This window comes from Podarcis melisellensis, assembly GCF_964234715.1.
Source record: "Podarcis melisellensis genome assembly, chromosome: 13".
Lineage (NCBI taxonomy): Eukaryota > Metazoa > Chordata > Lepidosauria > Squamata > Lacertidae > Podarcis > Podarcis melisellensis.
In genome coordinates this window covers 12,120,025-12,182,542 of record NC_138545.1, presented here as the reverse complement: position 1 = coordinate 12,182,542, position 62,518 = coordinate 12,120,025, and the positions used below count along the sequence as shown (strand labels likewise).

Sequence of the window (62,518 nt, the reverse complement as noted above, 5' to 3'; positions counted from 1 at the left end):
CTCTGTTCTTCACTAGATCACCTATTCTTCATTCACTCCATCGGTGAGTGAAAAAGACCTTATTTCTTCGTTGTACCAAATGGCCCCCAGTGAAGCACATCAATACACTGGCATTGTTCAGCTTCTTCTCTATTTCCAGTGGAAGTGGGTTGGGATATTTGTCACAACTGACGATAAAGGAGAAACGTTTGTGAAAAAGTTGACACACCAGCTTTCCCGGAATGGCATTTGTATAGCTGTCACTGAGAGATTTATAATCCAAAAGGATCTTAGTGATTTGGGGATGATGGCGGAATATCGGAGAATGGCCGAGTTCCTAGGCAAAACAAAAGTCAATGTATTTGTTGTCAATGCAGACAAAAACACCAAGACAAGTTTGCAATGGCTGCTACTAATAGGCATAATGGTGAGTGCCAGTCCCATAAACAAAGTGTGGGTTATGACTGCTGACTGGGATTTGTCATTGGATGTATACCACAAAGATCTGGATATACAAAACTTCCATGGTGCCTTTTCCTTTGCCATTCATTCCAGTGAGGTGAAGGGGTTCCACCGTTTCCTCCTGAACCTAAATCCCCACTCTGAGGCCGATGGCTTTATCAGGTTCTTCTGGCAACAGGCATTTGGTTGCCAGTTTCTAGATGTGGAGACGGAGGGGGAATCCTGCACTGGTGAGGAGAAGCTGGAGAGCCTTCCTGAGGCTTTTTTTGAAATGCAAATGACAAGCCAAAGCTACAGCATCTACAATGCCGTATATGCTGTGGCACATGCTTTGCATGCCATGTTGGCACCCAGAACCAAACAGGGGAAAATGGTGCTTGGTAACTATCTGAGACCTCAAAAGCTGCAATTCCAGGTGATGTCTAGCATGGAAAGCAGTGTTTTTTTTAATGAATAGCCCAAGCATAAAACTAAATCTTGGAGAGCACATTCCACATCCACAGAGAATGTTGCTTTTTCATTTGGCTCTTTGGAAAGTTGTATGTATTTATTATTATAAGGCATGGGTCAGCAAACTTTTCCTGTGCTGGGGGCCAGTTCACTTTCCCTCATAACTTGTGGTGGGCCAGACCGTGCACGTGCACACACAAACAACTCCCCTTCCATCCTCCCTTCTTCCCTAGGGGACAGAGCGACTGAGAAACCTCCACTCACCACATTCATACGGAGCGGGATGGGCTGGGGAGGAGGCACCCTGCCGGCGCTGGGTCTCAACTAGTGCAGAGGGGCCACAGCCACCCAGCCAGTAGGGGCCCCTACCCCGTGGTGTCCATGACCATGCACTCATATGCCACCAGCAAGCAGCACAAAGGAGTCTGCTACTGATAGGTAGAGAGATGAGTCCCATAAACAAAGTGTGGGTTATGACCGCCGACTGGGATTTCTCATGGGAACCATACCACAAAGATCTGGAGACAGAGGAGGAACCCTGCACTGGTGAGGAGAAGCTGGAGAGCCTTCCTGGGGCTTTTTTTGAAATGCAAATGACCAGCCAAAGCTACAGCATCTACAATGCCGTCTATGCTGTGGCACATGCTTTGCATGCCATGTTGGCACCCAGAACCAAACAGGGAGGGATGGTGCTTGGTAATTATCTGAGACCTCAAAATCAATATTTCCAGGTAATGGCTAACATAGTTTGTCAAGGAATACACACTTGCATTGGTTTGGTGAAATTCAATAAGCAGATCAAAAGCTTTTGTTGTATTAAATTCTATGTAAGCATGCTGGCAAATTTAAGTCAAATGGCTTGACAATACTGCAATGCTTGTATGTTTTTAGCAGTTGAAAAGAGCTAAAAAGAGTTGAATGGAAATGTTGAACTTAGGTGGATGGCTATGGATTGAGGATTAAATCTGTAAATTAAAATTTAAACCTCGTATCCAACATGTGTGGGAGAAAAAAAGATGGCATGGAGGCTGTGAAGCTAGGAATTATCAAGTTACATATTTTATCTCTGTTTATTTGTGTTCTGCTGATCTTTCCTCAGTTTCTACCTGTTGCTAAGAATAAAGCAGGCAAATTTGTAAAAGTAAAGTTTTTTACTTACATTGAATGAAGGCAGCTACTACCTCTAGGTAAAAAATGCTTCTTAATTACGAAATACAAAATTAGTTTCTAAAATAGAACCTGGGCAGGTATGTCTCCCCTTAAAACTCAATGGGAGCTTCAACAAATACTGTGAATTGATCCCAGCATGAGAAAACAGAAGCTTTGTAGTGTCTTCTCTACTTTTACCCAATTTACCGTTCTCTTTCTTCCTCTGTAGCTTCAACCTTTCCTGAGGAATATCTTCTTTAACAACAGTGCGGGGGACACTGTCTTTTTTAATGAGAAACATGAGCTCGAAGGTGGATTTGATATTATCAACTGGGTGACTTTACCAAATAAGTCCTTCTTAAGAGTGAAAGTTGGGAAAGTGGATCGCCAATCACCACTGGACAGTGATTTCTTCATTGATGAGAAGATCATTACATGGCACCAGAGTTTTAACCAGGTAGGACCCAATTGCAGCTTCTGAGGTCTATAGGTAGACATTAACCAGATTTGTTTCATAATCATGTACACCCTGCTGAATGAGTTTCTTTTAGCTGCATTGATTCTTTGTATGTTAGGGATGGGTTGTTTACATGTCACTGTAGTGATCTTGGCTTTCAGGGTTAAAACCGTGCAGCTCTTCACTGAAACACCATTTGAAATGCCTAGACTATTTAGTTGAACCAAGATTTGTTGACCAGTGGTAGGGGTGTTGGTGTAGTGTGGCTAGCAGCAAAGGGTTAGAACCTTTGGAGTCATTCTGTGGAAGAACTTTTTAGGTGTCAGGGAATTATAAATTAATAAAATTATAATTAATTTTTGGTGTGTTCTTTGGCTCCGATACACCTCTGTCTACGCACTGTATTTCTGCTGTTGCCATATTTGAGATTTCATTTTTCTTAAGGTGGATTGTGAAATAATAATCCAATAATGAAAATAATGAGAACATCCACATGCAACAAGCAGAGAAAGCATGCAATGCAAGATTGTGCTTCGTAGGAATCTTTTGTTTCATTTCTGTGATTCATTTCTTTAAAGGAACCAAGTTGCCACTTCTCATCTGTATAAACGTATTTTAAAAGAAAACATATATCAGTAGATATTCACATTTTCTTTGCCTGAACCATTTACTGGGTGAGTGGCTCAGCTGGTTAGAGCAAGGTGCTGATAATGCCAAGGTCACAGGTTTGATCCCTTTATAGGACAGCTGTATATTCCTGCATTGTGAGGGGTTGGAATACATGATCCTCAGCGTCCCCTACAACTCTATGATTCTATTATCTTTGTCGGGTTGGATATGCACAAATATTGGTGATGATCACAACCATTGTAAAGTTAGTGGCACTTATTAATTAATTTTTTTAAAAAACCCTCTCTCTGCCTTATTTCAATGCCGCAGCCTATTGATGAAAAGGCAAAGAACAGACACAAATAGAATAGAATACATGCAATATCTTCTGTTTTATGGGCAGGTGGTGCCCCTTGCCTTGTGTAATGACCACTGCCATCCCGGTTACAGCAGACAAAGGAAAGAGGGAGAACCATTTTGCTGCTATGATTGTACTCCATGTCCAGAAGGGAAGATTTCAAACCAGACAGGTAGGGGACTGTATGCTATAGTATATCAACTATATTGAGAACATGTTTTTTGTTAGCTATTTATGAACAAAATATTTGAAGATAAACCTTTACTTGTCTGGTTTCCAAACGTTGAACCTTACCCAAGACCTGAAGAGAAACGTTACTTGTCTGGTTGTCAACAGTTGAAAATCAAGTATTATTCATATATATATATATATATATATATATATGCAGGTTTTGGTGTCCTCGGGTGTCTTCCCGTGTAAAAGTTGGGGTGTCTAGGCGACGTTTCGACGAGGTCTCACTCGTCATCTTTCGTATATATTCATATATATATATATGAATGTTCTTCTGTCCCTTGAGCCCAAGAGAGGGTTTAGTCCTTTATTGTTTTCAAAGCTCCTTTATAGCTGAGCATAAGCTAATAATCCAAATCTTGCCCGTCCTCAAAAACCCCTCCAGACAATGTCTGCTTGAAGTCACCAAACTCCCACGCTCTCAGTCAAAGATGCAACTAAGAAAACTAAGAGAAGAATGAACCAACCGTCTTCTTTATCATAGAATCATAGAGTTGGAAGAGACCACAATGGCCATCGAGTCCAACCCCCTGCCAAGCAGGAAACACCATCAGAGCACTCCTGACATATGGTTGTCAAGCCTCCGCTTAAAGACCTCCAAAGAAGGAGACTCCAACACACACCTTGGCAGCAAATTCCACTGTCGAACAGCTCTTACTGTCAGGAGGTTCTTCCTAATGTTTAGGTGGAATCTTTTTTCTTGTAGTTTGGAATCATTGCTTCGTGTCCGCTTCTCTGGAGCAGCAGAAAACAACCTTTCTCCCTCCTCTATGTGGCATCCTTTTATATATTTGAACATGGCTATCATATCACCCCTTAACCTCCTCTTCTCCAGGCTAAACATGCCCAGCTCCCTTAGCCGTTCTTCATAAGGCATCGTTTCCAGGCCTTTGACCATTTTGGTTGCCCTCCTCTGGACAAGTTCCAGTTTGTCAGTGTCCTTCTTGAACTGTGGTGCCCAGAACTGGACACAGTACTCCAGGTGAGGTCTGACCAGAGCAGAATACAGTGGCACTATTACTTCCCTTGATCTAGATGCAATACTCCTATTGATGCAGCCCAGAATTGCATTGGCTTTTTTAGCTGCCACGTCACACTGTTGGCTCATGTCAAGTTTGTGGTCAACCAAGACTCCTAGATCCTTTTCACATGCACTGCTCTCAAGCCAGGTGTCACCCATCTTGTATTTGTGCCTCTCATTTTTTTTGCCCAAGTGCAATACTTTCTCCCTGTTAAAATTCATCTTGTTTGTTTTGGCCCAGTTCTCTAATCTGTCAAGGTCGTTTTGAAGTGTGATCCTGTCCTCTAGGGTGTTAGCCACCCCTCCCAGTTTGGTGTCATCTGCAAATTTGATCAGGATGCCCTTGAGTCCATCATCCAAGTCGTTGATAAAGATGTTGAATAAGACCGGGCCCAAGACAGAACCCTGTGGCACCCCACTAGTCACTCTTCTCCAGGATGAAGAGGAACCATTGATGAGCACCCTTTGGGTTCGGTCAGTCAGCCAGTTACAAATCCACTGAGTGGTAGCGTAGTCAAGACTGCATTTTACCAGCTTCTTTACAAGAATATCATGGGGCACCTTGTCAAATGCCTTGCTGAAATCAAGGTAGGCTACATCCACTGCGTTTCCTTCATCTACCAGGCTTGTAATTCTGTCAAAAAACGAGATCAGGTTAGTCTGACATGACTTATTTTTCAGAAATCCATGCTGACTATTGGTGATCACAGTATTCCTTTCTAGGTGCTCACAAACTGTTTGCTTAATGATCTGCTCCAGAATCTTCCCTGGTATTGATGTCAGACAGACTGACCGTCAAGTACCAACTGCCTCCATCTTTCCCCAATACCATTTATTATTTGTGAAATATATTTACTGTTTTTAAACCAAGGTACCACTGTAAAAGTGTTTTATCATAAACAATCTTATAAATTGCTAACCAGCATATCTTCTGCTTACCTCCACACCTGAAAACTTACTTGATCACCAAAATTCTAGAATTTTCAATTCAATAGTATTTTTTTTTACCATATTCCTAGGTGTGTTAACTGGATTATATCAGCACCTTTAGTCTTCCGTTGACATTAAGCTTCCTTTCTGGGATAGGAAATACTCTGAATATTGGTAAATGAAACTTCCTAATTTACAACCATTTCCACTGGTAAGCTGTGAAACATTAATGTTTAATTATTATTTCTCCATTCAGATAGCTTTGAAAGTTCTTATTGATGAACTAGGGATTTCTCCCCTCTAAACACAATTCCAATTCCCAAATTCATAGAATTATAGAATCATAGAATCATAGAGTTGGAAGAGACCACAAGGGCCATCGAGTCCAACCCCCTGCCAAGCAGGAAATTCCAATTCTATGCACGTGTAAACATAAACATACATTTATGGAGCTTATCATTTAGATTTAATTCTCATTTAATTATCCACTGGAAAGAATCTTCCAAAAATAGCTTACCATAAAGACAAAACATGTTAACACTCTAACAATCTCCTGAAAATGATAATGTTTTGTATCATGTATACTGTGAATTATGTTGAATTATAGTACAGTGAAATTCAAAGTTTCCTGATCCTAAAGCATAAATATTTGTATCTCAGTGAGACTCAAAATGCTATAACTGTAATCCTGATTTCTTTATACTGCCAGATATGGATGATTGCTTCCAGTGCCAAGAAGATCGGTATCCTAACCAAGAAAGAAACCGCTGTATCAGCAAGAAAGAAAACTTCTTATCTTATGAAGCACCTTTAGGCATCAGTTTGGCTCTTTTAGCTCTGGCTTTTTCTGCAACTACAGCCTTGGTGTTTGGAATCTTCATCAAACATCAAAACACTCCCATTGTCAAAGCCAACAACCGGAATCTCACCTACACCTTGCTCATCTCCCTCCTGCTCTGCTTCCTCTGCTCCTTGCTATTCATTGGGCGACCCCAGTTACTGACCTGCAATCTACGACAAACTGCCTTTGGTATCATCTTCTCAGTGGCTGTTTCTTCTGTTTTGGCTAAAACCCTCACTGTGGTTCTGGCTTTCATGGCCACCAAACCAGGATCCAAGATGAGGAAATGGGTGGGGACAAGATTTTCCACCTCTATTGTTCTCTTTTGCTCATTTATCCAAGCAAGTATTTGTATGCTGTGGCTGGGTACTGACCCTCCTTTTCCAGATCTGGACATGCACTCTCTGCCTGAAGAAGTCATAGTGGAATGCAATGAAGGCTCAGCCAACATGTTCTACTATGTTCTTGGTTACATGGGATTGCTGGCTCTTGTCAGCTTCGTTGTGGCTTTCTTTGCTCGCAAGCTGCCGGACACTTTTAATGAAGCCAAATTTATCACTTTCAGCATGTTGGTGTTTTGCAGTGTGTGGCTTTCTTTTGTTCCATCCTACTTAAGCACCAAAGGGAAGTCCATAGTGGCTGTGGAGATCTTCTCCATCTTGGCCTCCAGTGCAGGGATCTTGGGTTGTATCTTCTCCCCAAAATGTTATGTCATTGTCTTCAAGCCTGAACTCAACTCGAAAGAGCAGCTAAAAAAGAGAAATAAGTAACAATCTAACTATTGAAATCATTATAGTGGATAGATGTTGCTTACTGCCAGAACTTCAGTTGTCAAAATATGGAAAACCTTGCAGTACCTGCAGCCTGCTCCAGTATGGAAATATGTGTAGTTTAGCACTAGCTGAAAAATTCACCCCTCAATAATATGTTGCCAAAGGCTATGAAGATTGTGAAAAACTCTGTGCGGTTTGGTGGGATTTTATCATGTACAGAACACAAGAAATATAGACTCACAGGTTTCACTCTCCATGGTACAACATGAAATTGGGTCTTCCTAATGCTCTTAAGTACTCAACCTATCTAATTTTAATCTCTTTCTGATATATTTCTTTTATGTATCTGTACTTGTATGCCTATTATTTTTATTGTATTGCTCTGCTCATTTTATTTCAATTAAATAATATAGAATATGTGATAGTACAGTTGAAAGAGTCATCCAGTCCCAACCCCTGCATTGCAGGAATCTCAGCTAAAACACACATGACAGATGGCCATCCAACCTCTGCTTTAAAACCTTCAAGGAAGATGAGACAACTACTTCCTGAGGGAGTCCCTTTTACTGTCTAACAGCTCTGACTGGCAGAATTCCCCCCCCCCTCCCTGATGTTTAGTCGCGGAATCTCCTTTCTTGTTACTTGAATCCATTGGTTTGAGTCCTACCCTCCAGAGCAACAGAAAGCAAGCTTGTTCCATCTTCCATGTGACAGCCTTTGAGATATTTGAAGATGGCAATTATATACCTTAAAGATATTAAACATATTATGGCTTAACATACACAATCCATTCAACTGTTTCTCCTAAGGCTTGGTTTCCAAACCTTTGATCACCTTCATTGCCCTACTCTGTACACGCTCCACCTTCACAACATCCTTCTTCAATTGTGGTGTCCAGAATTGGATACAGTATTCCAGGTGTGATCAGACCAAGGCAGAATAGAGTGGTACTATTACTTCCCTTGATATGGACCCTATACATTTGTTGATGCAGCCTAGAATAGAATTAGGTCTTTCTTTGCTGCTACATCATACTGTTTGTCAGGAATGAGCCAGCTCCTAGCGAAAGTTTGCAGTTAACAGCAGAAAACAGCCAGAAACAGAGAGGCTGCTTTTATGTTAGTCAGACAGAGGAAATCCGGCAGCTGCATATTCTGGCTCCTCCCGACCTTGACGTGCAAGCTGATAAGACAGGAACGGAGAGCAGGCTAGAACGCAGTCAAAGCTCGCCGGAAGCACAAACATGCAGTAAAGAGTTAAGAGACAGCCTCTCAGAGAATGGGGAAGAGGCGGGAGCTGACCCTCTCAGTCCAAGGTCTCGTCTCGGTGAATGGGAGGGTTGCAAGATAGGAAGCAAAACAAAAGACGTAAGAAGTGAAAGTTGTTTCTGGTCAAGCCAGAAGCAGTCTTCAGAAGGGTCATCTTGAATCATTGTGCCAGAGGCTTTGTTAGAGCCGTCCCAAGCTATCTGTTTTTTGCAATAAATCCTCCTTTTTAATTAGCTACACTTACTGTGTTATCAAGCTGAGAACCTGGACTCCTGACATGTTGACTCATGTTAAGCTTGTCCACCAAGACCCCCCTAGATCCTTTTCCAATGCACTGCTAGTAAGCCAGGTTTCCTCCATCTTATATTTGTGCATCTAGTTCTTCCTGCCTAAGTGCAGAACCTCCCTATTAAAATTTATTTTGTAAGTTTGGGTCCAGTTCTTCAATCTGTTAAGGCTATTTTGAGTTATGATTCTGTCCTATGAGGGCAACTGTAAAGCTTTGCAATGAGGAGGAGGATTATTATTCTGGTGCTTGTGCTGCTGGTGCTGTTCCCTCATATGGTGTGCAAATTCCATAGTTCTAAATGTATTGCAAATGATCCTGTCCCACATACATGGCACCAGCCAGCTGAAATCTTCCTTGGTTGGATTGTGTCTTTTATTATCCTTTCTTGATGTTGACCACACCAAATGGTGTGTTTGCTATATCCCCCACTCTTTACCTGTCAGGTGCACAGAGTGGCTTAGATAATCAAACAATAAAACAATATTTAAAGCAACCGTTAAATCATGCCTATTTCCAAAAAGGGAAAACCTTGACCTTGACCCAACTAATCCGAAATTAAATGCCTGAGTAAAACAAACCAAACAAACAACAACCTATGCATGAATGAGACAGCAACAACTGCTGAAGCAAAAAAAATAAGATAAAATAATGTGAAAAGTTCAAAAGCAGCTTGCATCTAAAAGGACAATCTGACCTTTTAGGGGGAAATGTGCTTTTCCTCACAGGTAGGTTGAGGAAAGCTTATTTATCGTTGGTTGCAAATACTTGGTTCACATATTGTGTCCTCCATCATGGAGAGCCACGTGTTGCGGTCAGATCACCTAAACTGCCTCCTTGTTGCTGGGGCGGGCCCGATTGGATGGACACTGCACCCCGTTGGCTGCACCGCTGTTGCTGGGTAGAAAATGTGGCCGTTTGGGCTTTGATTGGATTATTAGGGGCTATTTTGTTGGGATACTGCCAGGGAGACATAGGCCATCATGGTTCCACGTCGCCTCCGGACGATCCATCAATCTCCCGTAGATACAGTATCAGTCAATTAGCGACACGAGCTTCAGAAATAGCTTGCCACATTCCAGGGCTCGTGTACGCTCTATCAGCAGAGTTCGCACAACAAAAGATGCACTCAGGAGAGCATATTTACAAGTTTATTCAGCGTTGGTCAGAACAAAGAAAACATATGACTGCCTGCTTCGATGTCTCAGGCACACAGAGAGAACAACAGCAATAGACAAAACAGAAACATCCTGTGAACAGGAAATACGCAGACTCTGTGACTCACAAAGCCTGCTCCCTTTTAAGGTGGAACAGAGATATCCTAACATATGTAAGGTGCTGCACAATGCGTGGAGATCTCTTTTGAATTGCACAGCGGATCCCCCGACCGACCTCCCTATAATTAGGTCAATATTTTTGACCTTGCTATGCCTGTCTAGGGACACAGGTGGCGCTGTGGGTTAAAGCCTCAGTGCCTAGGACTTGCTGATCGAAAGGTCGGCGGTTCGAATCCCTGCTGCGGGGTGCGCTCCCACTGCTCGGTCCCAGCGCCTGCCAACCTAGCAGTTCGAAAGCACCTCCGGGTGCAAGTAGATAAATAGGGACCGCTTACCAGCGGGAAGGTAAACGGCGTTTCCGTGTGCAGCTCTGGCTCGCCAGAGCAGCGATGTCACACTGGCCATGTGACCCGGAAGTGTCTCCGGACAGCGCTGGCCTCTTAAGTGAGATGGGCGCACAACCCCAGAGTCTGTCAAGACTGGCCCGTACGGGCAGGGGTACCTTTACCTTTTACTATGCCTGTCTAGGTGTCGTCTACTTTTGGAGCAGGGGTCCGGTAGGAATTTTGCCACTTGACTGATTGGATGGTGCCATTTGGTTTTTGCCTACCGTGTAGCAAATTGTCACAACTTTGTAAGGTTGGTGGTTAGGCATTGGTTCATTGTTTGGAGGAGGGGATGTGGTTGGCTGTGCCTGCCCCTCCATTGCTGCTGGTGGGGAATTCCATTAAAGGAAACCAGGGGCTCGATTTGCTCTGTCCATTCCCCTATCAGGGGTAGGGCCATGCCAGAGTCCCTGGGAGCATCTGGGGTGAACTAAGAGATGGAAATCCACCTCTGTGCTCCTCCAGTATGTTTTCCCTTACTGACCTCTGGTTGTGTCCAGCTGTCAGTCCTGTTTCTGCCTGAGTGCAGGTTCAGGTAGTCTGAACCAATGCCTAAGCAACCATTCACATGCTGTAATCAGTAAAGTTGTGGCCAAATTAATGCCCCAAACCTAAACAAATATTCTGTGTCTATTGTGATTTATTTTGGGGGTGGTTCGGGGGTCTTCACACGCAAATTCAGGGGTTACTTTATACAACCTGGAGCTCGTAGCCACCCAGTTGGAGCAGCAAGAGTAGCTGTGCAGCACTGCCACCCTGCAATGCAGGATATTAAAATATTTGACTGACAGGTCAATTTACACAAAACCAGTCTAGTTTATAATTTTGTAACATAATTTAGGTGAAGAGTACAGACCACTGAGTGGCACTGAGCCAAAATTTCTCAGAAGCCCCCTTTTTACTCCCTCAGAAAATAATTTAACTTTACAAAATTTCCTTCTAATATTTTCCTCCTTTCTCTCTCCTTTCACAAAGCAAAACCATTGCTCACAATCTCACAAATAATTCTAGTTCCAGGTCATTGTGGAGAATGTGGCATAATCTCAGCAGGGGAGAGGATGAACAAGGACATTGTGGGCATTTAATGTGCTCTAGCTAAATGGGACACGGGTGGCGCTGTGGGTTAAACCACAGAGCCTAGGACTTGCCGATCAGAAGGTTGGCGGTTCGAATCCCCACAACGGGGTGAGCTCCCATTGCTTGGTCCCTGCTCCTGCCAACCTAGTAGTTCGAAAGCATGTTAAAGTGCAAGTAGATAAATAGGTACTGCTCTGGCAGGAAGGTAAACAGTGTTTCCATGCGCTGCTCTGGTTCACCAGAAGTGGCTTAAGTCATGCTGGCCACATAACCCAGAAACTGTACGCCAACTCCCTCGGCCAATAAAGCGAAATGAGCACCGCAACCCCAGAGTCGGTCACGACTGGACCGAATAGTCAGGGGTCACTTTACCTTTTCCTAGCTAAATGTTTAGGGGATTGGGGTGCTGATGCTTATATTAGTTTATTTTGACCAACCAGCTTTCCCCATTAACTTTAAAGCAATACCCAGTCTGCAAGATCATCCTATTTTGTACATTGGTTGTGGTAACCAGTCAACTGAACAAGGACTTGGACAAACAAATGCACTTCCTGTCACGTCAGCATGCAACAATCCAAGCAGTAAAGTAGAGAGGGATTTTGGACTGGACATGGGATTTGGGGTATGAGAATGCCCATCATAATATTGCCATTTCTGTTCTAAGCAAGGGTGCTTTCTGTCTAAGTTCATAATTCAGAGCTCACCACCACTGTGGTGACCACAGTGGGTAGTCTCACTGTCGAGCAGCAGAAAGTTATGTTGACATTTCACAAACATGGTTATGTCAGCCGTTGATACAGTAAATGGGATCCTCCTTAACGTGAGTCCTGGTTGTGCTTGGGCCCCTAAGGCACTCCCACAGGGTGAGTTCTTGTTGGGCATGGCCCAAGCCTTAACAGTTGGGCCCTGGGATCACGCCTTGCTGTTTGGGCCAATCTGGATGTATGGCATGATTCCTGGGGCGTATAAAAGCAGTAGTATGACGTAATTGGGGGATACTTGCTTCGCGCTGCTGAACACCCTCCCTCCCTAATTTTAGGTTGTGCTCTTTGGCCTTGCTTTGGATTAGGTCGCCTGTTTTGGAACAGGGGCTGGGTAGGGTTAGGGTTCCACTTGGCAGATTGGCTGTAGCCACTTGGCTTTCGCCTACCCCCTTAGCATTTGTCACAACTTTGTAAGGTTTGGTGATTAGGCATTGGATCAGCAATGTGTGGGGAGGGGAGGTGCAGCCATCACCTGCCCCTCCAGCAATAGGGTATTCCAGTAAAGGAATCTAGGGGTCCTGGATCTCATCTGAAGTCTGCTCAAGAGGCTAGACCCATGCCAGGATGACAGGAACCCCGGGGTGAGTTTTGGTTGATCTTCATCGAAACTGCACCCTCGTTTGGTGTTTACCCTTTCAGACTACCAGCCAGAGAGGCAGGAGTCAGTTAAAGTCTGTTGCCAATGCCTAAGCCAATACCGCTCACTTTTGCTGTAATCAATAAAGTTGTGGCCTAAATTATTGCCCGATAACTTAAACTGATATTATGTCTCTGTGTGAAGTTATTTACAGGGGAAGGACTCTAAGCACAACCCTGTTACTACTGATGCAATGCCAAGCCCCAAAACACTGCTGTAGTTATTACCTCTTCTATAATTATTAAACTTACAGTCATTATTTCAATGGCAAATCCAAAGCTCAGAGTTTCCTCCCAGAGGCATGGGGGGGTAGGGAAATAAACAAGCAAGTGAGTGAAAGAATATAAAGCCCCACTGAGGTAGATACACCCAAGTGTAGGGACTAAGGGCAGGCAGGGCCATGTCATTTCAAACTCTGTCAGTTTCCCCCTTTCACTGTATAGATCAATCAAGCATTCAGATAATGTTCTTAAAATACAGAAATGCCTTAGAAATCCTTTAGATTGTAAATCTAAAAGTGGACACAAGTCTCTTTAACTAGTGCGTTGGCTGGCAGTCAGCTAAATTTTAAAGTGCATTCTTTAAAGTGGGATGAATTGAATTTATTGATTAGTCTAAGGAGAACCATTTGGAAATCAATTATGCAACTTTGATATCAGAAGGATGGTGACTGTGGTGTTCATGGTTCTTGTGGTGGTGTTTCCTCATGTCGTGTGCAAAGCACACAATGTTATGTGTGCTGCAAATGATCTTGTTCATGTTCCACATGAATGGCACCAGCCAGGTGAAATTCTAATTGGTGGGATTGTGTCTTATATCTATTATCTTGTACCCGGCGTTGACTTCCAGAAACCCCCATCTCAGGAGCAGATTGATGTTCCACTGTAAGATATGATTCCACCCCCTAGATTTGAACTTTCTCTATACTTTGGTAATTCCTTCTGTTTCCATGACTGCTGACCCATGAGTGAGTGAGTGAGTGAATAAATGTGTGCATATTGGCAAGAAACCATTGTTCATGCAGACAATGAAATGTTCCTAAAGCTTAATTTATAATGAATTTAAAAAGATGTTCAAAGTCTCATTTCCCCAAAAGCCCAAAGCATTCCTTTTAGGGATTATCGGGAGTGAGATTCCAAGAGACCTAAAGAAAGTGTTCATGTGCGCCTCCACAGCAGCAAGAGGTTTGATTGCTCAGAATTGTTAAGGGGAGGTCTTACTGACAAAGAAATATTGGCTGATTAAATTGATGGAGTACGCCGAGATGGATAAACTGACAGGGCAGATAAGAGATCCAACGAAACAAAAATTCAGAAATGATTGGAATATATTTAAACAGTATCTAAAAGACCATTGTGGAGAATTAAAATTTTTGACTGGTTTCTTACTCCTGTAAGAAAAAAAATATTAAAATATAGAGGAAAAGTAGGTTACCCAACATATAGATATGTTATGTTGGGCATTCAATTAAAAATAAATAAATAGAGGACCCAAGTAAGAAGGGGAGTGAAGTCAAGTGCAAATGATGTACAAATGAATTAAATGATTAAGTGCATATGTTTTAGAATGACATGTTTAGTAGCGTGGTACCTCTGGTTAAGAACTTAATTCGTTCTGGAGGTCCGTTCTTAACCTGAAACTGTTCTTAACCTGAGGTAGCACTTTAGCTAATGGGGCCTCCTGCTGCCGCCGCACGATTTCTGTTCTCATCCTGAGGCAAAGTTCTTAACCCGAGGTACTATTTCTGGGTTAGTGGAGTCTGAAACCTGAAGCATTTGTAACCCGAAGAGTTTGTAACCTGAGGTACAACTGTAACAGGAAAACTGAGATGTTACAATGTGATTTCATGAACGTTTGTTAAAAGAAACCAATAAAGATGAATTGGGGAAAAAGAAAAAAGAAATGTCCCTAAAGCATTATTCACATACTGTATCCCAAAGGCAACAGTACTGTGGGAAAATGTGCTTTACATCACAGGTATATGGGGGACGGCTCCTTATAGTTGTACTTGAAAAGGTGTGGCCAGGTGGGTCATGAGGTGGCATTGTGTTGGGTACTCTTCATTTTTGGAACTGGAAATGGCAGCTCCCAACTTCCTTAATTGCATTTCGTAATTGATTTGGAGGAGGTTGCCAGCAAAGTGACGCCCAATTGAATGTAAAGGAGTAATTATGCATTGCAAAAGGAATTACCTTTGCGCAGTTATGTCCCTATCCCAGGCAACTTAATCTATTTTAAAGCAGAACAGACCTGTAGATCTGGGGGGGGGGAGAGAGCACAATTTCATGTACTGTTCAAGCATTTCAGAATTCTACAATGAAACATCATATTTTTCTTGCAGCGTGGTGACAAAATTCTATCAGCACATCCTGGCTTTGGTATTTGCTGTCCAGGAAATCAGTAAAAACCCCAAGCTTTTGCCAAATATCACTATCGGATTCCATATTTATGACAGCTACTATGATGCAGGGATAACATATCGTACCACGTTGGGCCTGCTCTTCCAGTCACGTAGGTTTGTCCCTAACTACAAATGTGGCAGGCAGGGGAATTTAATGGGAGTCATTGGCGGTCTGGATTCCGATACCTCTTCACACATGTCAGACATCTTAGGCCTGTACAAGATTCCACAGGTAGGATTCATAGGTTGGGTCTATCAGATCTTCTCTAATCTCATGCACCTGCTCTTCTTTCCTCTTTCCTCTTCTAGATAGCAATTTCAAGACTGAAATTTTTGATTGGGGAAAGATAGGGTGAAATACATGGATATGAAATGTCTATTCTGTAGTTTGTGGATACATCCGAAACTCCCTCACTCTAAATTATATGAGGGTTGATAACATGTAGGCCTTCAAGTCTTTGGAATTCCCATCACAGCGAAGTACAGCTAGCCCATCATCAGTCAGCCTATCTCTCCTCTGTTCTTTTTTAAATAATACAGTTTTAAAACTATCCAATTCAGAAGCACTTTTGAGATGAGGAAGAAGAAAAAGGAAAAGGGTGTACTGAATTATTATATGGTCTTGTTGAACTTTCACATTTGTAAATTTCAGTTAAAATGTATTTAATCATGGTTCTTTTAAGAATGTTTTATGGATATGTTAAGTTATTTAAGGATATATTAATGCAGCTGAATAATTTTTTATTGAATTTTTGAAAATTTTATACATATAAAACAAAACCGTTTCAAACATTAAAATACAAGGTTCTTTTGAACCTTCAGACCTCTTTCCCTCCCTCCAAGCATTCCATATTTAGATTTAAGTTTATCCATCTATTATACGGCCATAATTACCATAAATAATTCCACATTAACAAGTTCCAGATTACAAGATTTTAACTGTGGACAGTGGTCTTTTAAATAAATTACAAATTTATTCCAATCTTTAGAAACTACTTGATCTTACTGGTTTCTGATCTTCCCCATCAGTTTCGCAATTTACGCAAACTCCATCATTTTCATCTGCCATTCTTCTTTTGTTGGTACTTTTCCTTCCTTCCAGTTCTGGGCTAGTAGCATTCTCGCTGCCATCGTTGCATACATAAAACGTCTTTTATCTTTTGGGAAATCTTCACCTATCATACCTAGTAAAAAGGCTTCTGGTTTTTTGACAAATAAATCTCACTGTTCAACAGAGGCTACACTAGTACATGCTTGCAGAGGATTGCAGCTTAAATAATAATAATAATCTTTATTGCGGTCCAACGACCCATAACATAGATACAGAATAAAATAAAGACTCATATAGACAACCCCCCAGGGAAGGGAGACCGAAGTGTTATTTGTTTAGTTGATCTTTGATTCATATGAGTACTGAAAGAAATTTTGCCATGGCCACTGTGATATCGTTGGACTTGTCATCCAGAATATATTTTATATTGTAGGCTTCAGATTGACCCGACCAATTTGCCAGTAGCGGCTTAATCAATAGTTCCCTCGCTTGATCATACTGTCCTCAAAGCAATAAAATATGCCTCATACAGTCAACATCCTGAGAGCACACAAAGATCCTTATTTTGATAAGGAATACCTCTCAGTCTGCCGTTTAACACTTCTGATTGAAATACATTTAATCTGGCTTTGGGGAAAAGACGCCGGTATGTTGGTACAGACGGATTTCTAAGATAGGCAGGTGTCTAAAACTCGAACCCATCGTGGATTCCTACTGCTAATGGGCCATAAGTAATAACTCACTCACTCACTCACTCACTCACTCAATAAATAAATAAATAAATAAATAAATAAATAAATAAATAAATAAATAAAGCTATCCAAGGCTGGATCTAGACATGTAAAAGAAGTGATTCAGTTAAACGTGTTGCAAGTTCATACAGGGAAATCTGGTAGGGAAAGATGAGACTCCACAGCACAATCTGGTGCCACAGTGTTACATTGCATATACAACAAATATAAAACATTTAAAAACTCACAAAAAAACCTACAACAACAATCTAGCTGAGTCCCAGGTCTACTTAGTAAGAAACCTTATTATATCAATTGGACTTAATTGAAGATAATATATATAGGATATATAGGATTATAGTCTAAGTATGACCCTTCCTTGAAATGTCTCCTTTTTAAAAATTTTAGTTTTCATATGGCTCATTCCAACGAGTCGTGAATGAGCAAACTGATCTTCCTTCTTTTTACCGCATGGTCCCTAATGAAGAGCTTCAGTACCAGGGAATTATTCATTTACTTCTGCATTTTGGATGGAAATGGGTTGGAATCATGATTTTGGATGATGACAATGGAGAGCATTTCTTGAAGACTATGGAGCCCATGTTTTCCCAGAGCGGGATCTGTTCAGCTTTCACCAACAGAGCTCCAGATGAAATGCGTTTCCACAACCTTGCTGAAATGAATGATTACATTTTGAATAGCATTAAAGGTTTCAGAAAAACCAAAGCCATTGCAGTGCTTATATATGGTAAAACAGCCATCATTAGGTGGTTGGCAGCCATTCTGTGGTGGAAAAAGTTATTGCCTTTAAGCGATCTTCAATATGAAGAATATATGATTCCTGGAAAGGTGTGGATTACAACAGCTCAAATTGATTTTGCATTCTTTTTATTGCAAAGGACGTGGGATGTTCAAATGTTTCATGGAGCAATTTCATTTACAGTTCACTCAAATGAGCATCTTGGCTTCCAAAATTTCATTCAGTTTATAAACCCTTCCAGTTCAACAGAAGATGGCTTTATCAAAGATTTCTGGGAACAAGCATTTGATTGTTTCCTGCAAGATTTTGATGAATCCTGTACTGGAGAAGAGAGATTGGAGAGCCTTCCTGGACCTTTTTTTGAAATGAGCATGACAGGCCACAGCTACAGTATCTATAATTCTGTGTATGCTGTGGCACATGCCTTACATAGAATTTCTACATCTAAATCCAAACACAAAACAATGACAAAAAAGGGTGGACTAGATCTCCTGAATGTGGAACCTTGGCAGGTAATAGCTCCTCGCTGTCAAAGGTCTAATGTATATTACAGATGTGTGATGTTCAATTGCCATTATGCCTAGCAGAAAATGGGGACTCTTTTTGTGAATCTTTTAAATTCTTTTCACTGCAAAGCAAGCTGGCCGCATTCCAGTGTATTTTGACATAGGAATTCTCCTTAAGTGACACAATCTGCTATAATTCTATTAAAAAATGACAGTGCACTCTTACTAATATTGTAAATATTTATCCAAAAGTGTCATATAATTGTTGACAATGTACAGATGGAAATTAGATATGTTTAAACAATGTTGGATATCCTTTATGCTACAAATGAAGCTATGAAATCCACTTATCGCCACTAATAAGGTCAGGGCATGTAGAAAGTACCATCTACAAATATCTGTGAAAGGGAAAGCAGCCCATTTGTGATTATTCAGAAACATTGAACTTCATTCATTGACTATTTGAATCAAAGTAGACTTGAACAATTGATATTCTGCAAATGTATTAAAATGAATTTAATTGAATTGTGCTTGTATGGCGCCTGATAGACATATCCAAGTTCTATGTTTTATCTGTCAACTTGGTTCTACCATATTCAATCTACTCAATATAAGCCATAAAGTAAAGGTAAAGGGACCCCTAACCATTAGGTCCAGTCGTGGCCGACTCTGGGGTTGCGGCGCTCATCTTGCTTTATTGGCCGAGGGAGCCGGCGTGCAGCTGGTCATGTGGCCAGCATGACTAAGCTGCTTCTGGCGAAACCAGAGCAGAGCACGGAAACACCGTGGTACCTATTTATCTACTTGCACTTTGACATGCTTTCGAACTGCTAGGTTGGCAGGAGCAGGGACCGAGCAACAGGAGCTCACCCCGTCGCGGGTATTCGAACCGCCAACCTTCTTATTGGCAAGTCCTAGGCTCTGTGGTTTAAACCACAGCGCCACCCGCGTCCCTAATATAAGCCGTACTATTTTGTAAAGATGGAATCTTAAAAAAATTTCTTCACATAACAGTTATAGTGTCTGGAAATTGCTTTCTTAATGTAAACTCTATAGAAAAAGTATATTCTCAGTGAGAATATGTCAGTATTTTAAATGCTATTCTATTCTCTTTCTTCCTGTAGCTCCACTCATGGCTTCAGAGTATCTCATTCAACAACAGTGCTGCAGATGAAATCATGTTTAACAAAGATGGAGAATTATCATCTGGGTTCGATATTACAAGCTTGGCCACTTTCCCAAATAACTCCTATGCCAGAGTCAAAGTGGGAAGACTAGATCCTCAAGATTTTAAAAGAGCTGTATTATCCATTAATGAAGAGAAAATGGAATGGCACAGAGATTTGACTCAGGTGAACGGGATTTATGATTATACACTGGGTGGTTAGTCAGTACAGTGGTACCTCGGTTTAAGAACAGCCCTGTTTATGAACTATTCGGTTTGCAAACTCCGCAAAACTGGAAGTAGTGTCCCGGTTTGCGAACCTTTCCTCAGCCCAAAACGGAAGCCGAATGGTGGAAGGGCACCGGCGGCAGGAGGCCTCATTAAGAACAGTTTCGGTTTAAGAATGGACTTCCGGAACGGATTAAGTTTGTAAACTGAGGTACCACTGTATATTTAAGGCAACCAATGGAGAGACTCTTCATGCAATGTGTCATTGATTCTTACTGTAAGCTGAAAAGGCAGAGGTGTTATGTATTCCAGGTTGAGTTCTAGAAATGGGAAGATGGACTCTTTTTTGATAGGCTTGCGCTCCCCTGGAAGGAGCTAGTTTGCAGATTGTGGGTAGTCCCAGATACAACATTGTCACTTGTGGCCCTAGTTGCCTCAGTGCATAGAAGTGCCTATTTCTAGCTTCATCTAGGTTCACCAGCTAAGGCCTCTTTGGGATAGAGATGACTTGGCCATGGTATTTCATGACCTGCTGATTTCCATATGGAATCATTGCAGTGCATTCTATGTGCAGCTGCCCTTGTAGATGACTTGGAAACTTCATCTAGTACAAAAGGCAGTAGCCAGATCATTTTTTTCAGAACACACCCTATATATGTGGCTGAAATCAGTTTTAAATTGTTGTAATCTACCCTGCTTAGGGACGCGGGTGGCGCTGTGGGTAAAACCTCAGTGCCTAGGACTTGCCAATCATATGGTCGGCGGTTCGAATCCTGGCAGCGGGGTGAGCTCCCGTCATTCGGTCCCAGCTCCTGCCCACCTAGCAGTTCGAAAGCACCCCTAAGTGCAAGTAGATAAATAGGTACCGCTTTATAGCGGGAAGGTAAACGGCATTTCCCTGTGCTGCGCTGGTGCTGGCTCACCAGAGCAGCTTCGTCACGCTGGCCACGTGACCCAGAAGTGTCTCCGGACAGCACTGGCCCCCGGCCTCTTAAGTGAGATGGGCGCACAACCCTAGAGTCGGACATGACTGGCCCGTACGGGCAGGGGTACCTTTACCTTTAATCTACCCTGCTTACTAAGAAAAGGGATAATGCCCATTATGCCGTGCTTGGGGATTTTTATCTCTACAGTTGTTTAGCGAGATCAGGCATCCCCATCATGTGGCCCTCGCGATGTTTTGGCCTACAACTCCCATGATCCCTAGCTAACAGGACCAGTGGCCAGGGAAGATGGGAATTGTAGTCCAAAACATCTGGAGGGCCGAAGGTTGGGGATGCCTGAGCTAGATGGATAATTCTCACCACACATAGAAAATGCACACACACACAATCACATATACAAAGCAAAATATTAAATTATACATTGACTTCCCTTCCCACCTTCCATGGTTCCTTCTGATTACCCCTTTTTCCTTTTTTCTCAGTGTAATTTTTACTTCTGAATTCACTCTAATCCTGCTAAATTTTTTTTAACTTGTTTACAATGATTCTTCAAAAATTCTATAAACATTTTCAAATCTTCCTGAAATACCCTTTCCTCTTGATCTCTTATTCTGCTAGTTAGGCATGCCAATTCTGCATATTCCATCATTTTTGTCTGCCACTCCTCCTTCGCTGGCACTGCTCCCTCCCTACTGTATACACCATCTGTTTTTGCATAGGTATTTGCGTGGCAAGGCACCAAATCCACCCCATTGTTGGAATAAAGACACTAGATGTCAGTATTTTAGGTTAATGGGCTAAAAATGGTCACAATTTTATTTGTTACAGAATGTGAGTGGTATTGGCTTGGGCACTGGAACCAAACCAACTATATCTAACTCCTGCCCACCTGCAGGAAGTCTCAGAAGGGTAAACCACAAGTAGGGGGAGCCCTGTTGATGCACATCAACTAGGAACTCCCCCAGGGTCACCGATAGGGGTCGTGCCATGGCCCTAGCCCCCGTCTGGGCTATGGATGGGGCCACGCCCCCCAATTCCTTTAATGGAATACCCCTGAAATAGGAGGGATATGTGAGGGCCACTATGTCCTTTCACCTCCAACCGAATACTCCAGCGCCTAACGGCCAAACCTTACAAACTTGTGACGATTTGCTACGAGGTAGGTGAAAAACCAAGTGGCTGGTGCCAATTTTCCAAGTGGAAAAAAATCCTACCAGGTCCCTTCAACAAAAGATTAAGAGCCTAACTATAGGGAGGGAAGGAGAACTGTGCGAGCGTGAACCAAAAGGGGCCGAGTTCCCACCGTGAGCAGCTTAAATGGCATAAGCCACGTCTCCCCCATCCAACCAGATTGGTCGGCCCAAGGAGTGAAGCAGCCAGGAGCTCCCTGTGATGCAGGGGCCAGCCCCGCCCCCACGCATGGGGCAGGCTCATGACCAGTCCGCAACTTCATTTCCCGGGGGAAGGGAAATGGCTTTATTGCACATTGTGGATTGGATATCATTGTTGGATATCATTGGTCTTCTAATTGTTGATAATATCTAAATCAACCTTTCTGAAACATTTTCTCAATGCTAAATTCCTCCTTTGTTTGAGACCAGGTGCCTCCCTCCTCCTTATGCAATGAGAACTGCCTGCCTGGTTACAGCAGGAAGGTGATTGAGGGGGAGAAATTTTGCTGCTACATTTGCGCTCCATGTCCAGAAGGGATGTTCTCAAACAAGAAAGGTAGGTTAGACATTGTAAAGACACATGGATATAATGAAATGACAGCTGAATCTGTGATTACTGATGACAGAATGTCTAGCCTGTATCGTTATTAATGCCTACAATTGTTCCTCCACATAACCACATCAAAGTTATTGACAAGGCTTAGATAGACTGTGGCTTTCTCCCTCTGCATGAATTGTCTGCCTCCAAAAACAAATGGAATCCAGTCAATCCCATAATTGGGGAATTCCTGATGCTGCTGTTGAGTATGTCCTCCCCTGGATGATAGAGTTCATTTACATCCCGCATTCACCAGAGTAGTTAAGGACAATGCTACAAAAACAGAGTTTACCTAAATCCAGGTGGTTCAAGTGAAGAGAAATTTAAGGCTTAACTGTGAGTGATTGCCTGCTTGAGCCAAATGTATTGGTTAAAGTTTTGTGATGAAAGGATCATTCTAGGCCAATTCAGACAGGTCAGGACTGTAGGTCTCACAAAGAGGAGAGCTTCCTTTTATAGAGATTCAGTGATACACTGCAGTGGCAATGATCATGAAGCTTTATTAAAGATACAGAAACAAAACTATAGCAAAGATATGACACACTTGTTCTCTGATTACATTTAGAAATGAGAACCATCCCCTTGGGTAAATCTGGGTAGAGGAACTCCATACTATGTGTGATATGTGTCTTTATTCTGATTCCCACCCAAAGCTGCAACCCAAGCCTTATATAGCTATTATCTTTAATAGCTCTATATAGCTATTAGCCACTGCTACATAGCATGGCTTCTGTTCATCTATATTCACAAAACAATGGTATGGAAAGCCACCAAGAGATCAAGTTAGAGAAGCAGGGTCAGCTTTCCCTGTCTCTCTCCTGATAAAGGTCATTCATCATAAACATAACATTTCTAGCAATATTACAGTGCAAAGAAGCCTGTAGGTGTGATAAGTGTGAGAAGATGTGAAAGAATTAATAATATATTTTTGAAGAACAAAACAACATAGAGCAAGAAGTACAACCAAGATTTTGGACAATGTCCCTGGATGTCCTGCCAACCACTACTGTATTTCCCATTTCATTTCAACCCATCCCTAAAATAATTAATTGTTCTTGGTAGATCATGTGATTTTTCAAATAGAAGCCAATATTTACCATACCTCAAAACCCTTACATAAGCATATTAGGTTAGGAGGATAGAATGGACGGTAGCCCCATGTTCAGAGTTTTGGTAATAATTACTAATAACTACTTATTAAGATGAATTCCAGGAAAGATGCTCATTGTTCATAAAAATAGAAGAGTGTTTAAGAAGAGTGTTTGACGGTGGCATTTGCTGCCAAGGAGTGTGGTGGAGTCTCCTTCTTTGGAGGTCTTTAAGCAGAGGCTTCACAACCATATGTCAGGAGTGCTCTGATGGTGTTTCCTGCTTGGCAGGGGGTTGGACTCGATGGCCCTTGTGGTCTCTTCCAACTCTATGATTCTAAGCATATGTTCTTCTTTTAGACATGGATTATTGTATCAATTGCCCAGGAGATCACATTCCAAACAAGGGACAAGATAAATGCATCCCCAAGACGCACAACTTCCTCACTTTTGATGAACCTTTGGGCATTACTCTAGTTTCTTTAGCTATTCTTTCTTCTCTGATGACAGCTATGGTGCTTGGAATCTTCATTAAGAAAAGGGACACTCCCATCGTCAAAGCCAACAACCGGAGCCTCACCTACTTTCTTCTCATTTCTCTCCTTCTTTGTTTCCTCTCTGCTTTGCTCTTCATTGGAAAGCCCCAGAAGGGGACCTGTCTCCTGCGACAAACAGCTTTTGGCATCATCTTCTCCATTGCTATTTCTTCTGTTTTGGCCAAAACCATTACAGTGATTGTGGCTTTTATGGCCTCCCAGCCAGGAAACATTTTCCGGAAATGGGTGGGGAAAAGATTGGCATATTCTCTTGTATTGGCTTGCTCTCTCCCTCAGTTTGTCATTTGTGTTATTTGGTTATGTACCTTCCCCCCATTCCCAGATTTGGACATGAACTCACTAGCTGGAGAAATCATTGTGGAATGTAATGAAGGGTCACTTTTCATGTTCTACTGTGTCCTGGGGTACATGGGAATTATGGCAACCATCAGCTTCACCATGGCTTTCCTAGCGAGGAGGTTGCCAGACAGTTTTAATGAAGCCAAGTTCATCACCTTCAGCATGTTGGTTTTTTGCAGTGTTTGGCTGTCCTTTGTGCCAACCTACTTGAGCACAAAAGGAAAATACATGGTGGCTGTTGAGATCTTTTCCATCTTGGCTTCTAGTGCTGGGTTACTAGGTTGCATATTTTCACCAAAATGTTATATTATTATATTGAGGCCTGAGCTGAACAAAAAGGAACAGCTAATAAGAAGGAAGCAATAAAAATCAAATAGGTTCTATCCAGAGCTAGTCCTAATCAGAGTAGACCCCTTGAAATTAGTGAACATCATTAACTTAGTGTGTTAGTGTCAAAGGATCTACTAAGAGTAAAACTTAGTTTGATACAATCTGCTATATATTTTGTTCCTGCTCAGGAGCAAACACCTCTTCTCCTTTATGTTTGTTGAACAGACTAAAAGGTTACAGGCCCTCCTTTGAAAAAGCAGATTTTCACATTATTGTCTTCACTGCTGTGTCTTTTCTTTTGTGCAATGCCTTCATGATGTTTTTTGCTTTCACAATCTATAAACCAATAAAGACTGGCTCAATTTCTTTTATTGTCATACTACCTATTCCCATCCAATAATTGTGCTGTTAAGTTAAACACATTGCCCTCATTGCTCAATTTGGATTTGCAGTCATTATCTAGGACAAACATGGGGAACTTGGCTGCTCTCTAGATATTGTTGGACTCCAAGTCCCATCAGGCTTAGCCAACATGACCAAAATTCAAAGATGATGGAAGTGGGAATTTAATAACATCTGAAGGATCACTGGTTCTCAATTTCTGTATGTTGGTCTTTTTCTGTGTTTGTGACAATCGTGCTCCAGAGAAAATGAGTACATAGTGGCCATGGAGATCTTCTTCATCTTTGCCTCCAGTGCTTGTTTTCTGGATTACAACTTTTCATTCAAATGCTTTCTTGTTGTGCTGAGGTATGATCTGAATAAAATGCACCAACTAATAAGGGGGGGGGGATAAAATATCATATGATCAGTCCTATTTGTTTTGCCACCTTTTTTGTTTCCTCTGAAGTGACAGTTGGTAGATTTAGCACTGTGGAAAGTGTGGTCTTTGGTAATCCACTTTAAAGTTCTCACCTAGCTCTTCTCAGATCCCAATCAGATAAAATTCTTTGGGCTCAGTCTCTATTCATGTTTACATGGTCCAGAGATGATTGAAAGATTTTAGTTTTGTTTTTTTAAAAGACCAATTATGTAGAGGTTGTAGTATATTTTCAAGAAATGTATGTAATGGCATCTATGTGCAATTTAGGCACAGATAAAAACAGATACTAAGGGATGCCCCTGGAAGACTCCATAAAATTTACAGAGGTATATACCAGCTGCTTAACCCAAACAGAAGAAAACCTAAACTTCTCCCATTCCTGTCTTTGGGGTCATCTTCTTGCCTTGCTAATAAAAACAACAAAACTAACCAATGAACTTTCACCACAAGATTCAGCCATGCTATAAATTCACCTTTATGCTATTAAGGAATAAAGATTGTAGCCCCTCAATTCCCTATGTGTGGACAATGACACTTACAGAACACATACAGGGCAGCTGAGTCTCTATTGACACTTTCCCCCTCAAAATATCTTGTGCGCATTTGGGAAATATTCAAATAACAATGTGTCATTGAGCAGCAGTCTAATGAGGGATAAACAAAGGTTTCAACAGACATGACAACATTCTTATCCCTTTAGAGAGTAGCAGATTATCTTGAGGGACAGCAAATAAAGATTTTAAAAAAGTAGTTCTCTTGGCTTTCATATCTATGACAGCTACTATGATGCAATGAGCTTTGAAATAAGGTGACATATTTCAAATTGGTTTTCATCAGCAGTTCTGGTTCTCATGAAACCTCAGAGAGCCCAGAATAATTGCAGAAATGGTTATCCTTCCCCTACAATTATCCATACTATTATGACTGAATCACCTGGACAAACCCCCAATGGCTTCCCTGATTGCAATAGGAAAAAACAAGTATTACATGTTCATAAATACCACAGTGTTCTGTTGGCAGCTAAGATTATCTAAAAGTAGGCAGGGCTCTGTCATTCTCCGTATGTCTCCCTTTTTCTATGTATGTCAGGCTTCAAATGAGTATCTCCTTTCATCTAGCATTCAAGGCAAAATTTTATAGCACAGCTGAGGCTAAGTGAAAGGTGTATAAGAACTGTTTTGGTGGAATCGCATTAAATCTGCACCATTTTGCTTAAAGAATTTTGCTCTTGCAGATAGTGACACCATAGAGGGACCAGGAAAAATGCATATTTAGAGGGGAAATTTGCCATCAGGAAATTGAGGTGCTGCAATGTTGTTGATACTGCTGCTCTTCTTGCTTCCTCACCTGGTGTGCACAGTGCACCCTATGAATTGTGCCCTGACAGACCCCCTCTCAATTCCCCATGAGTGGTACCAGCCAAACGAGTTTGTAATTGGTATGATCGTATCTCAGATGCATTACATTTTCCCCAATATTTTGTTTGACAAAGACCCTTCATTGGAGCTGGTTAACTTTCCAATGTAAGAATCCATTTTAATTTTAAATGCATTTTCATGAAAGCTGTTTGCTTTACTTTGTTTGTTTGCTTTAGACAGAGAGATCCTGCTTTGAGTTTTGTGGGATTGAGAATCTCATATATTAATGGATGGATGTGAATATTGTTTGAAATGAAAGGCAAAATGCACATATTGACTCAACCATGTTTTGTGGTCTGATTGCACTCTAGTTACATTGCTGGTCTATACAAATTTTCATCATTGTCATATAGAAATGGGTTAAGGAAGGTGTAGGTTGCAGTTATCCATTTTATTTCTCAGATTTAACGTCTTGGTCCATGTGGAAATCAGGTAACATAGGCTTCTACTAAGTCATGCCTTCTGTTTTAAAATCAAATGTAACTGCTTTCTTTGTTGCATTTCATACATTTTTTTCTGCATAAGCTAGCTATTACCTATAAATTTCCTCTTGAATATTTATTTGTTTATTTGATATATTTCTGGCAAAACCATCAGTACGTGAAAAAGAGTTAAACAGATTTGCAGTCATTCAGGAAGTAATGTGCTATTGAATGGGCTTCTTAGTTCAAGTTATTTGAACATATAGCATTGTATTTACTCGTAACTTAGATATTAATGTATCCCTCTCCCCCAGCCAACATTGGCTTTTGCCTCTGTCAGTCATTTTGTCTCACTTTGAGTTTTGTTCTCTTTGTGTTTTTAATGTTATTAATCAGTTTAATCGCCTGACAAGTGCATAGGTTTATCTGCCTTAGCAACAAAATCCCTTAGCATTAATCTCCCAACATTGTTGCTTATTCTGTGGGTGCGATGCCCAACATAATATTTTTCTCTGTTTTGTGACAATACCAGCAACCTCTTGAACTAGTTGCTTTATTTGCAGTGTATGTATAAAGTTCTACCAGCATATCATGGCCTCGGTGTTTGCCATTAATGAGATCATGGGAAATCCAAAACTCTTGCCCAATGTCACTCTTGGGTTTCACATCTACGACAGCTGCTCCAATTCAAGGATAACCTACCGTACTACTCTGGACATGGTCTGCAAATCACATAGTTTTTTCCCTAACTATCAATGTGGCATCCCCAAAAATCTGATAGGAGTCATTGGAGGACTCGAATCTGACACCTCCACACGAATGGCAGACATCTTAGGTCTTTACAAGATCCCACAGGTAGGATATGCTGGTGTTCGTTATGGAAAATTTCCATAACCAACATATAATTTACTGCCGCTTGCTCATTCTGCTTTCCTTCCGCAATTTAATAATTTTTAAAGAGGGTGAAGGATAACAACAACAAATATGCGAATCTGCACCAGGGTAATATTGGGGTTTCCAAAGCCATAAAGCACCACCTGGAACTCCCTCGTTGGAGAAGCCAGAATGTGTCCCTCCTTATTGTCCTTCTGCCAGCAGTTGAAGACCTTCTTGTTCCAACAGGTTTGGGGAACTGACTGCTTTTAATGAAAGAGCTTGTGTTGTGCTGTTTTTATTGTAATTATTTATATGTCTTAAACTGATTATATGTATGGTTTTTATTCTATTAATGTATTGTTTTTAATGATCCCCCCGGTGTTTCTAGTTATTCTTGTTTATATCTGTAAGCTGCCTCCCATCAGGGAAAAATTATGGGGTATACTACTACTACTACTACTAACACTGTAGTTAATTTCAGAAACTGTTTCATCTAGCTCAATATAGTTTACTACACCCAAAAGTGGCTCTATAGGAAAAGAGTTAGAGATCTTGCACATCATCTGTAACAAACAAGCCAGTGGCTGTATGTAGCACATTTTTTGTGCAGTGTATCTGATTTATCACCGAGCTGCAGTTTTTCCAACCCTTCCAAACTATGACAGCCTCCCACCCCTTTCTCTGAAATGTCTGTAAATTTATATGCATTTGTTCATTTAGTTTTCTTATGGCTCCTTTGAACCAGCTGCGAATGATCAAAGCAATTGCCCAGCTTTTTACCGCATGGTCCCCAATGAAATCCTACAGTATGAGGGATTTGTCCAGTTACTTGTGCATTTTGGATGGACCTGGGTAGGGCTCATGACAATGGACACTGAAGCTGGAGAGCATTTCTCAAAGGTCTTTGAGACCATGCTTTCTCAGAGTGGAATCTGTTTAGCATTCCAGGAAACTTTTCCAAAAAATGTGCATTTCATCGGCATGGAGGAAATAGTGACTCTCTTTCTCAACATTGTGCCAGATTTCATGAGGAGCACAGCCAACGTAATTGTTTTATATGGAGAAACTGCATCCATTGCATGGGTGACAGGTATTATATTTGTAAAAACATTATTTCCTATAACAGCTGCTGATTTTGAGTTAAGTTCTATAGCAAGAGTGTGGATTATGACAGCTCAAATGGATGTCACATTGCATATAGTTCAAAGGGATTTTAAAATGCAAACGCTCCATGGTGCCATCTCCTTCGCAATTCACTCAAATAAAGTTCAAGGCTTCCAAGAATTTCTTCAAACTATCAACCCTTTGAAGGCAAAGGGAGATGGTTTTATTAAGGATACCTGGGAGAATGCATTTAACTGTTCTGTTTCGACGGACTATGTTGATGATCTCTGTACTGGGGAGGAGAGATTAGACAGCCTTCCTGCAACTTATTTTGACATGAGCATGACTGGCCACAGCTACAGTATCTATAATGCGGTCTATGCTCTGGCACATGCTTTACATATTACATACTCATCAAGATTCAGTAGAAGAGCAAAGGCGGATGGGAGACGATTGGCCCCTCATAGTGTGGAACCTTGGCAGGTAATATCTTCTTATTGACTCTCAATGTTAAAAGGGGGAAATGGTGTCTGATCCGTCTTCACGGAGATACAATATAATATTTGGGGTGTGTCTCTGCTTGCTGTATTCAAAAAATCATTATGTGTGGTGTGTGTTCAGGCCACATTTCTTAGAAATCTCATTGGAGGGCACTCTCATATGTATAGTGTCTTCCTATGAAGCCTGTTTAGCCTAGAGAAGAGGAGGTTAAGGGGTGATATGATAGCCATATTCAAATATATAAAAGGATGTCACATAGAGGAGGGAGAAAGTTTGTTCTCTGCTGCTCCAGAGAAGCGGACACGGAGCAATGGATCCAAACTACAAGAAAGAAGATTCCACCTAAACATTAGGAAGAACTTCCTGACAGTAAGAGCTGTTCGACAGTGGAATTTGCTGCCAAGGAGTGTGGTGGAGTCTCCTTCTTTGGAGGTCTTTAAGCAGAGGCTTGACAACCATATGTCAGGAGTGCTCTGATGGTGTTTCCTGCTTGGCAGGGGGTTGAACTCGATGGCCCTTGTGGTCTCTTCCAACTCTATGATTCTATGATTCTATGAGGCTTTCATGGCTGTGGGAGTGCTAGTAGTGGTAGCAGTTGCAAGAAGATGGTGCAATGATTTGTTGTTTGCTTTTTTAAAAAGTGCTTTAAAAATAAAAGAACTGTTGTCTCCCAAGTCAGTTGCTGGGCATCACAAATGGGGAGACGGCTGCTGTGCCGAAGCCCTGTTTCAGCTAGGCATTGGCATCTGGTTTACTACTGTGAGAACAAGATCCTGGAGCAGATGAACATTGGTCTGATGAATCAGGGTCTTTCTATGTTCTCAGTTCCTTGATTCTCCTTTTCTTTCCATCTAGATTTTCTCTTTAATTCAGAGGATCTCTTTCAACAACAGTATTGGTGATGAATTTAAGTTCAATGAACACGGAGAGTTAGCAGCTGGATTTGATATTACAAACTTGATCACATTCCCAAATAATTCCTATGTCAGAGTCAAAGTGGGAAGGTTGGAGCCACAGCTATCATCTGGCATAAACCTCACCATTGATGACGCGAGAATTGAGTGGCATCAAAACTTCAGTCAGGTTAAAAGCAACTTAATTCTATTTCTCTTCCTTCTCCTCATCCTCCTGATTCTCCTCCTTCTCCCATGCTAGCAACAGTATGATAATATCTCACTCTTATTTCATGTACCAGCTTACATTTACATGCCATACCTCCACTCTGAATAGCCAACAGAGGGACTAAATCCCCCCCCCCCCATGCCAATGTTCATGATCATTTAAGGAGCCTGGGAGACATTATATTGAACATAAAAATAAAAAGGCATTCTTCATGCATTACATGATTAACCTTTGCAGTTAATGAGCCTACATACTTTGGTGTCAAGAAAGCTTTTCTTTCTAAAACAAAGCTTATGACTTTGTTGTTGTTGTTTTATTATTTTATAAACCTTACTCAGAGTGAATATGCCTATACGGTTTGAAGGAAGGTAAAACTCTTACTCACATCCTACATTTTTATAGGGACATCCGTTCTATATTTATTACCCCAATCATGCAGCGAATCCCAAGCAGATCTGATGACCGCTAGTTAAAATATCTAATAAACGACAGGGAAAGTGACTAAATTCTGTGTTTCTGCTATAAAATTAAGGAGACAAGCTCTGAATGAATCTGGTGGCCAATGTCTTAACGTGCACATTTTAAATTAGTGGTTAAAGGCTTTAACCTGTATTTTTTAATTGTTTTATATCTGCATTACTTATCGCGTTTTAGCTTATAGATTTTAATTTTAACCTATTTATATGGCTTTTTTATTGTTGTATATGTCTGTATTTCTGGTCTGTGGCCGTAATAAATCTATTCTTCTTCTTATTGGGTGAGTCTGTCTCAGTTTCCATAAAACTGATATAGGGTAATAGCCATCTAAGTCATAATAATTTAATTGAGAAAGGGTATTTAACCAATACTTTAAAGCTGGATGTCTGACAGCAGTGGAGTGATGGATGGACCTTACTCTCAGCCTTCTATACTCACTGGAATAGATCCATGAGGTCTATGCAGCTGAAGGTAACATTTTCCTTTCTTCAATAACAGGTACGTCCCTTCTCCCAGTGTAATGAAAAATGTCCTCCTGGTACCAGCAAGAAAAAGAAAGAAGGGGAGAAATTTTGTTGCTATGATTGCACTTCGTGTCCAGAAGGGAAGATTTCAGACCAGCAGGGTAGGAGATTTATTATTAAGAAATATGGATCTGATCAAATAGTCAATCACGTGTGACTTGTGACAAGTTGTATAATCTGAAAGATATACCAATGCCTGTCTTTGATGAGCTTTTTGCCTCCTTGGTAGCTGTCTGAAGTAGAAATGAACTAATGTGTTTATCACGCATTCTCCAATTATCTTAAATGGTTCTGCTCAGTCATTTGGATAAAAAAGAAAGGCAATCTATATGGAATACCCCCAGCGTGCTCCTGATCATGGCTCAACCACTGAGTCTTGTAATTGTTTTATTGGGTTTCTATTATGAGAAATAGGGACATGGGTGGCGCCGTGGGTTAAACCACAGAGCCTAGGACTTGCCGATCAGAAGGTTGGCGGTTTGAATCCCCGCGACGGGGTGAGCTCCCATTGCTCGGCCCCTTCTCCTGCCAACCTAGCAGTTCAAAAGAATGTCAAAGTGCAAGTAGATAAATAGGTACCGCTCCAGCGGGGAGGTAAATGGCACTTCTGTATGGTGCTCTGGTTTGCCAGAAGTGGCTTAGTCATGCTGGCCACATGACCTGGAAGCTGTACACCATGGTGCTCCCTCGGCCAATAAAGCGAGATGAGCGCCGCAACCCCAGAGTCGACCACGACTGGACCTAATGGTCAGGGGTCCCTTTACCTTTATTATGAGAAATGGGGAAACACAGCTTTCCCTCCCATCTCCTGGAAACCTTCCTATGCTTTTATGTGAAGCGCAAGTGATGAAGGTTCTGGAGATCAAGAAAGGCAAAATGCACATTTTCTCCTTTCTTCCCTTGTGAAGTCTCTTGATACTGAATAGGGAGTAGAAGTTTTTAACCTCACACCATATGAATATTGGTACATCACTGCCTCCAAGATACTGTTCAGTGTGAGAGGCTCAAGTAGAGTTCTTTCTCCCTCCCTCCCTCCCTCCTTTCTTCTTCAGATGTGTCACCAACTTTCTTTCTTATAAATGCTATCATGAGGTCCACAGAGCCTCATCAGGTTATTTTTTTCATTTTTTTGTTTAGAATTTTGCTTTTAATTTACAAATAAATAAATTTATGCATATCTGTGGGGATTAGCAGATTGTGGAAACTACTGCTTAAGGGCTGTATCCAACCAAATCCTACTCGGAGTAGATCCACTTAAAGATGTTGATGAACATAATGTAGTCATGTGCATGAATTTCAATACATCTACTCTGCTTAGGACTAGCATTGGATACAACCCTCAGCTTCAGTTTTTGTTGTTTCGCTTCCAGACTGATAAACATAATGTTTAGTATTGGAGGGAAGAGGTGAATCTTTTTAAGGTAACCGATACATTCTCTGTCAATTTTAAAATCCCCTCTGGGAAAAAAGCAATTTGTTTAGCAAAAAAAAAACAAAAAAAAAACAGCCTAAACTCATAATATAAGCATAAAATAAGGTGAACAGCAGTTTGGACAATTTAAAACCAGCAAAAAAAAAACTAATATCACACAGACATAGAATGAAGTTGGGGGGGGGGGGAATAAAGCACTCAGCATGTTAAAATTTAAAAAGCCCAGGGGAAAATATACTTGGAATACCTGTTATGTTCTACACACTGCTCTAAATTCCCATCATACAGCTTTATAAAGAATGTATAGTTAGGGTCTGATATGGTTAGGGTCTTTTGTGGCTGCAAGTATTGAGTTATATGGAACTGTTTGAAAGGGGTATCTTATTCCAGAAAACAAATCAGTTTTAAATATGATATTTCTTCCACTATTAGACATGGATTTTTGTATCAGCTGCTCAGAAGATCAGTACCCAAATAAGGAAAAGGATCACTGCCTCCCCAAAGTCCAGACCTTCCTCTCTTTTGAAGAACATTTGGGTATTTCTTTAGCAACACTGGCTCTATACTTTTCCCTGGTCACAGCTCTGGTACTTGCAGTCTTCATTAAGCACAGGGACACTCCCATTGTCAAAGCCAACAACCGAAGCCTTACCTATATTCTCCTGATCGCTCTCCTTCTTTGCTTTCTCTGCTCTTTGCTCTTCATTGGACAACCCAATAAGGTGACCTGCCTGCTTCGACAAACAGCATTTGGCATCATCTTCTCCATTGCTATTTCTTCAGTTTTGGCCAAAACCATTACAGTGGTTGTAGTTTTCATGGCCTCCAAACCAGGAAGCATTTTCCGGAAATGGGTGGGGAAAAGGTTGGCACTTTCAATTGTCTTTTCCTGTTCTCTTACTCAGCTAGGCATTTGTGCTGTTTGGCTGGCCACATCTCCCCCATTTCCAGGTCAGGACATGCACTCAGTGTCTGGAGAAATCGTTGTGGAATGTAATGAAGGGTCAGTCTCCATGTTCTACTGTGTCTTGGGCTACATGGGCTTTTTGGCAACCATCAGTTTCAGTGTAGCTTTCCTAGCCAGAAAGTTGCCAGACAGTTTCAATGAAGCCAAGTTCATCACTTTCAGCATGCTGGTCTTTTGCAGTGTGTGGCTATCTTTTGTTCCAACCTACCTGAGCACCAAGGGAAAATACATGGTAGCTGTGGAAATCTTCTCCATCTTGGCCTCCAGTGCTGGGTTGCTAGGCTGCATCTTTTCTCCAAAATGCTACATTATTATTTTGAGGCCTGAGTTGAACAACAGGGAACAGCTAAAACGAAGAAATAATTGAATAATGGCAGAGTTTCTGGTGTCATTTTAAGATCCTTAAAGGAACACATTAATAAATACTTGGGTCATCCACCAGGAACTGTGCTACACTTACAACTTTTTGCTGAAATTATATATCTAAGGATTTTAAATATATTCAGAAATAAAATAATATTTTGCATGCAGTATTTATGTGTGTTCACTTTTTGCCACAAATCTTAAGAAGTGCACAATCTGACTATGACATGATTTCTGACCAAACAAATTTCTGCTGTGGAGTGTGTGTGTGTGTGTGTGTGTGTGAGAGAGAGAGAGAGAGAGAGAGAGAGAGAGAGAGAGAGAGAGAGAAGGGAAATGCAAGCTGAGCAATAATTGTGAGTAATAAATGGTTCCTAGGCATGTTCATCAGGTATCATGGAGATTATACAATAACACCCCCTGAATGTCCCAAGAAGAGGGATGTGTAACATCAGGTCTGGGGGATAAATGCTGCCCATCCAATTGTTGCTTGATGACAACTGAGGGAGCAAAAATTCCAAACCAAATCAGTCACAAATGGGGGGGGGGAATGTGAGTCTGTATTAGAATACATAAGCATGACTAAGATTAATGTATTACCATAAAGTTGCATATGTTCTGTATATGGTACAGAATCTGTTGCAGTAGATACTACAAATAAGACCTAAATGGAATGACAAAAAATAATTGCCCGATTTGTTCAGCAAGTTGTAGATTTTATGAGTTGATCCCAGAAACAGGTAGGTATTATTATTCAGGCATTCTGTTCTGGGTCATAAGGTCATCCCAAAAGGAAATATATAACAATGGAAGAATTAATGGCACAGACTGACATACCTGACATCAGGCAAATATGAGGTCCCCCCCCCCTGCTGGCAAGCAAGGCTCCCTCTCAGCTCCCATCAGCACTGACACCTCTGGGATGTCCCATTGGAATCAGCTGCATGTGCAAGTTCCCCATTAGGAACTTTTTAGGCTGAGCCCCACAAGTAAGTGACACAAGTTAACCTCAAAAGTTTTCTTAACTGGGCAGGAAGAGGGTGATCTGAAAGTTGGGGACATTGACACCAGTTCCTTGTCATGGTCTTTCAGCACCTTTCCACTTCTGCAAAGGTGGAGGATCTATGAGGAAGGTCCACTCACAGAGGCTGATGGATCCAATGGGATTCCAGATGGCTCTGGGGTTTTTTTCTGGCTGATATGACCAGCGCTCTGGAATATCCAAATGGGTTGGGCCGTTGGCATGGCTGATATTGAGCACCCTTGCACACTTGGTGGGAGCCCACTTGGGTCAGAAGAATGCAAATTGGTATGGAAATGTAAATTACAGACTGTGAAAACAGAAACTGAGGAAAACCAAAATTGCTCCTCTCTATATGATGATGACAATGTCCTGGTTAAATTAAGAAACATTTCCCAGCATTTAAATTTGTTATAGAAGGCTTGGAGTGGAAAAAAGAATAGTATTGCATGCCATCCCCAATCTCTGAGTGGTGCAAGAGTCCAGAGAATTCTAGGCATGTTTTCCCATGTTTATTGTTTCCTTTTGGAAATTGAGACACAGATGAGACTATCGTGTCTTTGTGATATATGGTTTATTTACACATATGTACAACCTGAGCCTATGATGGAGGGGTTCACAGCATAACCACCCTAGTAGGGTCTTGTTTCTCCCATATCTGCAACCTTGGATTCAAACTGACCTCAGCAATAACTCTGTCTCTCTAACTTTCTGTGTTTTACGGACTGCTGCCTTTACCAGACTGCAACCTTTTTTCCTTAGCTCAAATCACGCCCAAACTATTCTAAACTCAACTCTGCTTTAAGAAAGGGGATAAAGGGAAAATCACAAAGGAGGAAAATACATGAGTAGCCAACAATTGCAAGGGGAAAGCTGGACTGGCTAAAGCTGGGGTTTGCAAGAGAAGTTAAAAATAAAATAAAAGGTTTATTTGGCTATGTCTGAAGAGGAAGAACAAGCAAGTGGTAGGTCCTCCACATGGGAAAGGCTACTCAACACCTACTTTGCCTCTTTCTTCACCCAAAAGGGAAGTGAAGCCCAACCTAGTGATAACAGAATAAATGATGTAAGGAGGGAGCACCAGCTCAAGATAGGAAAAGAGGTAGTGAGGGAACACCTAGTGTCAGGGAACTGCCATCGGAGCCAGAGGGAGAGGGAGGGCTCCAGAGGGGTTCAGGAGAGCGTCCTGGGAGGGAGAGAAGCAGCCTATCTGCTGGGGAAGGCATTCAGCGTAGCACCAGTGGAGAAGGGGGGCAGATGGGGGAATCGGCAAGGTGGCTCCATGACTCCTTGCTGGAGACCAGCGGGGAGAGCACAGGTCCTCCGCTGCCCACACCCTCCCTGCGCAGAAGGCTTCCGCGCAGGGAGAGTAGGCGGCGACTAGGCATCAAAGAGCTTCTTTGCTGGAAGAAGTTCAAGAAACGCCCACTGACGGATTCTGCCAGCGATTGAGACAGCCACGGGTGAGAGGCTGTCCAGACAGAAAGGGTTCACCCAGGTAACCTAGCCAGGTGTGGTGTCGATTTACGCACGAGCAACCCCTAGAACCATTACACCTAGCTACTTTAAATGAATTCAAATCTACAGGGCCTGATGACCTACATCCAAGGTTACTAAAGAAACTTGCGGATGTAATTTCAAAGCATTTGACTATTATCTTTGAGAATTCTTGGAGAACAGGTGAGGTCCCTACAGATTGGAAGTGGGCAAATATTCTCCCCAACTTCAAAGGGGGAGGGGAGTAAGACCCAGGAGCTTGGTATGTTTAGCCTGGAAAAGAGGAGAATGAGATAGCCATCTCCAGATATGTATGTTAAGGGCTGTCACACAGAAGAGGAAGCATGCTTGTTTCATCCTGCTCTGAAGGGTAAGACTCAAACCAATGGCTTCAAGTTACAAGAAAGGAGATTCTGGCTAAACATTTGGAAAAACTTTCTGATAGTAAGAGGTGTTTGGCAGTGGAACAGACTCCCACGAGAGGTGGTGGACTTTCCTTCCTTGGAGGTTTTTAAACAGAGGTTGGATGGCCATCTGCCACGGATGCTTTAGCTAAGATTACTGCATTGCTGGGGGTTGGACTTTTATGATTCTATGAAAAGTCTTTGTCTTCTGAACTAACTCTGACACAAACAGTTCCCTCCCTTTGGCTTTCTTGTTTGTCTGATAACTTCCCGTTGTCATTTGTAGTGGCTCATCAACTAGGAAATTCCCAACCTAGCTTGGCTATTCAAGCAATTGAATCCATGCCAGACCCAGGAATTAGAAGCAGGGTCCAAGAATTAGAAGGGAGTCTGGGCATTCAGCCTACCACCTCCCCCCAAAAGTCTCATAACACCATGAAGAAAGTGAAACAAAGGGCTCAGGTGGGATCTACCATTCTGCGTAAATATCAACAGAAGGTATATTTTTTGATTCAGTGGTACCTCGGGTTAAGAACTTAATTCATTCTGGAGGTCTATTCTTAAACTGAAACTGTTCTTTACCTGAGGTACCACTTTAGCTAATGGGGCCTCCCGCTGCCGCTGTACCGCCACTGCACAATTTCTGTTCTCATCCTGAAGCAAAGTTCTTAACCCGAGGTACTATTTCTGGGTTAGCAGAGGCTGTAACCTGAAGCGTCTGTAACCCGAGTTGCCACTGTACATTATTTTTTTTATTAAAAAAAAGATTTGCACTGAAAACTGACTTGATTTCATGTTTGATATATATGTCAACTAATAAAATTCAGAAAATCATGACATAAAACCAGCATTATTTCATTATACCCAGGCAATAAAGTATTGAATAATAGAAAGATTTCCTTTACAAATTGTGTGTGTGTGTGTGTGAGAGAGAGAGAGAGAGAGAGAGAGAGAATATATCAGACTTGCATCTCCTTTTCTTTTAAAAAAGCCAATTTCACACCACAAAATTCTGAAGAAATTTAGATCCTTCAAGTAGTCCCAATTTATTAACACATTTTACATTTCAGTATAGATTACCCAAAATATAAATAAAAACATGAACTCTTTCTTCATATGTTACAGAAATAGACTTTGGAGCTTCAGATTGGGTCCCACAAAGAAGACTCTATTTTGATAGGATTATAACTTCACTTAAAATAAAAAGTAATGATTTCACAACAACCCTATGATAATTGCTTCAGTCTGGCTCCCACAAAGAAATATAACTTCAATAAAAATAAAATATTTTTTTTTTATCTCAAAACAACCCTACAATAATAATAAATGCTTAAATACTTTCATTATTTCACATAGTACCAGTTTCTCTGTAGCTATGTTATATTTTCCTGTGCAGGGGAAAAATACCCAGATTTATTATTCATTTATTTCTCTGCATTATCTGTTCTTTGTTGTTAAGCTCAGGCCTAAAAACAATAATGTAGCATTTAGGAGAAAAGATACATCCTAGTAACCCTGCACTGGAAGCCAAGATAGAGAAAATCTCCACAGCCACCATGTATTTTCCTCTTGTGCTCAGGTACGTAGGAACAAAAGAGAGCCAAACGCTGCAAAAGACCAACATACTGAAAGTGATGAACTTGGCTTCATTAAAACTGTCAGGCAACTTCCTGGCAAGGAAAGCTACAGTGAAACTGACAATGGCTAGGAAGCCCATGTAGCCCAAGACACAATAAAACATGATGCTTGAGCCTTCATTACATAGCAATATAATTTCTTCAGTCCCTGAGGGTGTGTCCACATCTGGGAATGGTGGAAAGGTTCCCAACCACAGAATGCAAATCCCTACTTGAGTACTAGAGGAGGAGATGACTACGGAATAAGCCAAGCGTTTACCAATCCATTTCCTCATCCTGGATCCTGGTTTAGTAGCCATGAATGCCAAAACCACAGAGATGGTTTTGGCCAAGATGCTAGAAAGGGCTACAGAGAAGACAATACCAAAAGCAGTTTGTCGCAGAAGACAGGTCACCCCATTAGGCTTTCCAAGAAACAACAAAGAGCAGAGGAAACACAAGAGGAGGGAGATGAGAAGAATGTAGGTGAGGCTTCTGTTGTTGGCCTTGACTATGGCAGTGTTCCGGCATTTAATGAAGATGACAAGCACCAGAACTGTGGCCAGAGACAACAAAAGCGCAAAGGAAATTAGAACAATGCCCAAAGTGTCATCAAAAGCCAGGAAGTTTGGAATCTTAGGAATGCATCGATCCCGATCTTTGTTTGGATAGTGATCATTTGGACAAGAGACACAAGTTTCCATATCTGGGGAGGGGAAGAAATTTAATTCAATGAAAATTGTTCTCAAGCTTTTTCGAGTCCACCTAACATAGATTCACCATGGGTTACAAAACCTTCTGAACTATTGGCTCCCAAAAAAGGAATGCCAGCAATCAAACAAATGTGTGTGTGTGTGTATTGTGTACTCACTCTTGACCCCCCTTCTCCCCGTCTTAGAATAATAACTGCTGTGCAGTAAAAAGAGATTCAGTGCAAATGATATCCAATATCGGGGAAGCTAGATAATTTTGCAACATGAGCAAAAATAATAAATATTAATTATTATTAATGAAAGGTCCTCTAGGTTTTCTTCTCCCGTATGCACCACCTAGAAGAGAAGTTGAACATGCTGGAATGTGTGACAAAGGCAGAGATAAGGATAGATGCTGGGGGTGGACCAAAGGAGATTAACAAAAAGGAAAGAGGTATTGGGCGAATGGTTTATGGGAACATTCATAACCAATGTGTGGAACAGTGAAAGATGTAGAAAGGAAGGGACAGAATGAGGAATTGGAGACTTATTTAGGATGTGCTTTTCTGGAAACTGAGCAGTGGTGAGCCAGAAACTATATTGTTTGAAAGGACTATGAGTACAATGTCTAGGTCTCTCTATTTCTAACAAGGTAAAGGTAAAGGGCCCCTGACAGTGAAGTCCAGTCGCAGATGTCTCTGGGGCTGTAGCGCTCATCTCGCTTTACAGGCTGAGGGAGCCAGCGTTTGTTCGCAGACAGTTTTTCCTGGGTCATGACTAAGCTGCTTCTAGCACAACCAGAGCAGTGCACGGAAACGGTGTTTACCTTCCCGCCAGAGAGGTACCTATTTATCTACTTGCACTTTGGAATGCTTTCAAACTGCTAGGTTAGCAGGAGCTAGGACTGAGCTCACCCCATTGCAGGGATTCGAACCGCCGACCTTCTGATTGGCAAGCCCAAGAGGCTCAGTGGTTTAGAACACAGCACCACCCACATCCTTTTCAATATTTCTAAGGAGACACAAATACACTAGTAAATGTGAGTACAATGTATTATTGCTTGGGAGCTCTCAATACTTCATTGAAGAATCTCATAACAGGTCTGCTTTAAAAGTATTTTTTTCACACTGACTAAAAATAATGAACAATATTAATGGAATGTTCTTCCACATTTTTCAGACCATGGATCATGCCATTATTACATCAGTGTTACTCAGAAATATTTTTTACCTGTGTTTCTATTATATTAAAAGTTCAAATAATATTAACAAGATCTTTCCATAAAGCTTATCTATATAAACAATAAGAACCATATATTATGCCATGATTTGAAGGGGGGGCACCTGAAGTTAATAACAGCTAACTTACAAAACAGTAAATCCTACCAATCTCATCAGAAAACATCCCATCTGGACATGGAGCACAATCATAACAGCAAAATTTCTCCCCCTCCTTTTTAAACTTCCGGTAACCAGGATGGCAGTGGTCATTACATACTGAAGGAGGTGGCACCTATCCAAAGGGAAAGGTTATTATTAAGAAAATGCCTGGGAAATTGATCTTAAATCAGTATGAATCACCAGTAAATAGGAGTGTAAATGATATGGAATAGCATATCCATATGAGCACAGGTGCAAGTTTCACTGGATGAAATACTGATTATGTCAGGCATCTTAAACTAAAGTTAGAATTTCTGCACTCAAACATGTTATCTGATGTAATGCCATTAACTAGTTTAGAGACCCTATGACCCTCCATATTCTGTTGAATTAGCATTCCTATCAAGCAAAGTTTCCCATCTGAAGGGCCAAAGGTATGCATTAGCTGAAAAAGAATTACATCTAACCTGAACTTAGCTGGCTTAGCATAGTTAGGATGGTTCTCTTATATAGGACACAAAATCAATAAAGGGAATTAATTTAATGGAAGAACTAAATGAAAAGATAACAATCTATTTGAATATTCATTGGTAGCTCGCCTATAAAGTATCTTGGTATTTATTTATTAAACACTCAGAGAAAAGGATTTTCAAGCTAATCATTCCAAATTTGAAGAGCCTGTAAAAGAAGGTCATTTGAAAAGACCTTAAAACATCTATTGACTGCATAGTATAGTTACATTAAAAATGAAACCCTACACCAAAGATAAATGGACATAAATCTGACATCAGAAATCAGAAGACAGAGAAGCCAGTAGGAGAAAAATTCAGTCTCCCAGGACATTCAATACAGGATCTCAAAGCAGCTGTCTTATTACAAAAGAATTTCAGAAATAGACTTGAATGAGAAGTTGCTGAATTACAACTTATTACTAAACTGAAAACTATGGAGAGACTTGGTCTGAATAGAGATATTGGATTCTTGTCTCATTACATATGCTAAAGCTATTATTGGTCATCTACAGTACATACTATCCCATGCTTTTTCCTATCACTAACAGTCGTCAATAGGTTTACCATACCCATTGAGTAAATCACCCATCTCCTACTACCCACCCTCCTACTATATATAAGGGCCTGGTGACTTCTGTTTCAGTGTATCTGAAAAAGTGTACATGCACATGAAACTTATACCCAGAACTAACTTAGTTGGTCTCTAAGGTGCTACTGGACAATATTTATTTATTTATTTATTTATTTATTTATTTATTTATTTATTTGCATCAGACCAACACAGCTACCTACCTGAATTAAAAATGAACATAACAGAAGATATTTTTATTTCTGTTTTAAAATTTAATTGTATCAATCCCATATATTATTTTGAAGAAATAACACACTGTTGGCAGGCTATCTGTGGAATGGGGCAACAGCTAGGATATTAATTATGACATTTCAAAAACCACAGAGTAGGAGTGGAAATCAACATCCTAAATAAATATTATATCATGATGCGATGCAGGTAAAGGTGCTGAAGGGATGGATAAATATGAAGCATTAATCAATTAAGAATAATAATTGGGACAGTTCCAATTGTTAGGATTGCACCCTAGATCACCCTGATTCACCTCACAATTTCATATATGTACAAAGCCGATACACACATTTATTATGTATTATTATTAGTGTTCTGTATGAGGATTTGGTTTCAAATAATTCCAATAACCAGAAGGTTAATATTCTAAAAACAGCAGAAACATGAATAAAAGTATTTCAATTAGATACTCTGGAGCAGAAGAATATTCAAAGCTTTTATTATGCCTGGCAATGAAAGGGCATAATAAAGGCATTGCATATTCTTCTGCTCCAGAGGATCTAATTGAAACATTTTTATTCATGCAAAGAAGGGGCAGCTGGGTGCATTTGCCCCAGGCCTTGGAGAGTTAAGATAGTTGGAGGCCCCCGCCAGGGACTTGCCAGTTCTACACTGTCATGCTAAGGAGGCCTCTAACAAGATTCAGACAAGCTCGGTTCTGGGGGAGTTTTATAAGTTATGTGATGTCTAACTGATTTCAATGACAAGTCTAGCAGCAGGGCCTCTGATTTCAACTATTACGGAACAGAACATTTCTTTGGGGAAGGGACTGGTCTGCTTTCTATAATGACTTTTAAACATCATTGTATCCAATCTGCTTAAAACTTGAAGGGTTCCAGTCGTCTTATGTATTTCCCCCCAGGATTAACTCAAAGATGTTAAATGCAAATGGATTGTGCCAGGAATGAGATGTCTGGGTTAAAATATGGCTTAAGCTTCCTATAAACACCATCGTGGCCATAGTCCAGGAGGCGTTGCTGAAGGTAGCGTTTTTCTAGCACTGAACTCCAGCTGAGCTTTTGTGCATCACCTTTTCAACACCATCCCTTTGATGGTGGAGCTACAACCTTCTACATTTATGGGGAAACCTTTATACATTTATAGCGGGCATGTCACAAGCTTACTGGGGTTTGGCAAAGTATATTTGATGGTATTCCTGGTATTACTGGTTAGCCATCTTATTGTTTGATCATGAATGTTGCTACTTGAGAGGCAGTGTGGCTCTTTCCCTACCTGAGTCAAGTTCCAGTGCCATTTGATTCTGTCCTCATTAATGGAAAACTCTTTGCCCGGAGGAGCCTGAGGATCCAGCTTCCCCACTTTGACCCTGATGTAGGATCCATTTGGGAAGGTCACCAAGTTTCTAATATCAAATCCACCTATTAATTCTCCATGTTTGTTAAATGCAATTTCATCTCCAGCACTGTTGTTGAATGACATCATCTGAAGGGATGAGTGGAGCTAGAGAGAGAAAGGGAGGGAGGGAGGGAGGGAGGAGAGAGAGAGAGAGAGAGAGAGAGAGAGAGAGAGAGAGAGAGAGAGAGAGAGAGAGAGTTTTAAAGTCAAAAATGCATTAGAATATGAGATCACAACAGCTTTGGGTAGCAGATATGGGAAGAGAGTGTCAAAAAAATCAAACCAGTGGAAATTCAGGATTTGAATGTGCTGCCCAATATATTTAGGGAGGAAAACTAAGACTATTACCACTATTGGAGGCAAGTCTTCCTCTAGAGAACATGATTCTTGTTGAAATGAGGAGGGGAAAGGAACACAAGCTAGGGTAAGATAAATGCAAGTCAGCAATAAGATAAGCTGAAAAACATTTCATTGTGCCCATTGCTAAAATCATAAAGAGCAGCAGTAAAACATTATTTAAATAGTTGTGTAGCAAGAATTTGGCTAAGGAGGTGCTTGTATTCTCTCCTCTGAAGGAAACAGTGGAGCTAGAAAGAGAAAGAGAGAGATTAAAAATCTATAAAGAATTTTAATATTATCATTAAAGTTATTCAAGCAGCTTTCCTAGATAGATTTGCATGCTTTTTCTCTGTTGTGAGGAAGTCACAACAAAGTGTAATCCTCTTTTGGTAGCAGATATGGGAAGAGAGTGGTAAATCATCAAATAAGTGTAAATGCAGGATTTAAATGTGTTAGAGGAGAAAACTCAGACTATTGCTATTTCTTGAAGCAAGAAGGTTTTCTGTAGAAAAGTGAATTCCTTTTGAAATGAGCAGGGGAAAAGGAACAAAAGTTTGGTAAAATAAATGCAAGCAGGCGATAAGTGCACTGTGCACATTGCTAAAAACATAATGAGCAGCAGCAACACATTATTAATATAGTTGAGTAGCAAGAATCTTGCTAAGGAGGTGCTAGGACTCTTGGATGACAAATGAGTCAAACGTGTATTAAAAGAAGATAAGGAGTTTTCAGGGAAACTGAATGATTTTTCCCATCAATCTTCACAGTTGAAGACATGGGGCAAATCCCTGTGCCTGAGCTGCCCTCTGCAGGAAGTACGTTTGAGGAACTGAGGGGAATAGTGTTGACCTGAAATAAGTCCAAGGCCTTATTGACAAAATAAAAATTGACAAATTGCCTGTCCTGGATGGCATCTACCTGAGTTATTTAAGAGCTCAACTATGTATTTGCTGAACTGCTAATTAAAATATGTAACTTCTCCCTAAGATCAGGCTCCATGCTTGAGGATAGGTCAATATAACACCAACGTTTTGAAAAAGGGATCCAGGGAAACCCTGGAGATTACAGACTGATTCGCTTAATCAGAATCTGCATGGTTTCTGAAAGAGTAAGCCCTGCTTTACTCATCTGCTACAATTCTTTGTAAGTGTTACCAGGCATATAGATACGATCCAGTTATTATTTATTGAATTATAGGTCACTTGGGTTTTACAAAAAGCAGCTTACAATATAGTACAAAAACTAAAAGCAGTGCAAAGCTGAAATGGAGCACATCCAAAACTCTTCAAGTTATGCATACAAAACCTGACTGGGAAGAAACATTTTTCCTGGTGCCTAAAGGGAGCCAGTAATGCCAGGTGTGTTCCATGGGAAGAGCATTTCATAGGCTGGGAGTCACCATTCAAAGGTTCCATTCTCTGTACCTGAAGTAGCGCTTCATCTCAGTCACCCAGAGACAATGGCAGAGTCTCCTAGGTCTCTCCTGGGAACTTTCCTTTCTTCTGCCATTCTCCCAACCTGGGGTTGCTTCAATTCCCGGACTCTCTTTGAGGGTCCTTCCATTATCTATCTGCTGCTTTCAAGCGGGTGCAGTCCTTGGCTCCCAATGGCATCCCAGAAGGGGAGACACCAGAGCAATAACTGCATGTAAACTGGACACTTTACAAAAGGGAGTATTACCTTCCATGTTTCCACATTCCAAGGATATGGTCGGCTCCCGGCCTCAGTTATTCTGTAGTTGGCTCTGGATGAGTATGTGATATGTAAGGCATGTGCCAGAGAATGGACAGCATTATAGATAGCGTAGCTGTGGCCAGTCATACTCATTGCAAAATAAGGTGCAGGAAGGCTCTCCAGCATCTCTTCACCAGTACATATATTTGTGATGTATATTGGCTCAATATCTTTTGGAAATTTACAGCTGAATGCTTGTTTCCAAAATTCCTTGATAAAACCATCTTTCTTTTTCCAAGAAGGATGTACATTCTGAAGAAGCTCTTTAAAGCCTCCCGGATGACTTGAGTGAATTGCAAAGGTTAGAGCACCATGAAGCCCTTCCATATCCATATTAAATATCTTTAGCATGGCACATGATGTGAATTCAATTTGGGCTGTTGTAATCCACACTTTTGCTGCAGATACATTCTCCGGATATTCAGGATATGTTTTTTGAAACATTATAGTTCCTGCTATAGCATATGGCAACCATGAAATAGAAGAGGTTTCTCCATATATAATAATCACATCAGCCTTGCTTAGCGCAAAAGCTGGCAACAATGCCTGTGTTTCTACGACTACTTTTCCTGGATCAAGGAAATTATGCAAATTTTTACGAATTCGACGTATGAATGCTGAACAGATTTTATTCTGCAGAAGCATTGGCTCTATGGTCTGCAAAAAAAGTTCTCCGGCTTCATCATCTACAGCCATCAGACCTACCCATTTCCATCTGAAATACACAAGTAACTCAACAATCCCTTGAAACTGAAGGGCTTCATTGGGGACCATGCGATAAAAAGAAGAGAACCTCAACTGATCATTCAATTCTGGTTGAAATGAACCATATGAAATCTAAAACGAACGAACAAACAAAAGTGCACCATTTCAATGTTGGAGGAGGAGTTCAGTATATTATTTAAAACCTTGGCACATATCCATCTTTCCAAGCTGAAATCCCCCCTTCAAAAAAAGCATGTAGGAATAGGAGCATGAAACAGAAAGACAGAATGACTACCATTTCCCGCATTCAATGCAAAACTCGACACTCTTACCCATTGATACAGATTGTAACAGCTGACCATAAAACTCATTGCATTTTGATATGTAGCATACACAAGTGCTGGATGCAAGTAACACAGCCTTCTTGGACTGAAGTCTCCAATTCCCACACTGCTGGTGAAATCACATTTGCCTGGGTTCTGGCCTGTGAGATCAGCAGGCAAAACGTCTCTGTCGGGTTCCATGAAAGAGCATCAGCAATGCTATCTTTCATAAATGAAATATGCTATACAAGGAAGAGGATGATCAACAAAGGAATGCCCCAGCTGCATGAACCAGGGGTTTCTGTGAGTGAGAGAATTAATAACAATAGGCTGACAGTAACACCAAAAATGTGCAGTAAAATTCATAAGTGTGCCAGTCAAGTGTCAAACTGAATCAATGGAGAAGAAACCTCAAGGAAGCTTACATCCCTAGTTGGTCTCTCCAGAACTGAAGCATGAATCTACTCCCCAACAATAAATTATTACCAAATATAACACCAAAGAAATGCAGTATGGCTTTCATCTGACTTTGCCTAAAGTTTCATTTTTAAAATGCATTCTCTCCAAAAAAGAAACCCAACCAAAATTCTGCAGGAAAGAGAACCAGACTGCGAAATCATCATGCATCTCATTGGAAAGCCCGGACAGCCAACGCTTACATATATACCTCACAAAGTCACAGCCAGGAGCTGTCATTCTCCAAGTACAATTAGATAGATTGATAGATGATAGATGATAGATAGAAAAATAGATGATAGATAGATGATAGACAGATAGATAGATACAGATGATAGATGACAGATAGACAGATAGATAGATAGATGATAGATAGATTAGATAGATAGATAGATAGATAGATAGATAGATAGATAGATAGATAGATGATATAGATAGATAGATGATAGATGATAGATAGATGATGATAGATAGATAGATGATAGATAGATAGATAGATAGATAGATAGATAGATAGATAGATAGATAGATATAGATATAGATATAGATAGATAGATATAGATAGAATATTACTATGTTCTGTATAGGCCACCCACTTCATTGTGCCAGATGACAGGATAATAACAAGAAAAAATACAGATTTCACTTCTTGTGTCACCAAATTCTGACATGAAAATTGGAAATTCCCATTGTTTGGATAATCAAATTCTACCTGTGGAATCTTGTAAAGACCTAAGATATCTGCCATTGTTGAGGAGGTCTCAGCGCTCAGTCCCCCGATGACTCCTATTACATTTTCGTGGATACCACATTTGTAGTTGGGCACAAAGTTATGTGAGTTAAAGATCAGATCCTGAGTGTTGCGGTAGGTCATCTTTGGGTCCCAGTAGCTCTCATGGATGTGGAACCCCAGAGTGACATTGAGCAAGATATTGGGATTCTCATTGATCTCTTCAACAGCGAACACCAAGGCTAGGATATGCTGGTAGAACTTTGTCACCACTCTGCAAATGAAGGGACTTGCAATTTCATTGGAAAATTAAAGTAAATTATTTTAACGCTGTTTTCAACTAGATCTAAGAGCTGAAAGTGCCCAGCTATAAAGAGTGGGCACAGCCAGGAAAGTTAGTCATTAGCTAAATCCCATTGGCAAGAAAAAAAGCTATGTCATGGTTATTAGACTTGTGCATGATATAATTCTGTTTTTGGAGTTCCATTCAACCAGATCAGAGTTATTGTAACTCAGAATATATAGACGGTAGAACAATCTACATAGAGGATATGAAATATTTCCTTGAATTTCACTGTACTCATTACATCCATTCTTTTTTAACTCTAGACAATTTCAGCAATGGGCACCAGATTTCTGAAATCTCCTAAAAATGCATCAATTTCATACTTGTCTGTGTACCTTCAGCACCTTCCTTTTAAAAATTTGAAACCCAGTTTTGAGTGGAAATAGAACGGAATGCAGGGAACTGCCTTCTACTAAGTCCATCTAGCTCAGCATTTTTATATCGTTTACTTTCATGTTGTAGCATGCAAGTCTTTGTCAGCCCTACCAGTGAATGCCAATAATTTAAACTGCAACCCTTTACATGGAAAGCATGTCCTGGAACACTTCCTTATAGCTGTTCCCTGTATGCAGACACAGACAGAACAATTGTGTCTAATGGTTTGTAGTATTGATTTCTTTAGTAAGTTGTTTTATAGCATAAATCATTCAAAAAACCAAACAAACCCTGCTTCTTTGAAGGATGCTTTAATTAATTCATATCTATGATCCAGTATTTCCATTTGTTGTGATTATTATTATTATTATTGTTATTACTATTATTAAAATTTACATTCTTCATGTAGTGTTGGAGATGTCAAATAAAGATACGGTGTGAAATGAAATCAATGTGGGTTTTCCAACACAGTGAGATTGGAATCCCGCTCATGGACTGTCACTTCAAAAATTGTTCTGAATGGTTCTCCAACCTTCTAGAAAAGATTTTGAGAGTAATTCAAATGAGAGAAGGAGAAAGCTGCATTGCACAAGTGGGAATGTGCATTGATTTTCACCCTATGCATTTATCTTTACATATCTTGGTATGTCTAGCTAGAAAGCCATTCAGGAATCAAAGCATGAAATTGATTCCTATGGGAACATTTATAATCTTGGATTTATCAGACCCCATGTCCCCCCACATGGTTTCCTCCTGAAAAGACTGCAGTCAACCAGCAAAAGAGAGACAAAGAGAGAAGTGATTTGTCAGATCTCTCCTGCTCTGTCATTCATCTGATCTTGCTCCCTCCCTCCCTGCATGGTTTTCTGCCTGAAAATGGCTGCCGTCAACCAGCAAAGAACAAACAAGCAAGGAAGGAAGGAAGGGGGCAAGTGCTGGCTGTTTAGATATCTGAATCTGCAGAGTGTATAGAGAAGTTTGGACATAATTCTTTACATTCAAATAAGTGAATTTACACAGAGCACAGGCAGATAATGGGAACCGTGTGTAGTCTTTTTCAAAGAAATGATGGGAACATGAATTCAAAGAGGCAGTCAACTATAGAAACCAGTGGCGTAGCATGGGTTGTCAGCACCCGGGGCAAGGCAAGTAATTTGCACCCCCTAACCCGTGGATTTGCGCCCCCTAACCCGTGGATTTGCACCCCCTAACCCTAACCCCCAGATGTTGCGCCCGGTGCGGCCGGGCCCCCCGCACCCCCACGCTACGCCACTGATAGAAACATAAAACACCACACACACACACACACTGCAGTTTTATAGAAGGAAACAATTCCTTACAGAGGTTCTTCAATCAGTACTGGGGAAGGTTGCTTTTTGAATGACAATCCAGGGATGGCGTAATGTATAAGCTCTGTCATCCCACCAATGAGAAGATCGCCTGGCTCATACCACTCATGTAGAACACGTACAGGTTTCTTTCTGCTGCAGCTAATACTATGCACTTTGCACACCATGTTTGGAAGCAGAAAGAGAAAAATCACCATCCTAATAGTAACCTTCCGTCCACACATGAAATCTCCCACGTCTCTCAGTTTACCATATCATTACAACTATGACCTCATTTGAGCAAGATGACTTTATTAGCAGCTGACTCTGCCAACACACTACTCAAAGGGAATCCTACCCACCTTAACTTTAACCTCAACAATATCACTAAAGCATACCTTGAATGCCAATTAAACTACATCAATTTGAAATGTGAGCTTTACAAAGTAAGAGAGAAACTGGTCAAAATGACACAGCCTTAACTCTCTCTATTCCCTAATCTTAGCTGTCTATGGAACACTGGGGAACTTATAATCATTTCAGACTTTCCAGCTGAATGTTTTCCCCTTCTGTCTTCTGTGAAGCCACTGGAGCTTTGGTCAATTCAATTGATTATACTAATTTAGATAATTGCAGGGGGAATAATAACTTCTGCAACGTTCTTGCCTGTTGGAAATATGGTTTCTTTGAATAAAACATATTTGTTGCATCATAGAGTTGGAAGGGAACTTCAAGTTTCCCCCTGGGGGTGGGGGTTATTGTTTTGTCACAACTTGCCTGTTGCAGTATGGGGCAGGTCGACAAATGTTTTGAAAGCAATAAATGAACAATTAAATGAAGCTTGGGAAGCTTAACACAGGTCCCACTAAATGTGACAAAGGTTTCAAACAGAAATTCTCTTCTTGTAGAATAGACCATTTCAAATACTACTATTTTAATTTATTACTAAAAGTAAGAAGTATAATGGGATTTGAAGAATGCTGCAGAATCTATTATAGACAGTAGACTGTCATCTATGACCACTGCAGTCTGCACCTTGCAATGGAGCTCCAATCGGATGTCTTTATTGTCTGGCTCTCCCTCTGCTAACAGCCTTTAACTTCTGTAACTTACTTAGTAGCCCAGCCAATTCCCTGCACTGAGTAAGGTTGTGAGGTTTTTGGGAAGGGGTAAATAACAAACCAATGGAAAGAGACAGCAAGAAACACATTCAATTCAACGCAGTCGATATGAGTTCCCAATTTATTTACTAGTTTATTGACTTTCATCACAAAACAAAGGGCAGGTCACAACAGGGCACTACTATCCGTAAAACCAATCAATAAAATTAAGCAGATTTTTTTAAAAAAAATCATAGCATATTGAGGAAACATCAAGCACTTACCTATCCACATTGTGTGAATAGGAACATACTGTAACTTAATGTTGGTGTGGGCAGAATCTTGAGCCACTGGTTAGAAATAAAGACACTTCAACTCGTCTCATGGTTACAACATTGCAGCTTCTAGTCTTCTAGTTTTATTCTGTTTATACCAGAGCTCTAACATCAACTGTAATTTCCTGAAAAGCTCTGCCACAGTAATATACATGTTTTCTATTCCTGTTTTCAACTTATTGGCCAATCAAGGAACAAAGAGTTCATATATATTACTTGCACTGAATTGCATATCCTGTTAACATTTTAGCCTCTTGGTGAGAATTGCATCTATTTTCATGGGTTTTCTTTCTTTCTTTTTAAAATCCCTATGCAAAACCACAGAACAAAAACTGTTGTAATTAGTCCCTATTTATTTACACATCTCTGATGATTATGTGTAGAATACCAAGAAAAAAATTGGAAGCATAAACCCTTCTATTATTTATAGCTTTCTTCGGATAAGTTGATCTTTGTTGTTCAACTCAGGCTTCAGTAAAATGATGTAGCATTTAGGGAAAAATATGCAACACAGTAGCCCAGCACTGGAAGTCAAGATGGAGAAGATCTCCACAGCCACCATGTATTTTCCACTTGTGCTCAGGTATGTAGGAACAAAGGAGAGCCAAACGCTGCAAAAGACCAACATACTGAAAGTGATGAACTTGGCTTCATTAAAACTGTCGGGCAACTTCCTGGCTAGGAAAGCTACAGTGAAGCTGACAATGGCTAGGAAGCCCATGTAGCCCAAGACACAATAAAACATGATGCTTGAGCCTTCATTACATAGCAATATAATTTCTTCAGTCATCGAGTATGTGTCCATATCTGGGAATGGTGCAGAGGTTGCCAGCCACAGAGTACAGATCCCTATTTGAATTTTGGAGCAGGAAAGGACAATGGAATAAGTCAGCCTTTGTCCTAACCATGTCCTCATCCTGGATCCTGGTTTGGTAGCCATGAATGCCAAAACCACAGAGATGGTTTTGGCCAAGATGCTAGAGAGGGCGACAGAGAAGATTATACCAAAAGCAGTTTGTCGGAGAAGGCAGTTTACCACATTAGGCCTTCCGAGGAACATCAAGGAGCACAGGAAACACAAGAGAAGGGAGATGAGGAGAATGTAGGTGAGGCTTCTGTTGTTGGCCTTGACTATGGCAGTGTCCTGGTATTTGATGAAGATGCCAAACACCAGCACCGTAATCAATGCTAACAAAACTGCAGAGAAATTTAGAACAATAGCCAAAGTGTCATCAGTAGCCAGGAAGTTTGGAATCTTAGGAATGCATTGATCCTTTCCTTTGTTTGGATATTGGTCATCTGGACAAGGGACACAAGTTTCCATGTCTAGAGAGAAAAGGAACAACAATTTAAATGCATGGGAAATTGTTCTCATCATAGCTGTCTTAGCAGAAGCCCACCTAACATGGATGCAAAGAATTGAAACCATGCTTTCTAAAGGGAACTTGCTTGGGATCTCTATGTGAAAGACCTCTATGTCTCTACATTTCTAAGGAGATAGAGATCCACCAGATGAATCCAAATTGGGGGTGTGGAATTTTGGGGGCTTTAAGGACTTCCTTAGAGAAGCTCACAACAGATGCCTAAAAATGATCCTTTGCATTTAAAAGGGTTTTTCCACAACTTTTTCATAATAACAAAAAAAACAACAACCCCAAAACAAATAGTACTAATGAAACGTTCTTTTACATTTTGCAGACAACAGATCTTGCAATCATCACATCAGTTATCTAGGAATTTGCTGGTGCGAAAATGTTTCACCTGGGTTTCTACGTATTTTTTACTCAAGATGTTTAACAAGAACTACTCATAAAACTTTTGTATGCAAATAACGAAAACTATATATTATACCCAGTGCTTTTTTCGGGGGGGATGCAGGGGTACACATACCCCTAAACATTTTGGGAATCTAAGTTTGGCCTCCTTGAGGGGCAGTATTTCACTATGTGTAGGAAAATGAAAGTACCCCATAACATTTTTTTTTGGGGGGGGAGGACTGATTATACCATTATTTGAAGATAGCCCACAGCTTACTTTGAGGGGGAGGAATGTATTCTTTGATATATATTTATATGACAAGTCCTACCAATCTCATTTGAAAACATCCCATCTGGACATGGAGCACAATCATAACAGCAAGATTTCTCCCCCTCTTTTTTTTTCTTATGGTAGCCAGGATGGCAGTTGTCATTACATAGTGAAAGAGGTGGTACCTATCCAAAGGGAAATTTATTATTAAGAAAATGTTCAGGAAATTGAATTTATATCAGTAAAAAGCACCAGTAAATGAAAGTGCAAATGACGTGGAATAAAATATGCAGAAGAGAACAGGTGCCAGAATCACTGGATGAAATACCTACTAGATCAGGCATCTTGAACTCTAAAGAAGATTATTATTATATTATATTATATTATATTATATTATATTATATTATTATAATATTTATTATATTATATTATTAAATTTATTGGATACTTATCTTCCTATGCACACACTTTAAAAGGCCATGGATCATTGCCAAAAGCTATTGCCAAAAGCTTGGTTAAAGGGGAATGTTTTTATTTGGCACCCAAATGTATATAAAAATTGTGTCGGGCGAGCCTCCCTGGGGACTGAATTCCACAAATCGGGAGCCACTACAGTAAACACCTGTTCTCATGTTGTCACCCTCCAGACCTCTATGTAATGGGCACACAAATAAAGGACTCACATGATGATTGGAATATTGTAGTACCTACCTAGGTAAGGTAAAGTTAAAGGACCCCGGGATGGTTAAGTCCAGTCAAAGGCGACTATGGGGTTGTAGCGCTCATCTCACTTTCAGACCGAGGGAGACAGCATTTGTCCACAGACAGCTTTCCAGGTCATGTGGCCAGCATGACTAAACAACTTCTGGCGCAACGGGACACCGTGATGGAAGCCAGAGCACACAGAAACACTGTTTCCCTTCCCACCACAGCGGCACCTACCATATTTTTCCGTCTATAAGATGCCCCCATGTATAAAATTCCCCATTATTTTGGTGGACTCCGAATAAAAAAAAAATGGGGGGAGATACTATTCGTGTATAAGATGAGCCCAGATTTTGAGCATTATTTTAGAGTAAAAAAAACCATAGTCTTATACACAGAAAAGAATGGTATTTATCTACTTGCACTGGCGTACTTTCGAACTGCTAGGTTGGCAGAAGTTGGGACAGAGCAACGGGAACTCACCCCATCACTGGGATTTGAATTGGCAAGCCCAAGAGGCTCAGTGGTTTAGACCACAGTGCCACCCGCGTCCCCATTGTACCTACACTTAGCCCAGCAAATAGTACAACTTGTAAAACATCTGATCTAATGTCACTACCAAGAACAGGTGTGGCAAACTTTTTACCCTCCAGATGTTGCTGAACTGCAACTCCTAACAGCCTCAGCAGTTATGACTGATGGCCAGGGATGATAGGAGTTGTAGTTCAGCAACATTTAAAGTACGAAAGTTTTTCCATGCCTGAGACAGAATGACTTGAACTAGATATTTCTAAACTTAATAAAGTGTTAATTTCACTAGCTATCCATAGTTAGAATTTCTCCCTTCCATATGAATGTTTCAGGATATAACATTAATAAAAATAATACAGATGTGAAATAATTTAATGCAATAGCTAAAGCAGGATGTAGCAAGCCATTTGAATGTTGATTGTTAACTCACAATTTAAAGTTTATTAGCATATGCTTTCAAAATAATTATTTCACATTTGAAAGGACTGTAAAAGAAAACCTTGCAATCAATAAGAAAACCTTAAAACTTTTATTGGCTGTGTTGACTGGTTATATTAAAAATGAATGTAATAGAAATTTTAATTTCTGTATTAAAAGGCAATTGTCTCTGCTCCATATATTATTTTGAAGAGGTTAGAAATTGTTGATATTGTTATGAGTTTGGGGTGTTAAGGTAGGTGCCAGACCCCTCTAATCCCTGGATCCAACAAGTGTTAGAATTTAATCAAGGTTTCTAAGTCTTGGAATTGCCAGGCCAGCCTCCTGGTGTGGTGATAGCCTGGATGATGAACCATTAAGCAGGATTAAGGGGCTTGGCGCAAGGTGGCAAATGGGTGGGGTTTTCTCCCTCAACAGATAAAACCAGAGTTTAGAGTACAGAGTTTGGAGCAATGATTTGACCTAGAAGTAAAGCAGCAGAATGGAGAGAGCCAGAGAAATATTTCAGAGCAATGTTTGATTTCACTGAAGGTTCAGGTTGTATATATGGGTAAGTAAACCATATCTCTTGAAGACACCATAGTCTCTGCTGTGCCGCATTTCCAAAGGAAACACCACCCCTGGAACCCCTAGAATCTCACACCGCTCAGACATTGGGGTGGCATGTAACACTGGTGTTACAATCTAGATTTGTGTTTCTGGAGAAGAGCCTGTGAGCAAAGAGTCCTGATTCTACATGGAGGGAGGAATGGGAACACACCTGGAACAAATAAATCAGCAAAGCTAGCAACAGATGGAGCAGCAGTTTGCTGAAATGAAGTCCTCTCAATGGGTTTGCTAGATCAACAGCAGCAAGTGGTGAAGACTGACCTAGAAGCCTGGTTGTGAGACTTCAATAAGGGGATCAAGAGGATAGAAGCCTAGCTAGCCTGGACTCTAAGGTATCTGAGTCACTAGCTGAAACCCTGACTAATTTGGAGTCGGCCAACAGGCTCGCAACAGCACAGGGCGGGGGGCTCTGGACTCAGCGTGGGGCACACAGCACCCGGCCTTCTCCCTACTGTGTGGCACAGGGTGCTTGGTGCGGCCTGCTCCCAACCGTGCCAAGTAGAAGAAGAAGAAGAAGAGTTTGGATTAGATATCCCCTTTATCACTACCCGAAGGAGTCTCAAAGTGGCTAACATTCTCCTTTTCCCTTCCTCCCCCACAACAAACACTCTGTGAGGTGAGTGGGGCTGAGAGACTTCAGAGAAGTGTGACTGGCCCAAGGTCACCCAGAAGCTGCATGTGGAGGAGCGGAGACGCGAACCCGGTTCCCCAGATTACGAGTCCACCGCTCTTAACCACTATACCACGCTGGCTCAAGTCACAAGCACTCATTGCATGCCGCACGTGTGACATCACACGTGCGCCTTGCATGCTTGCAACGTCAGGCCCCCTCAGTCTTCAATGCAAGATGACATTGCTGCATTCCTCAGTTTCTTTAACACACTTTTATCTATTTGTCAACTCAATACAGTTTCTCAGTGAATTTCAAATGTATGCAATATATTAATCAATTCTGCCCTTTTCTTTGTTACATCTACAGTGGCAGAGCTAGGGGCTCCAGCACCCGGAGCGGCTGTGCATGTGGGGGCGGGGCTACCAGTGCACGGGGGTGCATCCCAGGGGGCGATGTCACCCCCCTCAGGGATGACACCCTTTCTCCGCCACTGTACATCTATAGACATCTCATTTTATTGTATGATCATGAATATTGATACTTGAGAGGCAGTGTGGCTCTTTCCCTACCTGAGTCAAGTTCCAGTGCCATTTGATTCTGTCCTCATAAATGGAAAACTCTTTGCCTGGACGAGCCTGAGGATCCAGCTTCCCCACTTTGAACCTGATGTAGGATCTATTTGGGAAAGTCACCAAGTTTCTAATGTCAAATCCACCTACTAATTCCCCATGTTTGTTAAACGTAATTTCATCTCCAGCACTGTTGTTGAATGACATCCTCTGAAGGAATGAGTGGAGCTAGAGAGAGAAAGGGAGAGAGAGTTTTAAAGTCCAAAAAGCATTGTAATATTATTAAAATATGAAATCACAACCGCTTTTGGTAGCAGATATGGGAAGAGAGTGGCAAATCGCAGAATTAGTGGAAATTCAGGTTTTTGAATGTGCTACCCCAGAGAGTCTATTTTCTTCAAATACATTCTAGACATTATTTGAACAAAAAAATCTACATTATATGCATTAACTCTTGAGGTGACAAATTCCAAAATTTGCTCATTTTAATGCCAATATGCCATATACAAAGGCATCAATAGTAATAGGTGAGAATTCAGTATTGCATGCAAACTGAACAGTCTGCCACAAGAAACTTTACCTTCCAAGGTTCAACAGTCTGAGGAGATGGCCGGCCACTGGTCTCAATTGTTCTGTAGTTGGCTCTGGATGAGTACCTGATATGTAAGGCATGTGCCAGAGCATATGCAGCGGTGTAGATACTGTAGCTGTGGCCAGTCATACTCATTGCAAAATAAGGGGCAGGAAGGCTCTCCAGCATCTCCTCTCCTGTACATGTGTATGTGTCGTCTATTTGCTCCATAGCGTTTGGAAATCTACACTTGAATGCTTGCTCCCAGAAAGTACGGATAAAACCATCTTCATTTGCCCAGGAAGGACGTACATTCTGAAGAAATTCTTGGAAGCCAGGCAGATCATTTGAGTGAATTGCAAAGGACAGAGCACCATGAAGCTCTCGCATTTCAGCATAAAACAAATTGTGAAGCTTAGAGAATGTGAATTCAATTTGGGCTGTTGTAATCCACACTTTTGCTGCAGATACCTTCTCCTGATATTCAGGATGCATTACTTGAAGTATTCTAGTTCCTTCTATAGCATATGGTAACCATGAAATAGAAGAAGTTTCTCCATATATAATAACTGTATCAGCTTTGCTTACCGCAAAAGCTGGGAAAAGCCCCTGTGTTTCTGAGACTACTTTACGTTCAGTAAAATAGGTATGCAAATTGGTACCAATTCGACGTATGAATGCTGAACAGATTTTATTCTGCAGAAGCATTGGCTCTATGGTCTGCAAAAAATGTTCTCCGCCTTCATCATCTATAGCCATCAGACCTACCCATTTCCATCTGAAATACACAAGTAACTCAACAATCCCTTGATACTGAAGGGCTTCATTGGGGACCATGCGATAAAAAGAAGAGAACCTCAACTGATCATTCAATTCTGGTTGAAATGAACCATATGAAATCTGAAAAGGAAGAAGAAAAAAGGAAGAAGAGGGCATTTCAGCATGGAAAGAGGCATTCATCATATTGTTTAAAACCTTGTCACATACTCTCTAATATCTCAGGGTTAGTGATGGGAACCTCTGACCTGTGTTCTAATTTGGTCTGGCTGACCTAATTTGTCTACAAAGTTGTTTTCGCTAAGCCACTTATGGAAAGAATTAATATCCTAGTGGTGCTGATTACTTTAGACAATCAACAATCAAGGCACTCTTGCCCCTCTGAAAACCTAAGGTCACTCATGAAAAAGATCTGGGTGTGAGGAAGTTAGTAACTCATACAGTAGCCTGACAGTAACACCAAAAGTATGCAGTGGAATTCATAAGTATATTACTACCACCTAATGAAACACCAAAGAAATACAATGGGGATTGCATCTGACGTAACCTGAGGTTTTGGTTTGAAAAGGCATTCTTTTCTCAAGAAGGAGGCCCCACCAAAATTCTGAAGGAAAAATGACCAAACAGTCAAATTATTGCAGATGAATAATCAAATTTCAACATGAAAGGGAGAAATTTCCATTGTTTGGATACTCAAATCCTACCTGTGGAATCTTGTAAAGACCTAAAATGTCTGCCATGTTTGAGGAGGTCTCATAGCTTAGTCCCCCGATGACTCCTATTACATTTTCCTGGATGCCACATTTGTAGTTGGGTACAAAGTTATGAGAGTTAAAGATCAGATCCTGAGTGTTGCAGTAGGTCATCTTTGAGTCACAATAGCTGTCATAGAAATGGAACCCGAGTGTGACATTGGGCAAGATATTGTGATTCTCATTGATCTCTTCAACAGCGAACACCAAGGCTAGGATATGCTGGTAGAGCTTTGTCACCATGCTGCAAATAAATAAATTACCTGGATAATTAAACAGTGCACATAATTATTTTAATACCGTTTTCTTCTAGATTTGAGATATGCAGCTGTCGAACTTTAAAGAAGGGGCACAACCAGCAAAGTCATTCAGTAAGTCTGGTTGGCAAGAACTATGCCATGAACATCAACAGCGCCACAGAAGTGTGATTCTGTTTGGCACTTTCCAAAACATCCTAAAACTTCATCATCTTCATACCTATCTGTTCAGCTTTGGCACCTTCCTTTTTAAAGTTTCAAAGCCAGTTCTGAGCCCAGCCTATCTAGCTCAGCATTTTCTACACTGGTAACTGGTAATGTTTCAGAGTGGGATCTTTGTCAGCACTACCTACAGGTGCCAAGCTGTTCCCTATAGACAGACAGTGCTGATCCCTTTATTAAAGCTGTTTTGTAACACAGATGGTCCCCCAAACAAGCAAACCCCACTTTAATGAATTCTTTTCTATACTCTAGTATACCCCATTTTCAGCAATCTTGGACATATAGTACAAAATAAAATCAATGTAGATTTATCCAACAATATGTGTGTGGAGGTCCACTTATGCAATGAGACTTCTCCTTCCTTTCCTCTTTCTGTGTGCCTTTGAAATCTTTCCTGGGGTCAGGGGGAGTCTTGTAGCCTTCTGGGAGGTTTTGAGGGGAGGTTGCAAGTGAGAGAAGTGGAAAATTCCAATGGGCAAGTGGGAATCTGCTATTGAGCAGCAGTGTGAGAAGAAACTGAATTTTTCTTCACGTATCTTGGTGGCTTCTTTCCAGAAGACCATTTAGTAAAGAAAGCATGAAAAAGAAGAACAAATTTTCTTCGTTTTGTTGCTTTGGTTCTTTTAAAAAAATAAATTATTAAGGTTTCAAAAATTATATAAAAACAAAACAAAACAATAATACAAACAGACAAAAAAGGAAAACAAGTAAAATTTCAATCCCTTATTTTCTTATAACTTACTTCCCCGACTTCCTCATACCTCCCCTCTCTGTATTCCAATTTCTATTTTATTAATTCAGCAAATCCTTTCCCTTAATTTTCATTTAATTTTTGGCCTTTTCTTTTTACTTATCCATTACGGCTGGAAACCACATAATTTCTAAACCAACGTCATTCTAACATTCATTAATTTTGCAATGTTTCTTAAGATAGTCCTTAAATTTCTTCCAATCTTCTTTCACTGTCTCTCTCTCCTGGTCTCGGATTCTGCCAGTCATGGTTCTTAGATTCTCTTTAGTTAACTCTTTCAAGAAAGGAATAAGTGAAAACCCATTCCCTTCTATAATGCTTTTATGAGATTTTCTTTTGGTCCCATAGCAGATTATTTTGCCAGTAGCTGTTGGCATTTGATTATTTTTAAAAGTGAATATAATTATGAAATAAATCAAGGGACTTAAGGGCTCTCATTTTCAATGTAAAGTATATCTCTCCTGCATACTATGATAGAATGCTTCATATTTTGAATTTCTGCTCAAATTGAATTACAACAGGTTGATGTTTCCAAAGGTTCAAATGGCAATATGAGCATATTATTTAAAATCAAAGAAACACGTCGCCAACAATATAAATGTAAAGAATCATTGAAACACTCACACCACAACACACATACACAACACACTTTCATAGAGGGGAAACCGTTCCTTACAAAGGTGAGATAATCAGTTCTGGGCAAGGTTGCTTCATGAATAAAACTTCAGGTAAAATGTAACAGATAAAATATGTCATCCCACCAATGAGATCACCTGGCTCATACCACTCATGTGGAACACATACAGGTTTCTTTCTGGTGCAGCTAATACTATGCACTCTCCTGCTCTGTCATTCACCTGATCTTGCTCCCTCCCTTCCTGCATGGTTTTCTACCTGAAAAAGGCTGCCATCAGCCAGCAAAAAGGAAGGAAGGAAGGAAGGAAGGAAGGGGGCAAATGCTGGCTGTTCAGATATCTGAATCTGCAGAGTGTATAGAGAAGTTTGGACATAATTATTTACATTCGAATAAGTGAATTTACACAGAGCGCAGGCAGATAAGGGGAACTGTTTGTAGTCTTTTTCAAAGAAATCAAGGAAACATGAATTCAAAGAGGCAGTCAACTATAGAAACATAAGACACCACACAAACAAACAAACAAACAAACAAACAAACAAACACACACAAAGTGCAGTTTTATAGAAGGAAACAATTCCTTACAAAGGGTCTTCAATCAGTACTGGGGAAGGTTGCTCATTGAATGTAATTTCAGGGAAAATGTAATGGATAAAAGATGTCATTCCACCAATGAGGAGATCACCTGGCTTATACCACTCATTTGGAACACGCACAGGTTTCGTTCTGGTGCAGCTAATGCTATGCACTTTGCACACCATGTTTGGAAGCAAAAGAAGAAAAATCACCATCCTGATGGCAAGCTTCCATCCACACATGAAATCTCCCACGTCTCTCAGTTTACCATATTATTACAACTATTGACCTCATTTGAGCAAGGTGACTTTATTAGCAGCTGGCTCTGCCAACACACTACTCAAAGGGACATCTACCCCCCCCCTTATCCTTAACCGCAACAATATCACAAAAGCATACATCGAATGACAATAAAGATACAACAATTTGAAACTTCAGCACTACAACGAAAGAGGGGAAACAGATCAAATCACAGAGTCCTGCCTCTCCCTAGTTCTTAATTTTAGCTGTCTATGGAACAC

General features: G+C 40.7%; 2 protein-coding genes across 2 annotated transcripts; both read right to left on the bottom strand.

Moving 5' to 3' along the window:
• Positions 1-32,025: 32,025 nt before the first annotated feature.
• LOC309356024 (metabotropic glutamate receptor 4-like) lies at positions 32,026-59,800 on the bottom strand (the record flags this gene model as incomplete). Its single annotated transcript, XM_081887206.1, has 5 exons — positions 32,026-32,103; positions 44,071-44,298; positions 57,458-57,685; positions 58,797-58,928; positions 59,510-59,800. The coding sequence occupies 5 exons, from the start codon at positions 59,798-59,800 to the stop codon at positions 32,026-32,028; spliced, it is 957 nt and encodes a 318-aa protein (XP_081743332.1).
• On the bottom strand, positions 39,197-40,096 carry LOC309356025 (vomeronasal type-2 receptor 26-like; the record flags this gene model as incomplete). Its single annotated transcript, XM_081887207.1, has 1 exon — positions 39,197-40,096. One exon carries the CDS (start codon positions 40,094-40,096, stop codon positions 39,197-39,199), a length of 900 nt encoding a protein of 299 aa, XP_081743333.1.
• Positions 59,801-62,518: the final 2,718 nt, after the last annotated feature.